Consider the following 72,089-nt stretch of genomic DNA (forward strand, 5'->3'; position numbering starts at 1 on the left):
GCTAATTTGGCCTCAGCAGCTTGGAATCCTGAGTCCAACTTAGAAACTTGGCTGCATTAGAACATAGAACATAGAAAGCCACAGCACAAACAGGCCCTTCGGCCCACAAGTTGCGCTGATCATATCCCCACCTCTAGGCCTATCTATAGCCCTCAATCCCATTAAATCCCATGTACTCATCCAGAAGTCTCTTAAAAGACCCCAACGAGTTTGCCTCCACCACCACCGACGTCAGCCGATTCCACTCACCCACCACCCTCTGAGTGAAAAACTTACCCCTGACATCTCCTCTGTACCTACCCCCCAGCACCTTAAACCTGTGTCCTCTCGTAGCAACCATTTCAGCCCTTGGAAATAGCCTCTGAGAGTCTACCCTATCCAGACCTCTCAACATCTTGTAAACCTCTATCAGGTCACCTCTCATCCTTCGTCTCTCCAGGGAGAAGAGACCAAGCTCCCTCAACCTATCCTCATAAGGCATGCCCCCCAATCCAGGCAACATCCTTGTAAATCTCCTCTGCACCCTTTCAATGGCTTCAACATCTTTCCTGTAATGAGGTGACCAGAACTGCGCGCAGTACTCCAAGTGGGGTCTAACCAGGGTCCTATAAAGCTGCAGCATTATCTCCCGACTCCTAAACTCAATCCCTCGATTAATGAAGGCTAGTACGCCGTACGCCTTCTTGACCGCATCCTCCACCTGCGAGGCCGATTTAAGAGTCCTATGGACCCGGACCCCAAGGTCCTTCTGATCCTCTACACTGCTAAGAATGGTACCCTTCATATTATACTGCTGCTTCATCCCATTGGATCTGCCAAAATGGATCACCACACACTTATCCGGGTTGAAGTCCATCTGCCACTTCTCTGAAAGTACAATGTAAGGTAAACAAACTTTCTCATGGCCAAGTTGTTGATGTAGCTGGAGACTGCTTGTATGTAATAATAACATCTAATTTAGTTATGCTTTAGAAACAGATGTTTTGTTTTGTTCAATCTCAGGCTGGTCCTTGGCTGCTCTCTCTCTCCTTTCTCTAAAATAACCGTTATTTCAAAAGCAATGCTTAAAGAAAGGCATATTTACTTCAGATCAGTTGTGTTTATTCTGAAGAAATAAACAGACCCTTCAGTTGGCTTGGTGCGAATCACACAACACTTTGCACTGGCTGCAGCCGGACATTCTATCAAAAGACATCGCTTTTCTCATTTAAATCACATACCATACAACTCCGATCTTTGTATGATGCATTCTTACATTATATCGAATTTGATCATTTGTTTGTCCACATTTGAAAGTGCAATGTTTAAGCAGAAATGATCCTTCTATAGACAGATTGTCTCACAAGGTAAACACCAGTGTTTCGTGGTCATAGATGCCAATTGTATGCTGCCATACACAGCTCTTTAAAAACACAGATAACCGAATAAGCCGTTTGTTGTGTGCAGTCGAATGCTGCAAGATTTTGAGTCTGGTTGCAAAGCCAGTCTCCAACTCTTTTTCTCTCTCTCAAGTAATCCAGTTTCACTTCCTGTCATGTTAATATTAATTGTGCAAGTTATTACAAATTATGGCAAAGAATGGTGACATGTTTGGAATAACTGGCCTTTTTTCACAGACTTATGTTTTTATCAATACACAATATATATTATATCGGGTATCTCAAAACCCTCTTAATTTAATTTTTAAATTAATCTGTTTCCATTTTTAAACTGAGCTCCAGATCAGAATTCCTTCATTTTCAGAACGATAACAAGCACAATACATATAACAATAACAAGAGTTACTTGATTAGAAATGTTTTGCTTTGCTTCCTAGCTGGCTAGGTTTTATGCTTTGCAGTGTTCTTAGATTTGGAAAACCTTGAACAACAGATGGCACAATTCCAATGGCAGTATATAATTTTAACTAGTTACACTATCAGAACTATCATCAATGTTAGATGATTTAAATGATGTAATTTGTTGCGTGTTATCGGAACATCACACAAGTCTTGAATTTCATATCGGTAACTAACTGGCAACACAAGTTCCAATAATTCATGGTGTTCAATGGTTGGCATCAAATGCAAATTAAAAATACTCAAGGACAACATCTTTATTTCTATTAACAACTGAGGTTTTAACTGATTTAATCTCCTGCTGTAACTTGGGATAATCGGAACTACGATTCATTGATTTGATAAAACTTTAAACTGACTCATAGACAGTATATTCACCTCATTCTTTTGTTCCTGCTTTTCTATTTTTCACCAAATTACTTTTTTTTAAACTTCTCAACTACACTCTTATAATTTCAACTTCAAGACAAGGAAAGAGCACATGGTCCTTCCAAGGTTTAACTCCTTTCTCAACATTAAAATGAACAACAACAAAACATTCACGCAATCACGTTGTTAAACACACAGATACACACAGATACACATGGAAGCTTCCAACATTTATTCAGACTTAACATCTTAAACTGGGATGGAAGTAAAACATTTAAGAATACAGACCGTTGATTAACAGTCGCTTTTATTCTGCTGCCTTCCAAACTGTAATTCAACTCAAAACAGAAGTGAATTCAAGAAATCTGATCACTTTAATCTTTAACCGTTTGTAACAAATACTTCCCCAGCATTTTCTTATCTCATTTATTCCACTGAATTATTTCCCTCATCTCTAATTATATTGATTTGTCAATTTGGTATTATAGGCGGGCACTCCCTTTTAGCCCATCTGTCATTTAATACAGTTTCCTGGTTGATCCACGTAACACATTTTAATTAGAATGCATTATGGCAGTATAATAATTCCCAGTATGACACACACACTCCCATTCTACCTCATGTAACTCCCTTCTCTGTTAAATTTTGACTATATCTTAAAATTACTGCAAGTCTTATAACTCAGAGGAATATAAACAAGTGATTAATCATCATTTCAAATACGCAGGAATGATTCTTTCTATTTATCTTTTCAACTTCAGTTCTATCAAAAATACATTTTCAAATTTAACAAAAGCCTGATCCAAATAATCCATTTATTTTATCACTTTTAAATATCCCTCCTAAAATAATTATCTTTACACAGGCAGATGCAGTAACTCTCCTTACGACTCTTCAGATGTAATCTAATGCTATTATTCCCACATTCCCCAAATCTCTGTCCGATGCCCCGATCGTAAAATTTACTGGGAACGTAATTTATTAAACTCGCATTGATCTGCTCCACATGAGGCTCTCGATCGCAATTACATCTTACATCTCTCTCTCTCTCTCCCTCCCTCGAGTGAGAGAAACTTACAACCTGCTTGTTTTCTTTTAACCTTTTATTCCCCTTTTACCTGTTCTGTTGCGGTAATTGGTGTATCCCTTTAACTGAGTCCAATGCTTCCAGACACCCCTACCTTGCATATCTATGCAGGCACAGGTGTCTCCACTGATAATGACCTCATAGGGGCCTTTCCATTTGGGGGCAAATCCAGGTTTTCCTGGTAGTGTTTTTACCATAACCTTGCTGCCCGCCGGGGGTACCTCCGGGGTCTGTTCTAGTTTATTGTGCTCATCTATCACTATTTGTTTGTCCCGTACTGTTTTCCACATATCTTTCAATTGGGAGCTTAACTCTAATACATATGGTCTAACCCTGTCCCGTAATGGGCCTACATCTGCATATTTCCGTGATCCATCCACAAACAGGACCAAATCTGGTGCCTCCGGGGGCACATCTTTTATTCTACTCTCCTCTACCTCTTCGTCTACGTCCCCACATGAGTGGGGAGACCCTTCACCTAACATTCCTTCTGCGGGGTTCATTCCCATGTCTCGTACAATGGTGATGGACTTAGTGGGTGGGAGAAGCACTGCCTCCCACTTCGCCCTTCTCATGTTTGAGACAGACCGCAATTTTCCTGTGTTCAGCATTTCCACCAAGGTATGTTTGGTGTGTAAAACAATATTCCCCGTCATGATGATGGGCTTGCTGACCTTTACTGCCCATGCCGCACAATCTAGTGCGGCTATACATCTGGGTAACCCGGTTACTACGGGGCCCTCCGCTGTGGAATAATAACCCACGGGTCGCTGTTTATCCCCATGGACCTGTGTGACCACTGCCGAATAAACCCCCCCTTCGTTATTACAATAGATATGAAAATCTTTACGAGAGTCAGGCAGTCCAAGTCCTGGAGCCTTCATTAGTTCTACTTTTAGTTTACTATATGCCCTTTCCTGTTCTGATCCCCATTCTATAACTTCTAGAGCGGGTTTCCCCCCTTTTACTAGCCTTTGTATTGGTTCGGCGAGCCTTGCGAATTCTGGTATAAAGTTGCGGCTGTAATTAAACAACCCCAAAACCTTCCTTACCCCTCGGACAGTTACTGGTCTTGGCATTTGCTGAATGGCTGTTTTCCTGTCCAATGGCATTTCTTTAGTCCCCTGGGATATCAGGTGTCCCAAATATAACACCTGCGCTTTCCCTATTTGGGCCTTCCTGGGGCTCGCCTTTAGTCCCTGTTCGTCTAAGTGTTTCAGGACTGAGTATAGTGCCGTCTGGTGATTATCTACACTGGGTCAATTCCACCACTCCTGTTCATTCGTATCGGGATTTTGGAACAACATTGGCAAGCCAGATACCTCTTTATCTTTCCTTTGATTTTCACATTCACTGATCCCTCTTCTTAATTGTTTTATTGTGGTAATTCTGTTCCAATAAGTGGGAGCATTCCCTAATACTCTCTGAATCTCTGTTTTACACTGGGTGACGGGTTTATAATTTTGCTTTTGGCCGCGCGCCAGTTCCCCTCTGAGTTACTGGTGCTGAGTTGTATTCTAGCACTTCCTACTCCTCAGGAGGAGCGGGTGGTCCCTGTGTGGACTCATTAGGAGGTCGAGGAACAGTTTCCAAAGAACAAAGAACAAAGAACAGTACAGCACAGGAAACAGGCCCTTCGGCCCTCCAAGCCTGTGCCGCTCCTTGGTCCAACTAGACCAATCGTTTGTATCCCTCCATTCCCAGGCTGCTCATGTGACTATCCAGGTAAGTCTTAAACGATGTCAGCGTGCCTGCCTCCACCACCCTACTTGGCAGCGCATTCCAGGCCCCCACCACCCTCTGTGTAAAAAACGTCCCTCTGATGTCTGAGTTATACTTCGCCCCTCTCAGCTTGAGCCCGTGACCCCTCGTGATCGTCACCTCCGACCTGGGAAAAAGCTTCCCACTGTTCACCCTATCTATACCCTTCATAATCTTGTATACCTCTATTAGATCTCCCCTCATTCTCCGTCTTTCCAAGGAGAACAACCCCAGTTTACCCAATCTCTCCTCATAGCTAAGACCCTCCATACCAGGCAACATCCTGGTAAACCTTCTCTGCACTCTCTCCAATGCCTCCACGTCCTTCTGGTAGTGCGGCGACCAGAACTGGACGCAGTACTCCAAATGTGGCCTAACCAGCGTTCTATACAGCTGCATCATCAGACTCCAGCTTTTATACTCTATACCCCGTCCTATAAAGGCAAGCATACCATATGCCTTCTTCACCACCTTCTCCACCTGTGTTGCCACCTTCAAGGATTTGTGGACTTGCACACCTAGGTCCCTCTGTGTTTCTATACTCCTGATGACTCTGCCATTTATTGTATAACTCCTCCCTACATTATTTCTTCCAAAATGCATCACTTCGCATTTATCCGGATTAAATTCCATCTGCCACCTCTCCGCCCAATTTTCCAGCCTATCTATATCCTGCTGTATTGCCCGACAATGCTCTTCGCTATCGGCAATTCCAGCCATCTTCGGGTCATCCGCAAACTTGCTGATTACACCAGTTACACCTTCTTCCAAATCATTTATATATATCACAAATAGCAGAGGTCCCAGTACAGAGCCCTGCGGAACACCACTGGTCACAGACCTCCAGCCGGAAAAAGACCCTTCGACCACTACCCTCTGTCTCCTATGGCCAAGCCAGTTCTCCACCCATCGAGCCACTTCTCCTTGTATCCCATGAGCCTTAACCTTCTTAACCAACCTGCCATGTGGGACTTTGTCAAATGCCTTACTGAAATCCATATAGACGACATCCACGGCCCTTCCTTCATCAACCGTTTTTGTCACTTCCTCAAAAAGCTCCACCAAATTTGTAAGGCACGACCTCCCTCTTACAAAACCATGCTGTCTGTCACTAATGAGATTGTTCCGTTCTAAATGCACATACATCCTGTCTCTAAGAATCCTCTCCAACAACTTCCCTACCACGGACGTCAAGCTCACCGGCCTATAATTTCCTGGGTTATCCCTGCTACCCTTCTTAAACAACGGGACCACATTCGCTATCCTCCAATCCTCAGGGACCTCACCCGTGTCCAAAGAAGCGACAAAGATTTCCGTCAGAGGCCCAGCAATTTCACCTCTCGTCTCCCTGAGCAGTCGAGGATAGATGCCATCAGGCCCTGGGGCTTTGTCAGTTTTAATGTTCCCTAAAAAACCTAACACTTCCTCTCTCGTAATGGAGATTTTCTCTAACGGGTCAACACCTCCCTCCGAGACACTCCCGGTTAACACGCCCCTCTCCTTCGTGAATACCGATGCAAAGTATTCATTTAGGATCTCCCCTATTCCCTTGGGTTCTAAGCATAATTCCCCTCCTTTGTCCCTGAGAGGTCCGATTTTCTCCCTGACAACTCTTTTGTTCCTAACGTATGAATAGAATGCCTTAGGATTCTCCTTAATCCTGCCTGCCAAGAACATCTCGTGATCTGTTTTTGCCCTTCTAACTCCCCGTTTGAGATCTTTCCTACTCTCTCTGTATTCCTCCAGAGCTCCATCTGTTTTTAGTTGCCTGGACTTAACGTACGCCTCCCTTTTCATTTTAATCAGATCCTCAATTTCCCTGGTTATCCACGGCTCTCGAATCCTACCTTTCCTATCTTTCCTTTTTACAGGCACATGCCTATCCTGCAGCCTTATCAATAGTTCCTTAAAAGACTCCCACATGCCAGACGCGGACTTACCCTCGAACATCCTCTCCCAATCAACATCCACCAATTCCTGCCTAATCCGGCTATAGTCAGCCTTCCCCCAATTTAGCACCCTGCCCGTAGGACAGCACTCATCCTTGTCCATTACTATCCTAAAGTTAACAGAGTTGTGGTCACTATTTGCCACATGTTCCCCTACCGAAACTTTGACGACCTGACCGGGCTCATTTCCCAGAACTAGGTCCAGTATAGCCCCCTCTCTAGTCGGGCTATCTACATACTGTTCCAAAGAACCTTCCAGTACGCATTTTACAAATTCCTCCCCGTCCGGTCCCCCAGCTCTAAGCACTTTCCAGTCTGTGCCAGGGAAATTAAAGTCCCCCACTACAACAACCCTATGTTTTCTGCACCTATCCAGAATCTCCTGACATATCCTTTCCTCCACTTCCCGTGGGCTGTTGGGTGGTCTGTAGTACACCCCCAGCATAGTGACTGCACCCTTCCTGTTTCTGAGTTCCACCCACAGCGACTCAGTACATGATCCCTCTAAGTTGTCTACCCTCTGCACCGCGGTAATATGCTCCTTAACTAATATCGCTACTCCCCCACCTTTTTTAGCCCCTCCTCTGTCTCGCCTAAAACACTGATACCCCGGAATATTCAGCTGCCAGTCCTGTCCTTCTTTTAACCAAGTTTCCGTCACCGCAACCACATCCAAATTCCGCACAAGCATTAAGGCCCTAAGTTCGTCTGTTTTACCCGTTACGCTCCTCGCATTGAAGCAGATGCACTCCAGACCTCCAGGCCCAGTCAGGTCCTCCTCCTCCAGAGTGCTCCTCTTCTTAGCTAGCCTTGCCCTTCCTCTCTCTATTGTTTTTCTTCGAAGACTTGGTTTTGTTTCTCCAATTCTCTTATTCTGAATTCTAACTCTCTAATCTTTTCTTTATCTTGCTCAATTAGTCCAGCTAACTGCTGCATTAACAATACTCCTAATTTCTTTGCCTCGTTTCTCTTTTCTTTATATATCCACGTTTTCTGCTACTCTAAGGTCTGAGACGTATCCCAGCCATCCTTTTGCATCCTCTTTATTAATGCTTTTTTCTTTGATAAGTACACGTCAATGAGAGGACCTGCAGATCCCCTCATCCTTCATTATCTGCCATTTTGCAGACTTCACTCCCCCCCTTTGGAGCCCTACAGTGCCTGACAAAGTGACCCAGTTTCCCACAATTATGGCACACACCCCTTTGTTTAGCTCCTCCACTGTTTGCACTAACATTTTCCTGTTTTAGTTGTAGGTATGGTTTCTCATCTGGTCCGTCTCTAATTCCAGATGCCCATTCCACTAATTCATCATAAGTCTGGGTATTGAGAACTCCCATTTTAAGGATTTTTTGGTGAGCTGGCGACAGCCCGTCTTTAAATGCTTGTAAAAAGGCTCTATCTGTTCGGGCAGCTTCGGGTACTCCCCAACATTCTTGGTATATTCTAAAGAGTTGCTCCCCAAATTCGAAGGCTCTTTCACCCCTTTGTTGTTTAACATTTTAATTTTTTCTTTGACATCAGCCCATTTCTTACCCGAGACTGAAACCTGTTCAATTAATCCGGCCAATTGATGAACTAAGAGAACTCTAATTTTCTTAGTTTTGTTTTTCTTTTCCTTTTCCACCCATTTTTGTTGTTGGTCTAGCGGATGGTCTAAATCCCATCCCCCTTTTATCATCTGTTTTATGAGTCTGTCCCTCTTAATCATAAATTCATTTATCAGGGACCCAGGGGGTCCCCACTGTCTTTGTCCCGCCATAACACTGATAAGTTTATACTCACCACCTGGAGTGACTTATTCTCCCTTCTCGCTCTCCCTCTCCCAGGTCGCTCTTATCGGAGTCCGGTGATACCTGTAAGGGTTGATCAGATCCCTCCGTACCACCGCTTATTCTATTTTTTTTAAGCCGGCTTCTCCTTAGAAGGCCTTTCCTTCTAACTCTTACACATGAAGGCTTTTCCTTCAAACTCCGGCGATCACTCAGACAGTCTCTATCTCACTCACGTCTGAACATCACACACTCTTATCACAGATGATTACCCACTGCATTTTGACCCACTCTATTTAAAGTTCAATAATCTATTCCGGTGTCCCGGTTGTGGCCATCCAACCGGACCGTAAACAGATTATCCCGGACGAGCCCCCAATTGTTGTAGGTAAAAAACCTCTGACACTATTAGTAGATCAAAATGCAGGTTTATTTTCACAATTGTGGGAGAAGTGAGGTTCCTAACAGTGGACCCCCAGCCTTCTCATCGAACACAAGTAAGAACAGAGTTTATATATGTCCCGGGCCCCGCCCTCATTACATTGCAATTCTCTAAGATGTCTGTCATTGTTCATGGTGAGATTCTTGTTGTATTAGCAGTATCTTCCTCTGCGTAGTTTGTTCGATCTCCAAGGCCACGATTGTTCGTCATTTATATCCTTGAAACAACATCACAGGTTTTGCACAAACAAGTTAACTAATCTACATACAGGTTTGTATAATACTTTATATCAGGATAAGATGAATAACATATGATGAATATATATATATGAATCTATGGTGATTCAAAGACAGAAGGCATACATGTCAACTCCATCGTGTTAAACAAAGGTACATGAAAATGGAGACTGTTTAGCTTATTTCGAGCTGGGTTAATCACATTTCTTAATAACAAGAATAGCGGTTCCTTTAACTGGTACAGACATGAAAAACACCGAACTCTGACAAAAACATGGACTCTGCAGTGTTCTCAACAAAATCACAGAGTTCGGGTCTTAATGCTTAAGTGTGACAAAGTTCATTAACCCATTCCCGACTTCACTGTCTATGCCCCTCATTATTTTATAGATCTCTATAAGATCACCCCTCAGCCTCCTATGCCCCAGAGAAAAAAGTCCCAGTCTCTCCTTATAACTCAAACCATCAAGTCCCGGTAGCATCCTAGTAAATCTTTTCTGCACTCTTTCTAGTTTAATAATATCCTTTCTATAATAGGGTGACCAGAATTGCACACAGTATTCCAAGTGTGGCCTTACCAATGTCTTGTACAACTTCAACAAGACGTCCCAACTCCTGTATTCAATGTTCTGACCGATGAAACCAAGCATGCCGAATGCCTTCTTCACCACTCTGTCCACCTGTGACTCCACTTTCAAGGAGCTATGAACCTGTACCCCGAGATCTCTTTGCTCTGTAATTCTCCCCAATGCCCTACCATTAACTGAGTAAGTCCTGCCCTGGTTCAATCTACAAAATGCATCACCTCGCATTTATCTAAATTAAGCTCCATCTGCCATTCGTCAGCCCACTGGCCCAATTGATCAAGATCCCGTTGCAATTGGAGATAACTTTCTTCACTGTCCACTATGCCACCAATTCTGGTGTCATCTGCAAACTTACTAACCATGTCTCCTATATTCTCATCCAAATCATTAATATAAATGACAAATAACAGTGGGCCCAGCACTGATCCCTGAGGCACACCGCTGGTCACAGGCCTCCAGTTTGAAAAACAACTCTCTACAACCACCCTCTGGCTTCTGTCAAGAAGGGTTCGTGGTGGGAGATATAGGAAGGATATCAGAGGTAGGTTCTTTACGCAGAGAGTGGTTGGGGTGTGGAATGGACTGCCTGCAGTGATAGTGGAGTCAGACACTTTAGGAACATTTAAGCAGTTATTGGATAGGCACATGGAGCACACCAGGATGATAGGGAGTGGGATAGCTTGATCTTGGTTTCAGATAAAGCTCGGCACAACATCGTGGGCCGAAGGGCCTGTTCTGTGCTGTACTGTTCTATGTAAGCCAATTTTGTATCCATTTAAATACCTCACCCTGGATCCCATGAGATTTAACCTTATGCAACAACCTACCATGCGGTACCTTGTCAAAGGCCTTGCTAAAGTCCATGTAGACAACATCAACTGCACTGCCCTCATCTACCCTCTTGGTTACCCCTTCAAAAAATTACGTATAAATGAATTGGATTGTGGAAAACAGTAACATTTCAGTCTGCCAATGATACTAAAGTTGGAGTGGTAAGAGTGAGGGTGATACAAATCACCCGCAATGTAAAGAGAAAAGCTCCAGGATGGGAAGGGAGTGTTGGATGGGGAAGGTGTGAGGGAAGGGATTGGGAGAAACAATGTGGAGTTAATGACACGGTTCTATAGAGTGTGCAGGAACAGGGTGACCTGGGAGTATCAGTGACCTTTGAGAGTGAATAGAAAAGCATTTAGGATTTAGGGTTTGATAAACAGAGGCAGAGAGTATCAGAGCAGAGACGTTATGCTGAGAATACAATCCCAGGTTAGGCCTCAACTCGACAATGGAGTCCAGTTCTGGTCACTTTGGGAAGGATGTGAGGGGCTTTGAGAGGGAGATTTATCAGAACGATTCCAGGGAAGAAGGGTCATGGTTACAAGGTTAGGTTGGATAAATTGGGATAATTCTCCTTGGAGCAAAGGCGGTTGAGGGGAGATTTGATGGGGGTTAAAACCCTTCCCATTAGCTGATGGTAGAAGGACTAGGGGACACAGATCCAAGATTTTGAATTTTATTTTTACACAGAGTGGTAATGATCTGGAAAGTATGGCCCATGAGGGGCGGTAGATGTGGAAGCAATGATTTCAAAAGGAAATTTGGTGGCTGCTTCAAGGAAATAAACTTGAAGGATTGTGGGTCAGAGAGAAGGGAGGGGGACTGACAAGATCGCTCTGTAGGGAGCTGGCATGGACCTGATGGACTGAATGGTCTCTTTCTGTGCTGTAAACAACTCTCATGAGTCTGAAGTAAGATATTCCTGGGTAAAGACTGAATTCGCCATTAGATTTATTAATGATGAAGATATTGTTCTGAGTTCTGGAGTTTTCCATGCTGACCCGATCAAACCGTTTTATTTTAAAGGCTGTGATTATTGCTCAGTGTCTCTTTCCCAATCCCAAAGTCTCCGTATCCTTAACAACACTGAGGACTCGCTGACAATCTGTCTGATCGACATTCCAGACTTTAACATTCACCTCAGGATGAACATCGCGAATGTCGCCCAATCCCGCCTCCCGTCCACTGGCTCCGTCGACACTTCCCGCGGCCTCGGGAAAACCAGCCGGAGAATCCCACACATCCCGGACATTCTCCCAGCTTCTCCCGTCAGGAAACAGATTTTTAAAAAATACTTTTCCAATTCAATCAAATCAAATCCAATTCAGAGTCTCAACAAGTTGAGACATTTCAGATCCAGGCTGACAAGACAGGGCGAGCGACCAAACCACCCTGTCCTGGGCCTGATCTACATGAGCCAAGCTGATTGGAGAAGGGGGAGGTTCCTAGAATCATAGAAATCAGAGAATCCCTACAGTGCAGAAAGAGGCCATTCGGCCCATCGAGTCTGCACCGACCACAATCCCACCCAGGCCCTACCCTCACATATTTACCCACTAATCCCTCTAACTTACGCATCTCAGGACACTAAGGGGCAATTTTAGCACGGCCAATCAACCTAACCCGCACATCTTTGGACTGTGGGAGGAAACCGGAGCACCTGGAGGAAACCCACGCAGACACGAGGAGAATGTGCAAACTCCACACAGACAGTGACCCGAGCCGGGAATCGAACCCGGGACCCTCCTCCAAGACTTGAGCTCATTTGCATCTTAGCCAAAAGGCCGCACAAAAGTCTGAGGTCACGAACCATCCGACTCGAGAACAGCTTCTTCCTGCTGCTGCTGTCAGAGTTCGGAATGGACCGACCTCGCACTAAGCTGATCTTTCTCTGCACCCTCTCCTTTCCTTCTCTATGAACGGTATGCTTTGTACAGCGTGCCGGAAACAATACTTTTCCCTGTGTGTTAATACATGTGATAATAAACCAATCAGATTCCTTCCCAATTCTTCACCCTCAGATCAATCTCCGCTCTTTGACTCTGGGAGAAAAAACCGCCGGAACCAAACTCCGCGGAACAATCAGCGTGCGCACCGGAAGTTACCGGGGGAGCTGAGAGCGGGGCGCACCGGAAGCTGCCGGGGTGGGCTGGACGCACCGGAAGTTGCCGGGGGAACTGGGGGCTGGGCGCACCGGAAGTTGCTGGGGACTAGACGCACCGGATGTTGCCGGGGGAGCTGGGAGCGGGGCGCACCGGAAGTTGCCGGGGGAGCTGGGAGCGGGGCGCACCGGAAGTTGCCGGGGGAGCTGGGAGCGGGGCGCACCGGAAGTTGCCGGGGGAGCTGGGAGCGGGGCGCACCGGCAGTCGGCCTCATGGTGATGGCGGGCAAGCGGCGGGCTGGCGCGAGGGGCGGAGCGGCTAAGCGGAGCCGGCGGAGCGGCCCAGAGCCGGAGGGGAGCACCATCCCCAGCCCCGTGTCCAAGGTGAGGAGCGCGGTACATTGTGATAGCGCCGGTCACATCCTCACTGCACAGCAAGATCCCAGAGTAGAGAGTCAATGGGGCTGCTCCCATTGGGGGAGGGGATTGGTCAAAGCGGCAATGGCGACTCCCGGAGGAACCCTCCGGGTGAGAGGATTTGGGGATGGAGAGGGGACCGGGGATTGGTCAGGCCGCAGCTGGACTATTGGGTGGAGGGAGCGCAGCGAAGGGTCACCATGGTGACAGAGCGGGTTCGCGCTGCTCCCTCACCGCGCCGGGGCCCGGGTTCGAGTCCCGGCTTGGGTCACTGTCTGTGTGGAGTCTGCACATTCTCCCCGTGTCTGCGCGGGTTTCCTCCGGGAGCTCCGGTTTCCTCCCACAGTCTGGAAGACGTGCGGGTTTGGGCGCATTGACCCGAACAGGGGCCGGAGTGTGGGCAACTCGGGGAACTTCACAGTAACTTCATTGCAGTGTTAATGTCAGCCTACTTGTGTCACTAATAAATAAACTTTAACTTGATTCCTGGGATGGCGGCTCTGTCACATGGGGAGGGACTAAGTCGGTGAGGATTATATTCACTGGAGTTTAGAAGCGTGAGAGGGGATCTCATAGAAACTTATAAAATTCTAACAGGGTTTAGACAGGGTAGATTCAGAAAGAATGTTCCCAATGGTGGGTGAGTCCAGAACTAGGGGTCATAGATTGAGGATAAGTTTAAGTTTTATGTTTGTTTGTTAGTGTCACAAGTAGGCTTACGTTAACACTGCAATGAAGTTACTGTGAAAATCCCCTGGTCGCCACACTCCTGCGCCTGTTCGGGTTACACTGAGGGAGAATTTAGCACGGCCAATGCACCCTAACCAGCACGTCTTTCAGACTGTGGGAGGAAACAGGAGCACCCGGAGTAAACCCACGCAGACACGGGGAGAATGTGCAGACTCCGCGCAGACAGTGACCCAAGCCGGGAATCAAACCCAGGCCCTGGCGCTGTGAGGCAGCAGTGCTAATTATAAAAACCTTAGTCCTGGGTGTGCCACCCAGGACGAAGGTGAGGATAAAGTTCTTCACCCAATGGTGGGGGAGAAATTGGATACAGTTCTTGGGGCTAAAGGGATATGTGGGGAAGGGGGATCAGGATATTGAATTCAATGGTCTGCTAAGATCAAAATGAATGGTGGAGCAGGATCGAAGGGCCGAATGGCCTCCTGCTCTTTTCTGTGTTTCTATGTTCTTGCTGAATGTTTGATGCAGACAGATTCACACAGCGAGTGGTTAGGATCTGGAATGCACTGTCTGAGAGTGTGGTGGAGACAGATTCACACAGCGAGTGGTTAGGATCTGGAACGCACTGTCTGAGAGTGTGGTGGAGACAGATTCACACAGCGAGTGGTTAGGATCTGGAATGCACTGTCTGAGAGTGCGGTGGAGACAGATTCACACAGCGAGTGGTTAGGATCTGGAATGCACTGTCTGAGAGTGTGGTGGAGACAGATTCACACAGCGAGTGGTTAGGATCTGGAATGTACTGTCTGAGAGTGTGGTGGAGACAGATTCACACAGCGAGTGGTTAGGATCTGGAATGCACTGTCTGAGAGTGAGGTGGAGACAGATTCACACAGCGAGTGGTTAGGATCTGGAATGCACTGTCTGAGAGTGTGGTGGAGACAGATTCACACAGCGAGTGGTTAGGATCTGGAATGCACTGTCTGAGAGTGTGGTGGAGACAGATTCACACAGCGAGTGGTTAGGATCTGGAATGCACTGTCTGAGAGTGTGGTGGAGACAGATTCACACAGCGAGTGGTTAGGATCTGGAATGCACTGTCTGAGAGTGAGGTGGAGACAGATTCACACAGCGAGTGGTTAGGATCTGGAATGCACTGTCTGAGAGTGTGGTGGAGACAGATTCACACAGCGAGTGGTTAGGATCTGGAATGCACTGTCTGAGAGTGTGGTGGAGACAGATTCACACAGCGAGTGGTTAGGATCTGGAATGCACTGTCTGAGAGTGTGGTGGAGACAGATTCACACAGCGAGTGGTTAGGATCTGGAATGCACTGTCTGAGAGTGTGGTGGAGACAGATTCACACAGCGAGTGGTTAGGATCTGGAACGCACTGTCTGAGAGTGTGGTGGAGACAGATTCACACAGCGAGTGGTTAGGATCTGGAATGCACTGTCTGAGAGTGCGGTGGAGACAGATTCACACAGCGAGTGGTTAGGATCTGGAATGCACTGTCTGAGAGTGTGGTGGAGACAGATTCACACAGCGAGTGGTTAGGATCTGGAATGCACTGTCTGAGAGTGAGGTGGAGACAGATTCACACAGCGAGTGGTTAGGATCTGGAATGCACTGTCTGAGAGTGTGGTGGAGACAGATTCACACAGCGAGTGGTTAGGATCTGGAATGCACTGTCTGAGAGTGTGGTGGAGACAGATTCACACAGCGAGTGGTTAGGATCTGCAATGCACTGTCTGAGAGTGTGGTGGAGACAGATTCACACAGCGAGTGGTTAGGATCTGGAATGCACTGTCTGAGAGTGTGGTGGAGACAGATTCACACAGCGAGTGGTTAGGATCTGGAATGTACTGTCTGAGAGTGTGGTGGAGACAGATTCACACAGCGAGTGGTTAGGATCTGGAATGCACTGTCTGAGAGTGTGGTGGAGACAGATTCACACAGTGAGTGGTTAGGATCTGGAATGCACTGTCTGAGAGTGTGGTGGAGACAGATTCACACAGCGAGTGGTTAGGATCTGGAATGCACTGTCTGAGAGTGTGGTGGAGACAGATTCACACAGCGAGTGGTTAGGATCTGGAATGTACTGTCTGAGAGTGTGGTGGAGACAGATTCACACAGCGAGTGGTTAGGATCTGGAATGCACTGTCTGAGAGTGTGGTGGAGACAGATTCACACAGCGAGTGGTTAGGATCTGGAATGCACTGTCTGAGAGTGTGGTGGAGACAGATTCACACAGCGAGTGGTTAGGATCTGGAATGCACTGTCTGAGAGTGTGGTGGAGACAGATTCACACAGCGAGTGGTTAGGATCTGGAATGCACTGTCTGAGAGTGTGGTGGAGACAGATTCACACAGCGAGTGGTTAGGATCTGGAATGCACTGTCTGAGAGTGTGGTGGAGACAGATTCACACAGCGAGTGGTTAGGATCTGGAATGTACTGTCTGAGAGTGTGGTGGGGACAGATTCACACAGCGAGTGGTTAGGATCTGGAATGCACTGTCTGAGAGTGTGGTGGGGACAGATTCACACAGCGAGTGGTTAGGATCTGCAATGCACTGTCTGAGAGTGTGGTGGAGACAGATTCACACAGCGAGTGGTTAGGATCTGGAATGCACTGTCTGAGAGTGTGGTGGAGACAGATTCACACAGCGAGTGGTTGGGATCTGGAATGTTCTGTCTGAGAGTGTGGTGGAGACATTCACACAGCGAATGGTTAGGATCTGGAATGCACTGTCTGAGAGTGTGGTGGAGACAGATTCACACAGCGAGTGGTTAGGGTCTGGAATGCACTGTCTGAGAGTGTGGTGGAGACAGATTCACACAGCGAGTGGTTAGGATCTGGAACGCACTGTCTGAGAGTGTGGTGGAGACAGATTCACACAGCGAGTGGTTAGGATCTGGAATGTACTGTCTGAGAGTGTGGTGGAGACAGATTCACACAGCGAGTGGTTAGGATCTGGAATGCACTGTCTGAGAGTGTGGTGGAGACAGATTCACACAGCGAGTGGTTAGGATCTGGAATGCACTGTCTGAGAGTGTGGTGGAGACAGATTCACACAGCGAGTGGTTAGGATCTGGAACGCACTGTCTGAGAGTGTGGTGGGAACAAATTCACACAGCGAGTGGTTAGGATCTGGAACGCACTGTCTGAGAGTGTGGTGGAGACAGATTCACACAGCGAGTGGTTAGGATCTGGAATGTACTGTCTGAGAGTGTGGTGGAGACAGATTCACACAGCGAGTGGTTAGGATCTGGAACGCACTGTCTGAGAGTGTGGTGGAGACAGATTCACACAGCGAGTGGTTAGGATCTGGAATGCACTGTCTGAGAGTGCGGTGGAGACAGATTCACACAGCGAGTGGTTAGGATCTGGAACGCACTGTCTGAGAGTGTGGTGGGAACAGATTCACACAGCGAGTGGTTAGGATCTGGAATGTACTGTCTATGAGAGTGTGGTGGGGACAGATTCACACAGCGAGTGGTTAGGATCTCATTCAAGTAACATAATTTCTCACAGTGCAGCTCTCTCAGCACTGCAAAGGCGGGAGACTATGCACAGAACCAAAGGAAGTGGGTGAGATCCTCGAGTACTTTGCATCGATGTTCACAAAGGAGAGGGACACGTTGATTGATGGTGTCTCGGAGGGGTGTGTAAACCCTTTGGAACAAGTCATCATTACGAGGGAGGAAGTGTTAGGTGAATTTAAAAGCATTCAGTTAGACAAATCCCTGGGGCCAGGTGGCATCTATCCCATATTACTGAGGGAGACAAGAGAGGAAATTGCTGGGCCTCTAACAGAAATCTTTGTTTCCTCGTTGGCCACTGGTGAGGACCCAGAGGATTGGAAGAAACCCAACGTTGTCCCGTTATTTAAGAAGGGTAGCAAGGATAACCCGGGTAATTATAGGCCGGTGAGCTTGACATCAGTGATCGGGAAAGTGTAGGAGAAGATTCTTAGGAATAGGATCTATACACATTTGGAACTGAATGGTCTTGTTAGCGACAGACTGCATGGTTTCGTACGAGGGAGGTCATGTCTCACTAATTTAATTGAGTGTTTTGAGGAGGTGACAAAAATTATTGACAAGGGAAGGGCCTTGGATGTTGTCTACATGGACTTTAGGAAAGCATTCGACAAGGTCCCTCATGACAGGCTGGTGCAAAAGATTAAATCTCATGGGATCAGGGGTGAACTAGCTCGACGGATTCAGAACTGGCTTGGCCATAGAAGACAGAGGGTAGCGGTGAAAGGGTGTTTTTCTGAACAGAGGTCTGTAACTAGTGGTGTTCCTCAGCGATCAGTGCTGGGACCTCTGCTGTTTGTGATTATACATAAATGACTTGGAAGAAAACGTAGCTGGTCTGATTAGCAAGTTTGCGGATGTTACTAAGATTGGCGGAGTTGCAGATAGTGATGAAGATTGTCAGAGAATACAGCAGGATATAGATAGGCTGGAACATTGGGCGGAGGAATGCTAGATGGAATTTAATCCGGACAAATGCGAGGTGATGCATTTTGGTAAAACCAATTCAGGTGGGAGCTATAAAATAAATGACAGAACCATCAGGAGCGCAGACACAGAGAGATCTGGGAGCACAGAGAGATCTGGGAGTACAGGTCCACAAATCCTTAAAAGTGGCAGCACAGGTGGAAAAGATGGTGAAGAAAGCATACGGCACGCTTACCTTCATTGGACGGGGCATCGAGTATAAAAGTTGGCAAAATATGTTATATAAAATATTGGTTTGGCCACATTTGGAATACTGTGTCCAATTCTGGTCACCACACTATCAGAAGGATGTGGAAGCTTTAGAGAGAGTACGGAAAAGATTTACCAGGCTGTTGCCTGGTATGGAGGGTATTAACTATGAGGAGAGATTGAATAAACTGGGATTGTTCTCCCTGGAAAGACAAAGAACAAGACAGCACAGGAACAGGCCCTTTCCTGGTCCAAACTAGACCATTCTTTTGTATCCCTCCATTCCCACTCCGTTCATATGGCTATCTAGATAAGTCTTAAACGTTCCCAGTGTGTCCGCCTCCACCACCTTGCCCGGCAGCGCATTCCAGGCCCCCACCACCCTCTGTGTAAAATACGTCCTTCTGATATCTGTGTTAAACCTCCCCCCCGCTCACCTTGAACCTATGAGCCCTCGTGAACGTCACCACCGACCTGAGGAAAAGCTTCCCACCGTTCACCCTTTCATAATTTTATACACCTCTATTAAGTCTCCCCTCATCCTCCGTCTTTCCACGGAGAACAACCCCAGTTTACCCAATCTCTCCTCATAACTAAGCCCCTCCATACCAGGCAACATCCTGGTAAACCTCCTCTGTACTCTCTCCAAAGCCTCACGTCCTTCTGGTACGTGGCTGAGGGGTGACCTGATAGAAGTTTATAAAATTATGAGGTATCGATAGGGTGAACAGTTGGAAGCTTTTCCCCAGGGCAGAAATGATAATTACAAGGAGCACAAGTTCAAGGTAAGGGGGGGGGGGGAAGGTTCAGTGGAGATGTGCGGGGGGAGTTTTTTTACACAGAGGGTGGTGGGGGTCTGGAATGTGCTGCCAAGTGAGGTGGTTGAGGCAGTTAGATTCGCCACATTTAAGACTTATCTGGATAGACACAGAAACAAGCGGGATATAGAGGGATATAAGTGATTGGTCTAGATAGGACAACGTGATCAGTACAGGCTTGGAGAGCCGAAGGGCCTGTTCCTGTGCTGTAATTTTCTTTGTACTGACCCTCTGACAGTGCAGCACTCCCTCAGTACTGACCCTCTGACAGTGCGGCACTCCCTCAGTACTGACCCTCTGACAGTGCAGCACTCCCTCAGTACTGACCCTCTGACAGTGCGGCACTCCCTCAGTACTGACCCTCTGACAGTGCGGCACTCCCTCAGTACTGACCCTCTGACAGTGCAGCACTCCCTCAGTACTGACCCTCTGACAGTGCGGCACTCCCTCAGTACTGACCCTCTGACAGTGCGGCACTCCCTCAGTACTGACCCTCTGACAGTGCAGCACATCCTCAGTACTGACCCTCTGACAGTGCGGCACTCCCTCAGTACTGACCCTCTGACAGTGCAGCACTCCCTCAGTACTGACCCTCTGACAGTGCAGCACTCTCTCAGTACTGACCCTCTGACAGTGCGGCACTCCCTCAGTACTGACCCTCTGACAGTGCGGCACTCCCTCAGTACTGACCCTCTGACAGTGCGGCACTCCCTCAGTACTGACCCTCTGACAGTGCAGCACATCCTCAGTACTGACCCTCTGACAGTGCGGCACTCCCTCAGCACTGACCCTCTGACAGTGCGGCACTCCCTCAGTACTGACCCTCTGACAGTGCGGCACTCCCTCAGTACTGACCCTCTGACAGTGCGGCACTCCCTCAGTACTGACCCTCTGACAGTGCGGCACTCCCTCAGTACTGACCCTCTGACAGTGCGGCACTCCCTCAGTACTGACCCTCTGACAGTGCGGCACTCCCTCAGTACTGACCCTCTGACAGTGCGGCACTCCCTCAGTACTGACCCTCTGACAGTGCGGCACTCCCTCAGCACTGACCCTCTGACAGTGCAGCACTCCCTCAGTACTGACCCTCTGACAGTGCGGCACTCCCTCAGTACTGACCCTCTGACAGTGCGGCACTCCCTCAGTACTGACCCTCTGACAGTGCGGCACTCCCTCAGCACTGACCCTCTGACAGTGCGGCACTCCCTCAGTACTGACCCTCTGACAGTGCGGCACTCCCTCAGTACTGACCCTCTGACAGTGCGGCACTCCCTCAGTACTGACCCTCTGACAGTGCGGCACTCCCTCAGTACTGACCCTCTGACAGTGCGGCACTCCCTCAGTACTGACCCTCTGACAGTGCGGCACTCCCTCAGTACTGACCCTCTGACAGTGCGGCACTCCCTCAGTGCTGACCCTCTGACAGTGCGGCACTCCCTCAGTGCTGACCCTCTGATAGTGCGGCACTCCCTCAGCACTGACCCTCTGACAGAGCGGCACTCCCTCAGCACTGACCTTGTGACAGTGCGGCACTCCCTCAGTACTGACCCTCTGACAGTGCGGCACTCACTCAGCACTGACCCTCTGACAGAGCGGCACTCCCTCAGCACTGACCCTCTGACAGTGCGGCACTCCCTCAGTACTGACCCTCTGACAGTGCAGCACTCCCTCAGTACTGACCCTCTGACAGAGCGGCACTCCCTCAGCACTGACCCTCTGACAGTGCGGCACTCCCTCAGCACTGACCCTCTGACAGTGCGGCACTCCCTCAGCACTGACCCTCTGACAGTGCGGCACTCCCTCAGTACTGACCCTCTGACAGTGCGGGCACTCCCTCAGTACTGACCCTCTGACAGTGCGGCACTCCCTCAGCACTGACCCTCTGACAGTGCGGCACTCCCTCAGCACTGACCCTTCGGATGTTCAGAGAGTTCTCAATCTGTGTTATTCTCCCCCTCAGAGAGCAGTGGATGTTGGGCCGTCGATTACATTCCGGGATATTTGATCGACGTGTTTGCAGGGTTTTTGGGGGGGAGGGGGGGCAGGATTGAGAATGGTGTTAAAGGCTACAGTCCATTCAACTCTGCTTCGTGGGACAGGCTTGCTGGACCGAATGGCCCCCAGTTCCTATTGTACCTGATCCTACGGCAATGGGTGTAGTATGGTTTAAGATGTTGTTGAGTTGAGCTGTTACTGTCCTCCATCACCTTCCGCAGGGGAAATGGAAGAATAAGGAACGGGTTGTGATCTTCTCCTCACGCGGGATTGATTACCGAGCTCGCCACCTGATGCAGGATCTCCGCAAGCTGATGCCACATTCCAAACCCGGTAACTGGACACTCCCTCAGCTTGAGTTTTTCAAATACTTTCATTGGTGCTCGAGATGTCGGTCAGTGGGGTTAAGTGCTGCATGTGTGAGATGTGGGAGATCCGTGATGTTTCCAGCGTCTCGGATGACTCTCTCTGCAGGAAGTGCACCCAATTGCAGCTCCTTACAGACCGCATGGATAGGTTGGAGCAGCAGCTGGATGCACTTAGGAGCATGAAGGAGGCGGAAAGCATCATAGAGAGAAGCTTTAGAGACGTGGTCACACCCAAGGTGCAGGCAGATAGATGGGTGACCGCCAGAAGGGGCAGGCAGTCAGTGCAGGAATCCCCTGTATGGGATTGGGGGTGATCTAGGAAATTGGATCAGGAATTGGCTAGCGGATAGGAAACAGAGGGTGGTGGTTGATAGTAAATATTCATCATGGAGTGCGGTTACAAGTGGTGTACCTCAGGGATCTGTTTTGGGGCCACTGCTGTTTGTAATATTTATTAATGATCTGGATGAGGGTATAGTTGGGTGGATTAGCAAATTTGCTGATGACACCAAAGTCGGTGGTGTGGTAGACAGTGAGGAAGGGTGTCGTAGTTTGCAGGAAGACTTAGACAGGTTGCAAAGTTGGGCCGAGAGGTGGCGGATGGAGTTTAATGCGGAGAAGTGTGAGGTAATTCACTTTGGTAGGAATAACAGATGTGTTGAGTATAGGGCTAACGGGAGGACTTTGAATAGTGTGGAGGAGCAGAGGGATCTAGGTGTATGTGTGCATAGATCCCTGAAAGTTGGGAATCAAGTAGATAAGGTTGTTAAGAAGGCATATGGTGTCTTGGCGTTTATTGGTAGGGGGATTGAATTTAGGAGTCGTAGCGTTATGTTGCAACTGTACACAACTCTGGTGCGGCCGCACTTGGAGTACTGTGTGCAGTTCTGGTCCCCACATTACAGGAAGGATGTGGAGGCTTTGGAGAGGGTGCAGAGGAGGTTTACCAGGATGTTGCCTGGTATGGAGGGGAGATCCTATGAGGAGAGGCTGAGGGATTTGGGATTGTTTTCGCTGGAAAGGCGGCGGCTAAGAGGGGATCTTATTGAAACATATAAGATGATTAGAGGTTTAGATAGGGTGGATAGTGATAGCCTTTTTCCTCTGATGGAGAAATCCAGCACGAGGGGGCATGGCTTTAAATTGAGGGGGGGTAGTTATAGAACCGATGTCAGGGGTAGGTTCTTTACCCAGAGGGTGGTGAGGGATTGGAATGCCCTGCCAGCATCAGTAGTAAATGCGCCTAGTTTGGGGGCGTTTAAGAGATCCGTAGATAGGTTCATGGACGAAAAGAAATTGGTTTAGGTTGGAGGGTCACAGTTTTTTTTTAACTGGTCGGTGCAACATCGTGGGCCGAAGGGCCTGTTCTGCGCTGTAATGTTCTATGTTCTATGTTCTATCCCCCTCTCTAACAAGCATCCTGCTTTGGTTACTGTTGGGGGGGATGGCCTATCAGGGGATACCAGCAGCAGCAGCCTGAGCAGTGGCACCACGGCTGGCTCTGTTGTTAAGCAGGGAGGGACAAAGAGGACTAGAACAATAGTTACAGGGGATTCTATAGTTAGGGGTGCAGATAGGCGCTTCTGTGGACGTGAAAGAGACTCCAGGATGGGATGTTGCCTCCCTGGTGCCAGGGTCCAGGATGTCTCTGAACCGGCAGAAAGCATTCTGAAGGGAGAAGGTGAACAGCTAGAGGTCGTGGTACATATTGGTACTGACGACATAGGTAGGAAGAGTGATGAGGTCCTGCACCAGCAGTTTAGGGAGTTAGGTAGAAAGTTAAAAAGCAGGACCTCGAGGGTTGTAATCTCAGAATTACTCCCTGTGCCACGGGCCAGTGAGGCTAGGAATAGGCAGATAGTGCAGCTCAACACGTGGCTAAACAGCTGGTGTAGGAGGGAGGGTTTCAGATATCTGGACCATTGGGGTCTCTCCCAGGGCAGATGGGACCTGTACAAGAAGGACGGGTTGCATCTAAACTGGAAGGGCACAAATATTCTGGCCGGGAGGTTTGCTAGTGTCACACGGGAGGATTTAAACTAGCTTGGCAGGGGGGGTGGGAACCAAAGCAAAGGTGAATTAGCTGAAGGGGAGCCAGAGAGTAGGGCCAGTAAGACCCAGAGAAACAGCAGGCAGGGTGGGATTGCTAATCAGAGAGGGTCTGGTGGACTGAAGTGCATTTGTTTCAATGCGAGAAGTGTAACAGGTAAGGCAGATGAACTTAGAGCTTGGATTAGTACTAGGAACTATGATGTTGTTGCCATTACAGAGACTTGGTTAAGGGAAGGACAGGATTGGCAGCTTAACATTCCAGGATACAGATGTTTCAGGCGGGATAGAGGGGGATGTAAAAGGGGTGGGGGAGTTGCACTACTGGTTAAGGAGAATATCACAGCTGTACTCCAGGAGGACACCTCGGAGGGTTCATACAGCGAGGTAATATGGGTAAAGCTCAGGAATAGGAAAGGTGTAGTCACAATGTTGGGGGTTTACTATAGGCCACCCAACTGCCAGTGGGAGACTGAGGAACAGGTATGTAGGCAGATTTTGGCAAGGTGTAAAAGTTGTTGTGGTGGGAGATTTTAATTTTCCCTATATTGACTGGGACTCACTCAGTGCTCAGGGCGTGGATGGGGCAGAGTTTGTAAGGAGCATCCAGGAGGGCTTCCTGAAACAGTATGTAGATAGTCCAACTAGCGAAGGGGCCATACTGGACCTGGTATTGGGGAATGAGCCCGGCCAGGTGGTCGATGTTTCAGTTGGGGAGCAGTTCGGGAACAGTGACCACAATTCAGTAAGCTTTCAGGTACTGATGGATAAAGATAAGTGTAGTCCTCAAGTGAAGGTGCTAAATTGGGGGAAGGCTAATTACAACAATATTAGGCAGGAACTGAAGAATGTAGATTGGGGGCAGATGTTTGAGGGCAAATCAACATCTGGCATGTGGGAGGCTTTCAAGTGTAAGTTGATAGGGATTCAGGAACGGCACATTCCTGTCAGGATGAAGGATAAGTATGGCAAATTTTGGGAACCTTGGATAACGAGAGATACTGTGAGCCTAGTCAAAGAGAAAAAGGAAGCGTTTGTCAAAGCTAGGAGGCTGGGAACACACGAAGCAAGTGTGGAATACAAGGAAAGTAGAAAGAAACTTAAGCAAGGAGTAAGGAGGGCTAAAAGGGGTCATGAAAAAGCATTGGCCAGTAGGATTAAGGAAAATCCCAAGGCTTTTTACACATATATAAAGAGCAAGAGGGTAGCCAGGGAGAGGGTTGGCCCACTGAAGGACAAGGGAGGGAATCTATGTGTGGAGCCAGAGGAAATGGGCGAGGTATTAAATGAGTACTTTGCGTCAGTATTCACCAAAGAGAAGGACTTGGTGGATAATGAGTCTGGGAAAGGATGTGTAGATAGTTTGAGTCATGTTGAGATCAAAAAGGAGGAGGTATTGGGGTTCTTGAGAAACATTAAGGTAGACAAGTCCCCAGGGCCTGATGGGATATACCCCAGAATACTGAGAGAGGCACGGGAGGAAATTGCTGGGGCTTTGAGAGAAATCTTTGTATCCTCACTGGCTACAGGGGAGGTCCCAGAGGATTGGAGAATAGCCAATGTTGTTCCTTTGTTTAAGAAGGGTAGCAAGAATAATCCAGGTAATTACAGGCCGGTGAGCCTTACATCAGTGGTAGGGAAATTATTGGAGAGGATTCTTCGAGACAGGATTTATTCCCACTTGGAAATAGGTGGACGTATTAGTGAGAAGCAACATGGTTTTGTGAAGGGGAGGTCGTGTCTCACAAACTTGATCAAGTTTTTCGAGGAAGTGACGAAGATGATTGATGAGGGTAGGGCAGTGGATGTTGTCTACATGGACTTCAGTAAGGCCTTTGACAAGGTCCCTCATGGCAGACTGGTGCAGAAGGTGAAGTTGCATGGGATCAGAGGTGAGCTGGCAAAGTGGATACAAAACTGGCTCGGTCAAAGAAGACAGAGGGTAGCAGTGGAAGGGTGCGTTTCTGAATGCAGGGCTGTGACAAGTGGTGTTCCTTTGCTGTTTGTAATATATATAAATGGAAAATGTAACTGGTTTGATTAGTAAGTTTGCGGATGACACAAAGGTTGGTGGATTTGCGGATAGCGATGAGGACCATCAGAGGATACAGCAGGATATAGATCAGTTGGAGACTTGGGCGGAGAGATGACAGATGGAGTTTAATCCGGACAAATGTGAGGTAATGCGTTTTGGAAGGTCTAATACAGATAGGAAATATACAGTAAATGGCAGAACCCTTAGGAGTATTGATAGGCAAAGGGATCTGAGTGTACAGGTACACAGGTCACTGAAAGTGGCAATGCAGGTGGAGAAGGTAGTCAAGAAGGCATACGGCATGCTTGCCTTCATCGGCCGGGGTATTGAGTTTAAAAATTGGCAAGTCATGTTGCAGCTTTATAGAACCTTAGTTAGGCCGCACTTGGAATATCGTGTTCAATTCTGGTCGCCACACTACCAGAAGGATGTGGAGGCTTTGGAGAGGGTACAGAAAAGATTTACCAGGATGTTGCCTGGTATGGAGGGCATTAGCTATGAGGAGAGGTTGGAGAAACTTGGTTTGTTCTCACTGGAGCGACGGAGGTTGAGGGGCGACCTGATGAGAAGCATGGACAGAGTGGATAGTCAGAATCTTTTTCCCAGGGTGGAAGAGTCAATTACTAGGGGGCACAGGTTTAAGGTGCGAGGGGCAAGGTTTAAAGGAGATGTACGAGGCAGATTTTTTACACAGAGAGCAGTGGGTGCCTGGAACTCGTTGCCGGGGGAGGTAGTGGAAGCGGATACGATCGTGACTTTTAAGGGGCATCTTGACAAGTACATGAATAGGATGGGAATAGAGGGATATGGTCCCCGGAAGGGTAGGAGGGGGTTTTAGTTCAGTGGGGTAGCATGGTCGGTGCAGGATTGGAGGGCCGAAGGGCCTGTTCCTGTGCTGTAATTTTCTTTGTTCTTTGAGTTGCTGCGATAAGCACTCACTATCCGGAGGTTTGCACTTGATGCTGAGCTGTTTTTTTATGAGTGCGGGGGTTATGAAAGCAGCTGTGTTGTCACAGAAATACTTGTCTGCTGCACTAACTCTCGAATCCTTCATCACCGCTGCCCCCCTGATCTTCCTTTCCATGTCAGCACTCAAGGGTCTTCGGGGCTGAAACATTGGGCACGACTTTCCATCCACGCACCAAGACCCAGAATTCTCATCCCAGGCCAGCGGATCTTTAAATGGTCGCCACATTTCCTGCCCCGCCCACTCCGGTTCCCGAAATTCTGCCAATTAACTGTTTCTCTCCACAAACCCTGCCTGAGCTGCTGAGTTTATCCAGTTTTCTGTTTTTATGTCAGATTTCCAGCATCTGCAGTATTTTGTTTTTATTCCTTATTCATTTCCAGGATGTGGGTGTCGCTGGCTGGGTCAGTATTTATTGTCCATCCCTAATTGCTCTTCGGAAGGTGGCGGTGAGCTGCCTTCTTGAGTGACTGCAGTCCCTGAGGTGTAGGTACATCCACATTGCTGTTAGGGAGGGAGTTCGAGGATTTTGACCCAGTGACAGTGAAGGAACGGCCGATATATTTCCCAGTCAGGATGGTGAATGACTTGCAGGTGGTGATGTTCCCATGTATCTGCTGCCCTTGTCCTTCTAGATGGAAGTGATCATGGGTTTGGAAGGTGATGTCTAAGGATTTTCGGTGAATTGCTGCAGTGCATCTTGTAGATAGTACACACTGCTGCTACTGAGCATCGGTGGTGGAGGGAGTGGATGTTTGTGGATGGGGTGCCAATCAAGCGGGGCTGCTTTGTCCTGGATGGTGTCGAGCTTCTTGAGTGTTGTTGGAGCTGCACTCATTCCGGCAAACGGGGAGTATTCCATCACACTCCTGACTTGTGCCTTGTAGATGGTGGACAGGCTTTGGGGAGTCAGGAGCTGAGTTACTGACGCAGGATTCCTAATCTCTGACCTGCTCTGGTAGCCACGGTATGTATATATCAGAACATAAGAACTAGGAGCAGGAGTCGGCCATCTGGCCCCTCGAGCCTGCTCCACCATTCAATAAGATCATGGCTGATCTTTTCGTGGACTCAGCTCCACTTACCCGCCCGCTCACCATAACCATTAATTCCTTTACTGTTCAAAAATTTATCAATCCTTGCCTTAAAAACATTCAGTGAGGTAGCCTCAACTGCTTCACTGGGCAGGGAATTCTGCAGATTTACAACCCTTTGTGTGAAGAAGTTCCTCCTCAACTCAGTCCTAAATCTGCTCCCCCTTATTTTGAGGCTATGCCCCTAGTTCTAGTTCCACCCGCCAGTGGAAACAACTTCCCTGCTTCTATCTTATCTTTTCCCTTCATAATCTTATATGTTTCTATAAGATCTCCCCTCATTCTTCTGAATTCCAATGAGTATAGCCCCAGTCTACTCAGTCTCTCCTCATAAGCCAACCCTCTCAACTCCGGAATCAACCCAGTGAATCACCTCTGCACCCCCTCCAGTGCCAGTATATCCTTTCTCAAGTAAGGAGACCAAAACTGTACACAGAACTCCAGGTGTGGCCTCACATGACTCGTCTGGTTCAGTTTCTGGTCAATGATAACCCCCAGGATGTTGACAGTGGGAGATTCAGTGATGGTTACACCATTGAATGTCAAGGGGCGGTGGTTGAGTGTCTCTTATTGGTGATGGTCATTGCCTGGTATTTGTGCAGCGTGAATGTTACTGCCACTTGTCAGCCCGAGCCTGGATATTGTCCAGATCTTGCTGCGTTTGGACACGGACTGCTTCAGTATCTGAGGAGTTGCGAATGGTGCTGAACATTGTGCAATCATCGACGAACATCCCCACTTCTGATCTAATGACGGAGGGAAGGTTATTGATGAAGCAGCTGAAGATTGTTGGGTCTTGGACACTCCCCTGAGGGACCCCTGCAGAGATGTCCTGGAGCTGAGATGACTGACCCTCCACAACCACAACCATCTTCCTATGTACCGGGTATGACTCCAACCAGCAGAGAGTTTGCCCCCTGATACCCATTGATTCCAGTTTCGCTCGGGCTCCTTGATGCCACACTCGGTCGAATGCGGCCTTGATGTCCAGGGCAGTCACTCTCACCTCACCTCTGGAATTCAGCTCTTTTGTCCATGTTTGAACCAAGGCTGTCAGGAGCTCATCAACAAAGAACAAAGAAAATTACAGCACAGGAACAGGCCCTTCGGCCCTCCAAGCCTGCACCGACCATGCTGCCCGACTGAACTAAAACCCCCTACCCTTCTGGGGACCATATCCCTCTATTCCCATCCTATTCATGTATTTGTCAAGACATCCTTTAAAAATTGAAGGGGATAGATAGAGTGAACGTTCAAAGACAATTTCCTCGGGTGGATGGAGCTATTACAAGGGGGCATAACTATAGGGTTCGTGGTGGGAGATACAGGACGGATATCAGAGGTAGGTTCTTTACGCAGCGAGTGGTTGGGGTGTGGAATGGATTGCCTGCAGTGATAGTGGAGTCAGACACTTTAGGAACATTTAAGCGGTTATTGGATAGGCACATGGAGCACACCAGGATGATAGGGAGTGGGATAGCTTGATCTTGGTTTCAGATAAAGCTCGGCACCACATCGTGGGCCGAAGGGCCTGTTCTGTGCTGTACTGTTCTATGTAGGACATACCTGGACAATTTTCCACATTGTTGGGTAGATGCCAGTATTGTAACTGTACTGGAAGAGCTTGGCTGGGGGAGCGGCAAGTTCTGGAGCACAAGTCTTCGGTGTCATTGCCATATAACCACTAAAACCCATCTGGTTCACTAATGTCCTTTAGGGAAGGAAATCTGCCGTCCTTACCCGGTCTGGCCTACATGCAACTCCAGAGCCACAGCAATGTGGTTGATTTGTAAACTCTCTGAAATGGCCTAGCAAACCACTACAGAACAAACGGCAACACGGGGTTCAAGAAGGCAGCTCACCACCACCTTCTCGAGGGAAACTAGGGGAATGAATGCTGGCCCCAGCCAGCGACACCCACATCCCATAAATGAATAAGAGCAAAATACTGCGGATGCTGGGAGTAGAGCCGTGGAATCCCTGCAGTGGAAGGAGGTCATTTGGCCCATCGAGTCTGCACCAATTCCCTAAAAGAACATTTTAGCCAGGCCCACCCCCTCTACCCCATCCCCAAAACCCTGCACATTGATCATGGCCAATCCACCCAACCCACACATCTTTCAGAATGTGGGAGGAAACCCACGCAGACACGGGGAGAACGTGCAAACTCCACACAGACAGTGACCCGAGGCTGGAATCGAACCCGGCTCCCTGGCGCTGTGAGGCAGCAGTGCTAACCACTGTGCCACCCGGAGGAAAAGCTCACTGGCTCTGACAGCATGTATGGGGAGAGAAAGCGAGAGAGAGAGAGTTAGTGATGAGCAGTAAATGCCAGCAATGCCCCCCACACCCTGCGAATGATTCAAAAATACAGAGTTGTGTGTGTGAAAGAGTCTTGGGAGCCATTGTACAGATTGGCTGATATTTTGAATGCACCCTATAGGGTGAACGACCTGTAGAGAATGTCGATGGGGGGGTGGTTCGGTGCTGAACCCTTTGTGGAATTAATCGAAGCCCTTTCCTCTCGTTGCAGATACGAAAATGGATCGAAAGGACAAGTTGTTTGTGATTAATGAGGTAAAGAGAATGGTGCTAACAGACCCTGACTGCTTGATCTCACTGTCAGATTCACTGTTTGAGGGAAATGTTCAGAGTTTCCCATTCTCATTTTGAACATGGAAACTCGATATGTGTGAATATGAAGAGTATCTCTCTGCTTTGAGGAGCTGCAGCAGGAGTGAGAAGAATAACATTGCGCTTTTTAATTGTTACGACTCATGCCCAGCGGCAGAAGGTCCAGAAACTGAAGGCTTTATGTCTCTGGCCTTTCACCAAGATTCTCAGCACCCTGCTGTCCCACAGTTGTCCACAGGTGTATCCCACTCGCTATGGTGAGCTCGGGAGAGATCCCGTGTTCAGTACAGTCCAAGTAACCACAGGAGAGACAGGGTGACTCAGGAGGGATAGTGTGTCCCTGTGAGATGAGATTGACTAGAACACACTGGCTCAGTGAGTTGGTGCATTGCTCTGAGCTCTGGACAGATGTGCCCAGTTTAAGAAGCATTGCTTTATGTTCCGTGACGGTGTGTCTATCAGCGGTTGGTTAGTGAGCGATAACCTCTTTGTAACTTTAACTTTATCTGCTATTGTTGATCTCCTGGAACAGATTTGTGAAATGAAGAACTGTAATAAATGCCTGTACTTTGAAGCTAAGAAGAAGCAGGATCTGTACATGTGGTGAGAGAATCATTCATTGTGTTAATCACATCTTGGGGTCAAGAACAGTACAGCACAGGAACAGGCCCTTCGGCCCTCCAAGCTGTGCTGATCATGATGCCTGAACTAAACTAAAAATAAAACCCTTCTGCCCTGACTTGGACCATATCCCTCTTATTCATCTACCCGTCTAGATGCCTCCTAAATGTTGCTAATGTCCCTGCTTCCACCACCTCCTGGCAGCGCGTTCCAGGCACCCACCACTCTCTGCGTGGAAAACGTCCCCTGCACATCTCCCTTAAACTTTCCCCCTCTCACCTTGAATCTTTGCCCCCCTGTAATTGACGCTGGACTGGTACTTGGTCAGTGAGAATCGTCGTGAGGATCCGGACTGGTACACGTGGTGAGTGAGCTGTGAGGAGGATACAGAGGCTGCAAAGAGATATTGGCAGGTGGAGTGAGTGATGGCAGGTGGAGTGAGTGATGGCAGGTGGAGTGAGTGATGGCAGGTGGAGTGAGTGATGGCAGGTGGAGTGAGTGATGGCAGGTGGAGTGAGTGATGGCAGGTGGAGTGAGTGATGGCAGGTGGAGTGAGTGATGGCAGGTGGAGTGAGTGATGGCAGGTGGAGTGAGTGATGGCAGGTGGAGTGGAATGTGTGAGATTACCCGAAGAATAGTGATGTGAGACATTGGAAACATTTGCATTCAGAGGGACGAGGAATAAATCACAGCAGGTGCAGCAAGCAAGCAGGAAGCTGAATGGTATGTTAGCTTTTCCATTCTTCCATGGGATTGGTGACTGTCCAGCATTTATTGCCCTTGGGAAGGTGGTGGTGAGCTGTGTTCCTGAGTCGCAGTAGGTCCACCCAGAGTGCTGTCAGAGAGCGAGGTTTCTGACAAAGGGATTGGAATATAAGAGTAAAGAAGGCGTGTTACAGTGAGACAGGGCATTGGTGGGAACATGTCTGGAACACTGTACAGAGGAAGGGTATAGACAGCTTAGAGACAGTACAGCAAAGCTTCACTGGATTGGTCACTGGGATGAGAGGGTTTTCCTATGAGAGGCTGAGTAAATTGGCTCTGCATTCTGTGGAGATTTGAAAAATGGGAGGCGGTCGCTCTGAAACACAAGGTACTGAACGGGCTTGATAGGGTGGCCACTGAGGGATTGTGAGGGTGGAGGCGGGGGTCAGAGTGGAGGTGGGGAGGCAGTCAAGGGAGGAGAAAGTGTGGGGTAGGTCTAGGCAATTTCTGACAATAGAGTCAGAGTATTACAGCACAAAGAGAGACCCTTTGGCCCATCGAGTCTGTGCCAGTCATCAGGCCGCTGTCTATTCTAGTCTCAGACCGGCCTGTACCGACACCCTGTCTATTCTAGTCTCAGACCGGCCTGTACCTACACCCTGTCTATTCTCGTCCAGGACCGGCCTGTACCTACACCCTGTCTATTCTAGTCCCAGACCGGCCTGTACCGACACCCTGTCTATTCTAGTCCCAGACCGGCCTGTACCTACACCCTGTCTATTCTAGTCCCAGACCGGCCTGTACCTACACCCTGTCTATTCTAATCCCAGACCGGCCTGTACCTACACCCTGTCTATTCTAGTCCCAGACCGGCCTGTACCTACACCCTGTCTATTCTAGTCTCAGACCGGCCTGTACCTACACCCTGTCAATTCTAGTCCCAGACCGGCCTGTACCGACACCCTGTCTATTCTAGTCCCAGACCGGCCTGTACCGACACCCTGTCTATTCTAGTCCCAGACCGGCCTGTACCTACACCCTGTCTATTCTAGTCCCAGACCGGCCTGTACCTACACCCTGTCTATTCTGATCCCAGACCGGCCTGTACCTGCACCCTGTCTATTCTAGTCCCAGACCGGCCTGTACCTACACCCTGTCTATTCTAGCCCCAGACCGGCCTGTACCTACACCCTGTCTATTCTAGCCCCAGACCGGCCTGTACCTACACCCTGTCTATTCTAGCCCCAGACCGGCCTGTACCTACACCCTGTCTATTCTAGCCCCAGACCGGCCTGTACCTACACCCTGTCTATTCTAGTCCCAGACCGGCCTGTACCTACACCCTGTCTATTCTAGCCCCAGACCGGCCTGTACCTACACCCTGTCTATTCTAGCCCCAGACCGGCCTGTACCTACACCCTGTCTATTCTAGCCCCAGACCGGCCTGTACCTACACCCTGTCTATTCTAGCCCCAGACCGGCCTGTACCTACACCCTGTCTATTCTAGTCCCAGACCGGCCTGTACCTACACCTTGTCTATTCTAGTCCCAGACCGGCCTGTACCTACACCCTGTCTATTCTAATCCCAGACCGGCCTGTACCTACACCCTGTCTATTCTAGTCTCAGACCGGCCTGTACCTACACCCTGTCTATTCTAATCCCAGACCGGCCTGTACCTACACCCTGTCTATTCTAGTCTCAGACCGGCCTGTACCTACACCCTGTCTATTCTAGTCCCAGACCGGCCTGTACCTACACCCTGTCTATTCCAGTCCCAGACCGGCCTGTACCTACACCCTGTCTATTCTAGCCCCAGACCGGCCTGTACCTACACCCTGTCTATTCTAGTCTCAGACCGGCCTGTACCTACACCCTGTCTATTCTAGTCCCAGACCGGCCTGTACCTACACCCTGTCTATTCCAGTCCCAGACCGGCCTGTACCTACACCCTGTCTATTCTAGCCCCAGACCGGCCTGTACCTACACCCTGTCTATTCTAATCCCAGACCGGCCTGTACCTACACCCTGTCTATTCTAGTCCCAGACCGGCCTGTACCGACACCCTGTCTATTCTAGTCCCAGACCGGCCTGTACCTACACCCTGTCTATTCTAGCCCCAGACCGGCCTGTACCTACACCCTGTCTATTCTAGTCCCAGACCGGCCTGTACCTACACCCTGTCTATTCTAGTCCCAGACCGGCCTGTACCTACACCCTGTCTATTCTAGTCCCAGACCGGCCTGTACCTACACCCTGTCTATTCTAATCCCAGACCGGCCTGTACCTACACCCTGTCTATTCTAATCCCAGACCGGCCTGTACCTACACCTTGTCTATTCTAGTCCCAGACCGGCCTGTACCTACACCCTGTCTATTCTAATCCCAGACCGGCCTGTACCTACACCCTGTCTATTCTAGCCCCAGACCGGCCTGTACCTACACCCTGTCTATTCTAGTCCCAGACCGGCCTGTACCTACACCCTGTCTATTCTAGTCCCAGACCGGCCTGTACCTACACCCTGTCTATTCTAGTCCCAGACCGGCCTGTACCTACACCCTGTCTATTCTAGTCCCAGACCGGCCTGTACCTACACCCTGTGTATTCTAGTCCCAGACCGGCCTGTACCTACACCCTGCCTATTCTAGTCCCAGACCGGCCTGTACCTACACCCTGTCTATTCTAGCCCCAGACCGGCCTGTACCTACACCCTGTCTATTCTAATCCCAGACCGGCCTGTACCTACACCCTGTCTATTCTAGTCCCAGACTGGCCTGTACCTACACCCTGTCTATTCTAGTCCCAGACCGGCCTGTACCTACACCCTGTCTATTCTAGTCCCAGACTGGCCTGTACCTACACCCTGTCTATTCTAGCCCCAGACCGGCCTGTACCTACACCCTGTCTATTCTAGTCCCAGACCGGCCTGTACCTACACCCTGTCTATTCTAGTCCCAGACTGGCCTGTACCTACACCCTGTCTATTCTAGTCCCAGACCGGCCTGTACCTACACCCTGTCTATTCTAGTCCCAGACCGGCCTGTACCTAAACCCTGTCTATTCTAGTCCCAGACCGGCCTGTACCTACACCCTGTCTATTCTAGTCCCAGACCGGCCTGTACCTACACCCTGTCTATTCTAGCCCCAGACCGGCCTGTACCTACACCCTGTCTATTCTAGCCCCAGACCGGCCTGTACCTACACCCTGTCTATTCCAGTCCCAGACCGGCCTGTACCTACACCCTGTCTATTCTAGCCCCAGACCGGCCTGTACCTACACCCTGTCTATTCTAGTCCCAGACCGGCCTGTACCTACACCCTGTCTATTCTAGTCCCAGACCGGCCTGTACCTACACCCTGTCTATTCTAGCCCCAGACCGGCCTGTACCTACACCCTGTCTATTCTAGCCCCAGACCGGCCTGTACCTACACCCTGTCTATTCCAGTCCCAGACCGGCCTGTACCTACACCCTGTCTATTCTAGCCCCAGACCGGCCTGTACCTACACCCTGTCTATTCTAGTCCCAGACCGGCCTGTACCTACACCCTGTCTATTCTAGTCCCAGACCGGCCTGTACCTACACCCTGTCTATTCTAGTCCCAGACCGGCCTGTACCTACACCCTGTCTATTCTAATCCCAGACCGGCCTGTACCTACACCCTGTCTATTCTAGTCCCAGACCGGCCTGTACCTGCACCCTGTCTATTCTAGCCCCAGACCGGCCTGTACCTACACCCTGTCTATTCTAATCCCAGACCGGTCTGTACCTACACCCTGTCTATTCTAGTCCCAGACCGGCCTGTACCTACACCCCCTCAGCAGTTTTTGATCTTAATGCAGCCACATTATCCAAATGATGCAGTGATTTTTTTGTTTGTGTTTCAGGATCTCGAACGTACCTCATGGACCATCTGCCAAATTTCTAATCCAGAATAGTAAGTTTCCTGTTCTGTTTGGATGGTCAGTTTAAATATTTCACTGTCCTGAGCAGCTCAAATCTCCGTGTTATTGAGCAGATTATTGAGCTGCTTCCAACAATAATTCTAACCCCAGGTACCTCCCTCAGCGAGGACAACCCACACTGATGGCAGAGAGTGTTGCTGAGAGCTCCAGTATTGGTGCTGACAGATTCCAATCCCAATTCAGGACTGGATAAGGAAGAAGAGAAAGGCTTTGAGCAAGTCCAAAGGGAGGAATTCCGCTGTAGCCCGGGGGGGAATATCGGAAGTGGGAGCTGAAGAAAGCAACTAGAAGATCCGAAAGGGGGATTGAAAATGGACTTGCAGACAGGATTAGGGAGAATTCTAAAGTATATTATAAATATGTGAAGGAGGTAAACCAGGAAAGAGTAGGGCCCATTAGAGACCAGGGGGGCAATCTGTGTGTGAAGCCGCAGGATATGGGAAGGGTGTTAAATGAATACTTCTCTTTGGTCTTCATTCCAGAAAAGGAGAATGTAGGTACAGCATTCAGGAAAAGGGACTGTGTGGAAATTGCAGTTTGACATCGGAAATGAGGAGGTATTGGAGGCTCTGACAGTCTTAGAAGTGGACAAATCTCCAGGCCCGGATGAATTGCATCCCAGGTTGCCGTGGGAGACGGGGCAGGAAATTGCAGAAAAGGGGCTCTGACACAAATTTTAAATTCCCTTCTGGCCACAGGGTAAATACAGTAAGAAGTCTCACAACACCAGGTTAAAGACCAACAGGTTTATTTGGTAGCAAATGCCATTAGCTTTTGGAGCGCTGCTCCTTCGTCAGATAGAGTGGAAATCTGCTCTCAAACAGGGCACAGAGTCTCCAGACAGGACAGCCAGTGAGATTCTGCAAGACCAGGGGGAAAGCTGTGGGGGTTACTGATAATGTGACATAAATCCAACATCCCGGTTTAGGCCGTCCTCATGTGTGCGGAACTTGGCTATCAGTTTCTGCTCAGTGACTCTGCGCTGTCGTGTGTCGTGAAGGCCGCCTTGGAGAACGCTTACCTGAAGATCGTTCCGCACACATGAGGACGGCCTAAACCGGGATGTTGGGTTCATGTCGCACTATCAGTAACCCCCACAGCTTGCCTCCTGGACTTGCGGGCTATCCTGTCTGGAGACAATACACACCTCTTCAACCTGTGCTTAATGCTCCCTCCACCCACATTGTCTGTACCTTTAAGACCTGGTTGGCTGTAGAGATTCGCATTCTAATCAGTATTCTGTAACTTGATTTTGTGTCTCTGTGCCCTGTTTGAGAGCACATTTCCACTCCATCTGACGAAGGAGCAGCACTCCGAAAGCTAGTGGTATTTGCTACCAAATAAACCTGTTGGACTTTAACCTGGTGTTGTGAGACTCCTCACAGGGGAAATGCCAGAGGACTGGAGGACGGTTAATGTGGTTCCACTTTTCAATAAAGGTGGTAGAGATGAACTCGGAAATTACAGACCAGTGAGTCTCACGTCAGTGATAGGAAAACTATTGGAGAAAATTGTAAAGGAGAGAATTAATCTCCACTTGGAAAGGCATTGGTTAATTAGGGAACGTCAGCATGGCTTCATCAGAGGGAGGACATGCCTAACAAATTTAAGGGAATTTTTTGAAAATGTGATCAAGTGTGTGGATGAGGGAAATGCAGTTGATGTTGTTTATATGGATTTTAGCAAAGCTTTTGACAAGGTCCCACATGGGAGACTGATTGACAAGATTAAAGCACATGGAATTCAGGGAAACTTGGCGAGATGGATCAGAAACTGGCTCAGTAATAGGACACAAAGGGTAGTGATAGAAGGCTGTTTGAGGGGCACAGATCAGCTAGATAGTCAATATCTTTTCCCAAAGGTAGGGGACTCTAAAACTAGAGGGCATAGGTTTAAGGTGAGAGGGGAGGGATACAAAAGTGTCCAGAGGGACAATTTTTTCACACAGAGGGTGGTGAGTGTCTGGAACAAGCTGCCAGAGGTAGTAGTCGAGGTGGGTACAATTTTGTCTTTTAAAAAACATTTAGACAGTTACATGGGTACGATGGGTATAGAGGGATATGGGCCAAATGCGGGCAATTAGGACTAGCTTATGGGTTTTAAAAAAAAGGGTGGCATGGACAAGTTGGGCCGAAGGGCCTGTTTCCATGCTGTAAACCTCTATGACTCTATGAGTGACTGGAGGCCGGTGTCCAGTAGTTTACCACATGGATGCTCTCAGTCAGTCTCTCTCTCTCTCTGTCTTGCTCCAACCTCTTGCTCTCTCTTCTAGTTCACACACTGGATGAGTTGAAGATGACGGGAAACTGTTTGAAAGGTTCCAGGCCGCTGCTGTCCTTTGACCCGGTGAGGAAAGCTGCTTTCCCTTCACACTCTCTCGATCTTTCCCACATGTGTGCTGGGAGGCCCCGGTTTAACACTTGCTTTTTTTTCTCCCTCCTCAATAGACGTTTGACAAAGAAGCTCATTACAGTGTCCTGAAAGAACTTTTTATCCAGGTGAGTTTGTGTTTGCCTTGTCTCTGCCCTCGGGCCCTGAGGGGGGGGGGTCAGCCTGACAAGCCCCTTTACCCCCACAACACAAACCCCTGACTCTGCTCCAGTCACTGTGTTCCTGGCTCCGTTCATCTCACCGCTCCCTTGCCAGTGCATAGCTCGGGAAGGGAGATCTTCCAGTGGCTCAATTGCCAAATCCTGAGGGAGAGCTCTTCCCTCTCCCCTCAAACCCACTCCCTGACAGAACTGCAACTTTCTCTTACTGTTTGAACCTTCAGAAGTTCAATCTCTTCCCCCCAAAACCAGGGGTCACTGTTTAAAAAATACGCACGCTCATCTCAAACCGATGATTTTTTTCCTCAGAGGGTGGGGAGTCTCTGGAACTCTTCCTGAAAAGGCAGTGGGAACAATCTTTGAATATTTTGATGGCAGAGATGGATAGATTTATGATTGAAAAGGAGCAGTGTGTAAGGTTATTGCGTTGGGTAAGAGTGTGGACTTGGACAATCGGTTGGCCATGATTTTATTAATCAGGGACAGGGTGGTCTGCTCCATGTCCGTGTGAATTCTTTTCAAGCTACACTGTTACGGTCACGTATCCGTCCTCCGCGTGTGCTGCCATTATTCATCGCCAATTGCCCGAGGAGGTAGCGGTGAGCTCCTTGAACCAGATGAACATCCAAAATTAAAGCAGGAGTAGGCCTTTCGGCCCTTCGAACCCGTTCTGCCCTTCGATACAATCATGGCTGATCTGTTTCTGTTCCACATTCCCATCCATCCCCTCGGATCCACTGCCTTAAAAATATTCACTGACCCCACTTCCACCTCCAACTCAGGCAGAGAGTTCCAAAGTCTCTCAACCCTCAGGAAAAAAACTCTCCTCACCTCTGTCCCGTGAGGAAATCCCTAATTTTAAAACAGTGCCCCCCCCACCCCTTAGTTCTGGACTCACAAGAGAACATACTTTCAATGTCCACCTGGTCAATACCATTCAGGATCTTACTGCTCCCTACCCAGTCTGCTGGAGTCTTAACCCTTTCTCTTGCAGATCTTTTCCACGCCACGCTACCACCCGAAGAGTCAGCCGTTTGTTGACCACATCTTCACCTTCACCATCACTGACAACAGGATCTGGTTCAGAAACTACCAGGTCAGTTTGATGCTGCTTTATCGGCTCGTGTAAGCTTCATCTCCCTGCAGCTCGATGTGAACTGGGAGCTGTTAAACTTGTCCATGGTGGAGGGACTGTGAGGGAGTCATCCTGAGAGCCTGTCTGAGGATGTGTTCAATAGTTGAACCATTGAAGATAGTCTGGAGGGATGTCAGAAGTTACAGAGGGACATAGATAGGATGCAAGACTGGGCGGAGAAGTGGCAGATGGACTTCAACCCAGATAAATGCGTAGTGGTCCATTTTGGCAGGCCAAATGAGATGAAGGAGTACAATATAAAGGGAAAGACTCTTAGCAGTGTAGAGGATCAGAAGGACCTTGGGGTCTGGGTCCATAGGACTCTAAAATCGGCCCCGCAGGTGGAGGAGGTGGTTAAGAAGGCGTATGGTGTGCTGGCCTTTATCGAGGGAATGAGTTTAGGAGTCCGGGGATAATGATGCAGCTATATAAGACCCTCGTCAGACCCCACTTGGAGTACTGTGCTCAGTTCTGGTCGCCTCATTACAGGAAGGATGTGGAAAAGATTGAAAGGGTGCAGAGGAGATTTACAAGGATGTTGCCTGGATTGAGTGGCATGCCTTATGAGGATAGGCTGAGGGAGCTCGGTCTTTTCTCCTTGGAGAGACGTAGGATGGGAGGAGACCTAATAGAGGTGTATAAGATGTTGAGAGGCATAGATCAGGTGGACTCTCAGAGGCTTTTTCCCAGGGTGGAAATGGCTGCTACGAGAGGACACAGGTTTAAGGTGCTTGGGGGTACGTACAGAGGAAATGTTAGGGGGAAGTTTTTCACACAGAGGGTGGTGGGCGAGTGGAATCGGCTGCCGTCAGTGGTGGTGGAGGCAAACTCAATAGGGTCTTTTAAGAGACTCCTGGATGAGGATGTTTGAATTAGGGGTTATAGGGATCAGGCGGGTAAGTGGAACTGATCCACTTCAGATCAGCCATGATCTTATTGAATGGCAGGGCAGGCTAGATAGAACATAGAAAGCCACAGCACAAACAGGCCCTTCGGCCCACAAGTTGCGCCGATCACATCCCCACCTCTAGGCCTATCTATAGCCCTCAATCCCATTAAATCCCATGTACTCATCCAGAAGTCTCTTAAAAGACCCCAACGAGTTTGCCTCCACCACCACCGACGTCAGCCGATTCCACTCACCCACCACCCTCTGAGTGAAAAACTTACCCCTGACATCTCCTCTGTACCTACCCCCCAGCACCTTAAACCTGTGTCCTCTCGTAGCAACCATTTCAGCCCTTGGAAATAGCCTCTGAGAGTCTACCCTATCCAGACCTCTCAACATCTTGTAAACCTCTATCAGGTCACCTCTCATCCTTCGTCTCTCCAGGGAGAAGAGACCAAGCTCCCTCAACCTATCCTCATAAGGCATGCCCCCCAATCCAGGCAACATCCTTGTAAATCTCCTCTGCACCCTTTCAATGGCTTCAACATCTTTCCTGTAATGAGGTGACCAGAACTGCGCGCAGTACTCCAAGTGGGGTCTAACCAGGGTCCTATAAAGCTGCAGCATGGCCTACTCCTGCTCCTATTTCTTATGTTCTTATGAGTACATGGGATTTAATAGGATGGAGGGTTATAGGTAGGCCTAAAAGGTAGGGATATGTTCAGCACAACTTGTGGGGCCGAAGGGCCTGTTTTGTGCTGTAGTTTTTCTATGTTTCTAATGTAGGGTTACAGTCATAGCTAGGGTGCAGAGAAAGATCAACTTAATGCAAGGTAGGTCCATTCAAAACTCTGACAGCAGCAGGGAAGAAGCTGTTCTTGAGTCGGTCGGTACGTGACCTCAGACTTTTATACCTTTTTCCTGATGGAAGAAGGTGGAAGAGAGAATGTCCGGGGTGCGTGGGGTCCTTAATTATGCTGGCTGCTTTGCCGAGGCAGCGGGAAGTATGGACAAAGTCAATGGATGGGAGGCTGGTTTGCGTGATGGATTGGGCTACATTCACGACCTTTTGTAGTTCCTTGCGGTCTTGGGCAGAGCAGGAGCCCATACCAAGCTGTGATACAACCAGAAAGGATGGCCCAAGCCAGGAATTGAACCCGGATTCCTGGTGTTGTGAGGCAGCAGTGTTAACCACTGTGCCACCGATCTAGAACCCCCTGATTACCCAGAAGCATACAGGCCAAGGGAAAGCAGAGAAAGAAAGCTTCTGACAGTCACAAACACCTTTATACTGCAGAAAGCCTCGAGGAGTTTGGGCAGTACAGAGGGGAAGGCAAAATGGAAATCGGGGAAGTAAAGAGAAGATGCAGAAACATTCTGGTGAAATTGAAAAAACCCTGCTGAGTGCTCTCAGGGTTCACCTCAGCTCAAACCTTTCTCATTGTGTGGTGTTTCACCCAATTATTACAGTGCACAAGGAGGCCATTTGGCCCATCGTGTCTGTACCAGCTCTGCGAGCGAGCAGTTGACCTACTGCCACTCCCCCCGGCGGAAGGCTGCACATTCCTCCTTTTCCAAATGCCTCTTTTTCAGCAGCTTTTCTGAGTTGATTTGCCTTTTCCCGGTGCAGATTATTGAAGAGGATGGAGCTCTCGTTGAAATTGGACCACGCTTTGTTCTAAACCTTATCAAGATTTTCCAGGGCAGCTTCGGGGGTCCAACACTGTATGAAAATCCCACCTATCGGTCTCCGAACATGGTAAGATGTATCTCCCAACCCACTATAGGGGGGTAGAGAATTCCAAAGCTTCACCGCTCTCTCAGTCCTAAATAACCTGCCTCTTGTTCTGAGATTGTGTCCCCTGATTCTAGACCCTCCGAGCCAGGGGAAACCTCCCGCCCACACCCAGTCTGTCAGAATGTTATAACTTTCAATATAATCACCCCCCCCGTTCCAAACTCGAGAGAATACAGGTGCTCAATCACTCCTCATTGGAACACATTCTGGGGAAGGTGGGACCTGTACAAACAGGACGGGGTGCACCTGAACCAGAGGGGCACCAATATCCTGGGAGGGAAATTTGCTACGGCTCTTCAGGGGGGTTTAAACTAATTTGTCAGGGGAGTGGGAAAAGGAGTTGTAGTCCAGAGGTCAGTGAGGGTGGTGAGGTATTGGGGAAGGTATCAGGGTCAAGGGTGGGTACCGGTAGACAGGAAGGTGGGTTGAAGTGTGTCTACTTCAATGCAAGAAGCATCCGGAACAAGGTAGATGAACTTGGGGCGTGGATTGGTACTTGGGACTACGATGTTGTGGCCATTACGGAGACGTGGGTAGAACAAGGACAGGAATGGTTGTTGGACATTTCGGGAAATAGATGTTTCACTAAGTGTAGGGATGCTGGTAAAAGAGGTGGAGGAGTGGCATTGTTAATCAAGGATAGTTTAACGGCTGCAGAAAGGCACTTCGAGGGGGATCTGCACACTGAGGTAATATGGGCTGAGGTTAGAAATAGGAAAGGAGCGGTCACGTTGTTAGGAGTTTACTATAGGCCCCCAAATAGTAATAGAGATGTGAAGGAAGAAATTGCTAAGCAGATTATGGATATGTGTGGGGGTCACAGGGTAGTTGTCATGGGGGCTTTAACTTTCCAAATATTGGTTGGAACCTTTGTAGGTCAAATAGTTCGGATGGGGCGGTTTTTGTGCAGTGTGTGCAGGAGGGTTTCCTGACACAATATGTGGATAGGCCGACAAGAGGTGAGGCCACATTGGATTTGGTACTGGGAAATGAACCGGGCCAAGTGTTAGATTTGGTTGTGGGAGAGCACTTTGGAGATAGTGACCACAATTCGGTGTCTTTTGTTATTGCAATGGAGAGGGATAGGGCCGTACGGCAGGGCAAGGTTTACAATTGGGGGAGAGGTAATTATGATGCGATTAGGCAAGAATTAGGGGGCATAACATGGGAACAGAAACTGTCAGGGAAAGGAACTAATGAAAAGTGGAACTTTTTCAAGGAACAAATACTGGGTGTCCTTGATAGGTATGTCCCTGTCAGGCAGGGAGGAAATGGCCGAGTGAGGGAACCATGGTTCACGAACGAGGTGGAATGTCTTGTGAAAAGGAAGAGGGAAGCTTATGTAGGGATGAGGAAACAAGGCTCAGATGGCTCGATTGAGGGTTACAAGTTAGCAAGGAACAAGCTGAAAAAGGGGCTTAGGAGAGCTAGGAGGGGACACGAGAAGTCCTTGGCGGGTCGGATCAAGGAAAACCCCAAGGCTTTTTACTCTTATGTGAGGAATAAAAGAATGACCAGGGTGAGGTTAGGGCCGGTCAAGGACAGTAGTGGGAACTTGTGTATGGAGTCAGTAGAGATAGGCGAGGTGATGAATGAATACTTTTCTTCAGTGTTCACCAAGGAGAGGGGCCATGTTTTTGAGAAAGAGAAGGTGTTACAGGCTAATAGGCAAATAGATGTTCGGAGGGAGGATGTCCTGGCAGTTTTGAATAAACTGAAGGTCGATAAGTCCCCTGGGCCTGATGAAATGTATCCTAGGATTCTTTGGGAGGCAAGGGATGAGATAGCAGAGCCTTTGGCTTTGATCTTTGGGTCCTCGCTGTCCACGGGGATGGTGCCAGAGGACTGGAGAGTGGCGAATGTTGTTCCTCTGTTTAAGAAAGGGAATAGAAATGACCCTGGTAATTATACACCGGTTAGTCTTACTTCGGTGGTTGGTAAATTGATGGAAAAGGTCCTTAGAGATGGGATTTACGACCATTTAGAAAGATGCGGATTAATCCGGGATAGTCAGCACGGATTCGTGAAGGGCAAGTCGTGCCTCACAAATTTGATAGAATTTTTTGAGGAGGTAACTAAGTGTGTTGATGAAGGTAGGGCAGTTGATGTCATATACATGGATTTTAGTAAGGCGTTTGATAAGGTCCCCCATTGTCGGCTTATGATGAAAGTGAGGAGGTGTGGGATAGAGGGAAAGTTGGCCGATTGGATAGGTAACTGGCTGTCTGACCGAAGACAGAGGGTGGTGGTCGATGGAAAATTTTCGGATTGGAGGCAGGTTGCTAGCGGTGTGCCGCAGGGATCGGTGCTTGGTCCTCTGCTCTTTGTGATTTTTATTAATGACTTAGAGGAGGGGGCTGAAGGGTGGATCAGTAAATTTGCTGATGACACCAAGATTGGTGGAGTAGTGGATGAGGTGGAGGGCTGTTGTAGGCTGCAAAGAGACATAGATAGGATGCAAAGCTGGGCTGAAAAATGGCAAATGGAGTTTAACCCTGATAAATGTGAGGTGATTCATTTTGGTAGGACTAATTTAAATGTGGATTACAGGGTCAAAGGTAGGGTTCTGAAGACTGTGGAGGAACAGAGAGATCTTGGGGTCCATATCCACAGATCTCTAAAGGTTGCCAGTCAAGTGGATAGAGCTGTGAAGAAGGCCTATAGTGTGTTAGCTTTTATTAACAGGGGGTTGGAGGTTAAGAGCTGTGGGGTTATGCTGCAACTGTACAGGACCTTGGTGAGACCACATTTGGAATATTGTGTGCAGTTCTGGTCACCTCACTACAAGAAGGATGTGGAAGCGCTGGAAAGAGTGCAGAGGAGATTTACCAGGATGCTGCCTGGTTTGGAGGGTAGGTCTTATGAGGAAAGGTTGAGGGAGCTCGGGCTGTTCTCTCTGGAGCGGAGGAGGCTGAGGGGAGACTTAATAGAGGTTTATAAAATGATGAAGGGGATAGATAGAGTGAACGTTCAAAGACTATTTCCTCGGGTGGATGGAGCTATTACAAGGGGGCATAACTATAGGGTTCGTGGTGGGAGATATAGGAAGGATATCAGAGGTAGGTTCTTTACGCAGAGAGTGGTTGGGGTGTGGAATGGACTGCCTGCAGTGATAGTGGAGTCAGACACTTTAGGAACATTTAAGCGGTTATTGGATAGGCACATGGAGCACACCAGGATGATAGGGAGTGGGACAGCTTGATCTTGGTTTCAGATAATGCTCAGCACAACATCGTGGGCCGAAGGGCCTGTTCTGTGCTGTACTGTTCTATGTTCTAAGATAATTCTGGCATCCCAGTGATTAGTCTGATGAACCTCTGTTGCATTGCCTCCATGGCAAGCATATCCTTCCTTACACGAGATCAAAATTGTACACAATACTCTCGGTGTGTTCAACCCCAAGGTTCTATACAATTGCAACAAGACATCTTTACTTCTGTACTTAAGTCCCCTTGCAATGATGGTCAACATAGCATTTACCTTCCTTATTTATTGTTCCAGTAGCATGCTGAACCCGTTAAGCCTCATTTGTTGACCTGTTTAGTTTATCATCACTTCTCACAGCGGGAATTGATTCTCTAACCATTCGTGCTACTCTCCCTCCATTGTGTCTGAAGCCTCTATAACCTGGACTATTGAGCTGCCAATTCTGCCCCTCCTTTAGCTGGGTTTCTGTAATGACATCATGCTGCTATGTATCTCCCTGTGCCCTGAACCCGTCTACCTTTGTAATACTCCCAGCATTGAAGTATAAACACTTTAACTCTGTCAGTTTCTCTTGCTGGACACTTAAAACTTTGCTTCTCCTGTGATTCTAGGTCTATCACTAGAACCTCTCCACCACTAGCTAATGTTCCACCTCCATTATCCTGATCTGAAACTGACCTATCTGATCCTGCTCCTGGGACCTCACCCTCCTGCCACGTTAATTTAAATACTCAACAGAACGAGCGAAAGCCCCCGCGAGGACATTGGTTCCGGCTCTGCCTGGGTGCAGCCCGTCCGGTTTGTACAGGTTCCCCTTCCCCAGAACCGGTCCCAGTGCCTGAAGAATCTGAATCCCTCCCGGCTACACCATCTCTCCAGCCACCTGTTCATTTGGTCTCTCCTCTTATTCCTGCTCTCGCTAATCCCAGGAACTGGGAGTATTCCTGAGATTACTACATTGAGTCCTTGCATTTTATTTTATCCCCTAACTTCCTGCACTCGGCTTACTGACTCACACTAAGAGAGCAGTCTCTCCCCCCCCCCCCCCCAATATATCTCCCTTTTCTGGTTCTAACTCTCTCTATCTCTTTGGTTCTAACTCTTTATCCCTCTCTATCTCTCTGGTTCTACCTCTGTCCATCTCTCTGGTGCTAACTCTATCTCTGGTTCTCTCCATCTCTCTGGTTCTAACTCTCTATCTCTCTAGTTCTAACTCTCTATCTCTGGTTCTAACTCTCTCTCTCTGGTTCTAACTCTCTCTGGTTCTAACTCTCTCTCTCTCTCTGGTTCTAACTCTATATAGCCCTCTGCTTCTAACTCTGTCTAGCCCTCTGCTTCTAACTCTCTCTCACTCTGGTTCTAACTCTCACTCTATCTACTTCTGGTTCTAACTCTATCTATCTCGGGCTCTAACTCTCTGGTTCTAACGCGCTGTCTCTCTGGTTCTAACGCGCTGTCTCTCTGGTTCTAACGCGCTGTCTCTCTGGTTCTAACGCGCTGTCTCTCTGGTTCTAACGCGCTGTCTCTCTGGTTCTAACGCGCTGTCTCTCTGGTTCTAACGCGCTGTCTCTCTGGTTCTAACGCGCTGTCTCTCTGGTTCTAACGCGCTGTCTCTCTGGTTCTAACGCGCTGTCTCTCTGGTTCTAACGCGCTGTCTCTCTGGTTCTAACGCGCTGTCTCTCTGGTTCTAACGCGCTGTCTCTCTGGTTCTAACGCGCTGTCTCTCTGGTTCTAACGCGCTGTCTCTCTGGTTCTAACGCGCTGTCTCTCTGGTTCTAACGCGCTGTCGCTCTGGTTCTAACGGGCTGTCGCTCTGGTTCTCACTCTCTCGCTGTCGCTCTGGTTCTCACTCTCTCGCTGTCGCTCTGGTTCTAACTCTCTCGCTGTCGCTCTGGTTCTAACTCTCTCGCTGTCGCTCTGGTTCTAACTCTCTCGCTGTCGCTCTGGTTCTAACTCTCTCGCTGTCTGTACGCAGCACCGACGGATGTTGCGGATGGCCACTGCTGCCCGTTTTATGGAGAAACATCGGATGAAGGAATTGCAGCGTGTCCAGCAGAGTGAGGAACGTTTGACTTTGCCCGAGGATCCCACTGAGGCAGTGTTTGATACGCCGGCTGCCGAGAAACCATCCCTCATTCAGCTAGAACCTCCTCCAGAACCAGCCAAAAACCCAAACTTCAAAAAGAAGCTCTACAAACGCCAGAGAATGAAGCTGCGCCGATAGACTGAGGCCCAGTGTGGGTTCAACTCACTCACTGGCAAAGTTCCCACCCCAGCCTTGCCCAGTCTGACAGTGCGACTGCCCCGGGAAAAGAAACACCAGTAACTCCCTGAATGTGCCACTCCCAGACCAGCTGCCTGTGCCCGGTGGAGGACTGGACCTGCCTGTGGGAATGGCAGTTTTGATAAATTATTTTATTATATCTGTTTATTGACACAATGTTTATGCTCCAATAAAATTGTTTCCTCATTTTCCTGTCTGCTTATTTGTGTTTGTCTCCGAGAATTGTACCCGCCTCTACTACTGCCTCTGACAGCTTGTTCCAGACACTCACCACCCTCTGTGTGAAAAAATTACCCCTCTGGACACTTTTGTATCTCTCCCCTCTCACCTTAAACCGATGCCCTCTAGTTTTAGACTCTCCTACCTTTGGGAAAAGATATTGACTATCTAGCTGATCTGTGCCCCTCATTATTTTATAGACCTCTATAAGATCACCCCTCAGCCTCCTACGCTCCAGAGAAAAAGTCCCAGTCTATCCAGCCTCTCCTTATAACTCAATCCATCAAGTCCCGGTAGCATCCTAGTAAATGCCTGTGCCTGGTGGAGGGTGGCACGGTAGCACAGTGGTTAGCACTGCTGCTTCACAGCTCCAGGGTCCCGGGTTTGATTCCCGGCTCGGGTCACTGTCTGTGTGGAGTTTGCACATTCTCCTCGTGTCTGCGTGGGTTTCCTCCGGGTGCTCCGGTTTCCTCCCACAGTCCAAAGATGTGCGGGTTAGGTTGATTGGCCAGGTTAAAAATTGCCCCTTAGAGTCCTGGGATGCGTAGGTTAGTGGGATTAGTGGGTAAATATGTGGGGGTAGGGCCTGGGTGGGATTGTGGTCGGTGCAGACTCGATGGGCCGAATGGCCTCCTGCACTGTAGGGTTTCTATGATTCTATGAAATCTTTTCTGCACTCTTTCTAGTTTAATAATACCATTTCTATAATAGGGTGACCAGAATTGCACACAGTATTCCAAGTGTCGCCTTATCAATGTCTTGTACAACTTCAACAAGACGTTCCAACTCCTGTATTCAATGTTCTGACCGATGAAACCAAGCATGCCGAAAGCTTTATTCACCACTCTGTCCACCTGTGACTCCACTTTCAAGGAGCTATGAACCTGTACCCCTAGATCTCTTTGTTCTGTAACTCTCCCCAACGCCCTACCATTAACTGAATAAGTGGACGTTTTAGTGAGAGGCAACATGGTTTTGTGAAGGGGAGGTCGTGTCTCACGAACTTGATCGAGATTTTTTGAGCAAGTGACGAAGATGATTGATGAGGGTAGGGCAGTGGATGTTGTCTACATGGACTTCAGTAAGGCCTTTGACAAGGTCCCTCATGGCAGACTGGTGCAGAAGGTGAAGTCGCATGGGATCAGAGGTGAGCTGGCAAGGTGGATACAAAACAGGCTCGGTGAAAGAAGACAGAGGGTAGCAGTGGAAGGGTGTGTTTCTGAATGGAGGGCTGTGACAAGTGGTGTTCCTCAGGGATCAGTGCTGGGACCTTTGCTGTTTGTAATATATAAAAATAGATGGGTGACAGTGAGAGGGGCTGGGAGGAAGCAGTCGGTGCGGGGATCCCCTGTGGTTGTTCCCCTGAGCAACAAGTATTCCACTTTGGATACAGGTGAGGGGGACGACCTACCAGTGGTAAGCTGCAGTGACCAGATCGCCAGCGCTGAGTCCGTCCCTGTGGCTCAGAAGGGAAAGGGGGAGAGCGGTAGAGCTATAGTTATTGGGGACTCGTTTGTTAGAGGGATAGATAGGAGGTTCTGTGGCAACAAGAGAGACTCATGGATGGTATGTTGCCTCCCGGATGCCAGGGTCCGTGACATCTCCGACCGTGTCTTCAGGATTCTAAAGGGGGAGGGGGAACAGTCACAAGTCGTGGTGCACATCGGCACCAAAGACATAGGTAAGAGAAGGGACGGGGATTTAAAACAGGAATTCAGGGAGCTGGGCTGGAAGCTGAGAGCCAAGACAAAACATGTGGTCATCTCTGATATGTTGCCGGTGCCACGAGATAGCGAGTTGAGGAACAGGGAGAGAGTGCAGTTAAACATGTGGTTGCAGGGATGGTGCAGGAGGGAGGGTTTCAGATACGTGGATAATTGGAACACATTCTGGGGAAGGTGGGACCTGTACAAACAGGACGGGGTGCACCTGAACCAGAGGGGCGCCAATATCCTGGGAGGGAAATTTGCTACGGCTCTTTGGGGGGATTTAAACTAATTTGTCAGGGGAGTGGGAAAAGGAGTTGTAGTCCGGAGGTCAGTGAGTGTAGTGAGGTACTGGGAAGGGTATGATGGTCAAAGGTGGGTACCAGCAGACAAGAAGGTGGGTTGAAGTGTGTCTACTTCAATGCAAGGAGCTTCCGAAATAAGGTAGGTGAACTTGGGGCGTGGATTGGTACTTGGGACTACGATGTTGTGGCAATTACGGAGACATGGGTAGAACAAGGACAGGAATGGTTGTTGGAAGTTCCGGGGTAGAGATGTTTCAGTAAGTGTAGGGAAGCTGGTAAAAGAGGTGGAGGAGTGGCACTGTTAATCAAGGAGAGTGTAACGGCTGCAGAAAGGCATTTCGAAGGGGATCTGCACACTGAGGTAATATGGGCTGAGGTTAGGAATAGGAAAGGAGCGGTCACGTTGTTAGGAGTTTACTATAGACCCCCAAATAGTAATAGAGATGTGGAGCAAGAAATTGCTAAGCAGATTATGGATATGTGTGGGGGTCACAGGGTAGTTGTCATGGGGGACTTTAACCTTCCAAATATTGATTGGAACCTTTGTAGGTCGAATAGTTCGGATGGGGCAGTTTTTGTGCAGTGTGTGCAGGAGGGGTTCCTGACACAATATGTGGATAAGCCGACAAGAGGTGGGGCCACACTGGATTTGGTACTGGGAAATGAACCGGGCCAAGTGTTAGATTTGGTTGTGGGAGAGCACTTTGGAGATAGTGACCACAATTCGGTGTCTTTTGTTATTGCAATGGAGAGGGATAGGGCCGTACGGCAGGGCAAAGTTTACAATTGGGGGAGAGGTAATTATGATGCAATCAGGTGGGAATTAGGAAGCATAGGATGGGAACAAAAATTGTCAGGCAAAGGCACTAATGATAAGTGGAACTTTTTCAAGGAACAAATACTGCGTGTCCTTGATAGGTATGTCCCTGCCAGGCAGTGAGGAAATGGCCGAGTGAGGGAACCATGGTTCACAAAAGAGGTGGAATGTCTTGTCAAGAGGAAGAAGGAAGCGTATGTTAGGTTGAGAAAACAAGGTTCAGTTGGCTCGATGGAGGGTTACAAGTTAGCAAGAAATGAGCTGAAAAAGGGGCTTAGGAGAGCTAGGAGGGGGCATGAGAAGTCCTTGGCGGGTCGGATCAAGGAAAACCCCAAAGCTTTTTATTCTTATGTGAGGAATAAAAGAATGACCAGGGTGAGGCTGGGGCCGGTCAAGGACGGCAGTGGGAATTTGTGCATGGAGTCAGAAGAGATAGGAGAGGTGATGAATGAATACTTTTCTTCGGTGTTCACCAAGGAGAGGGGCCATGTTTTTGAGGAAGAGATGGTGTCACAGGCTGATAGGCTGGAGGAAGTAGATGTTCGGAGGGAAGATGTACTAGCAATTTTGAATAAACTGAAAGTTGAAAAGTCCCCTGGGCCTGATGAAATATATCCTAGGATTCTTTGGGAGGCAAGGGATGAGATTGCAGAGCCTTTGGCTTTGATCTTTACGTCCTCACTGTCCACGGGGATAGTGCCAGAGGACTGGAGAGTGGCGAATGTTGTTCCTCTGTTTAAGAAAGGGAATAGAAATGACCCTGGTAATTATAGGCCGGTTAGTCTTACTTCGGTGGTCGGTAAGTTGATGGAAAAGGTCCTTAGGGATAGGATTTACGACCATTTAGAAAGATGCAGCTTAATCCAGGATAGTCAACACGGATTTGTGAAGGGCAAGTCATGCCTCACAAATTTGATAGAATTTTTTGAGGAGGTAACTAAGTGTGTAGATGAAGGTAGGGCAGTTGATGTCATATACATGGATTTTAGTAAGGCGTTTGATAAAGTCCCCCACGGTCGGCTTATGAAGAAAGTAAGGATGTGTGGGATAGAGGGAAGAAGTTTGGCTGATTGGATAGGTAACTGGCTATCTAACAGAATGTGGAGATGCCGGCGTTGGACTGGGGTAAGCACAGTAAGAAGTTTAACAACACCAGGTTAAAGTCCAACAGGTTTATTTGGTAGCAAATACCATTAGCTTTCGGAGCGCTGCTCCTTCGTCAGATGGAGTGGTCTCTGTTCTCTAACAGGGCACAGACACAGAAATCAAGTTACAGAATACTGATTAGAATGCAAATCTCTACAGCCAGCCAGGTCTTAAAAGGTACAGATAATGTGGTTGGAGGGAACATTAAACACAGGTTAAAGAGATGTGTATTGTCTCCAGACAGAACAGCTGGTTCAGAACACTTAGTTACCTCCTCAAAAAATTCTATCAAATTTGTGAGGCAAGACTTGCCCTTCACAAATCCGTATCCAACAGAAGACAGAGGGTGGTGGTGGATGGAAAATTTTCGGACTGGAAACCGGTTACCAGCGGAGTGCCACAGAGATCAGTGCTTGGTCCTCTGCTCTTTGTGATTTTTATTAATGACTTAGAGGAGGGGGCTGAAGGGTGGATCAGTAAATTTGCTGATGACACCAAGATTGGTGGAGTAGTGGATGAGGTGGAGGGCTGTTGTAGGCTGCAAAGAGATATAGATAGGATGCAGAGCTGGGCTGAAAAATGGCAAATGGAGTTTAACCCTGACAAATGCGAGGTGATTCATTTTGGTAGGACAAATTTAAATGTGGATTACAGAGTCAAAGGTAGGGTTCTGAAGAATGTGGAGGAACAGAGAGATCTTGGGGTTCATATCCATAGATCTCTGAAGGTTGCCACTCAAGTGGATAGAGCCGTGAAGAAGGCCTATAGTGTGTTGGCGTTCATTAACAGGGGGTTTGAGTTTAAGAGCCGTGGGGTTATGCTGCAACTGTACAGGACCTTGGTGAGACCACATTTGAAATATTGTGTGCAGTTCTGGTCACCTCACTACAAGAAGGATGTGGAGACACTGGAAAGAGTGCAAAGGAGATTTACCAGGATGCTGCCTGGTTTGGAGGGTAGGTCTTATGAGGAAAGGTTGAGGGAACTTGGGCTTTTCTCTTTGGAGCGGAGGAGGTTGAGAGGAGACTTGATAGAGGTTTATAAGATGATGAGGGGGATAGATAGAGTGAACGTTCAAAGACTATTTCCTCGGGTGAATGGAGCGGTAACTAGGGGGCATAACTATAGGGTTCATGGTGGGAGATATAGGAAGGATGTCTGAGGTAGGTTTTTTACTCAGAGAGTGGTTGGGGTGTGGAATGGACTGCCTGCAGGGATAGTGGAGTCAGGAACTTTAGGAACATTTAAGAAGCTATTGGATAGGATAGGCACATGGAGTACTTCGGGATGATAGGGAGGAAATAGCTTGATCTGGGTTTCAGACAAAGCTCGGCACAACATCGTGGGCCGAAGGGCCTGTTCTGTGCTATACTGTTCTATGTTCTAATATATATAAATGATTTGAAGGAAAATGTAACTGGATTGATTAGTAAGTTTGCAGACAACACAAAGGTTGGTGGATCTGTGGATATTGATGAGGAACATCAGAGGATACAGCAGGATATAGATCGGTTGGAGACTTGGGCGGAGAGATGGCAGATGGAGTTGAATCCGGACAAATGTGAGGTAATGCATTTTGGAAAGTCTAATACAGATAGGAAATATACAGTAAATGGCAGAACACTTAAGAGTATTGATAGGCAGAGGGATCTGGGTGTATAGGTACACAGGTCACTGAAAGTGGCAATGCAGGTGGAGAAGGTAGTCAAGAAGGCATACGGCATGCTTGCCTTCATCGGCCGGGGGATTGAGTTTAAAAATTGGCAAGTCATGTTGCAGCTTTATAGAACCTTCGTTAGGCCGCACTTGGAATATAGTGTTCAATTCTGGTCGCCACACTACCAGAAGGATGTGGAGGCTTTGGAGAGGGTACAGAAAAGATTTACCAGGATGTTGCCTGGTATGGAGGGCATTAGTTATGAGGAGAGGTTGGAGAAACTTAGTTTGTTCTCACTGGAATGACGGAGGTTGAGGGGCGACCTGATAGAAGGCTACAAGTTTGAGGGGCATGGACAGAGTGGATAGAAGCTTTTTCCCAGGGTGGAAGAGTCAATTACTAGGGGGCACAGGTTTAAGCTGCGAGGGGCAAGGTTTAAAGGAGATGTACGAGGCAAGTTTTTTACACTGACGGTGGTGGGTGCCTGCTGCCGGGGGAGGTAGTGGAAGCGGATACGACAGTGAGTTTTAAGGGGTGTCCAGGATGGGAATAGAGGGATATGGTCCCCGGAAGGGTAGGGGGTTTTAGTTCAGTCGGGCAGCATGGTCGGTGCAGGCTTGGAGGGCCAAAGGGCCTGTTCCTGTGCTGTAATTTTCTTTGTTCTTTGTCCCGCCCTGGTTCAATCTACCAAAATGCATCACCTTGCATTTATCTAAATTAAGCTCTATTCAGCCCACTGGCCCAATTGATTAAGATCTCGTTGCAATCCAGATGACCATCACTGTCCACCATGCCACCAATCTTGGTGTCATCTTCAAACTTACTAACCATGCCTCCTAAATTCTCATCCAAATCATTAATATAAATGACAAATAACAGTGGGCCCAGCACTGATCCCTGAGGTACACCGCTGGTCACAGGCCTCCAGTTTGAAAAACAACCCTCCACAACCATTCTCTTCATTTTGTCATCAAGCTAATTTTGTATCCATTTCGCTACCTCAGCCTGGATCCCGTGAGATTTAACCTTATGCAACAACCTACCATGCGGTATCTTGTCAAAGGTCTTGCCAAAGTCCATGTAGACAACATCAACTGCACTGCCCTCATCGACCTTCTTGGTTACCCCTTCAAAAAACTCAATCAAATTTGTGAGACATGATTTTCCACTCACAAAGCCATGCTGACTGTCCCTAATCAGTCCTTGCGTCTCTAAATGCCTGTAGGTCCTGTCTCTCAAAATCCCTTCCAACACCTTACCCACCACAGATGTGAGGCTCACTGGCCTGTAGTTCCCAGGCTTTTCCCTGCAGCCCTTTTTAAACAAAGACACAACATTTGCCACCCTCCAATCTTCAGACACCTCACCTGTGACTAACGATGATTCAAATATGGGTGGCACAGTGGTTAGCATTGCTGCCTCACAGTGCCATGGACCTGGGTTCAATTCCTGGCTTGGGTGACTGGAGTTTGCACGTTCTCCCCGTGTCTGCATGGGTTTCCTCCGGGTGCTCCGGTTTCTTTCCACAGTCTGAAAGACGTGCTGGTTAAGGTGCATTGACCCAAACTGGGGCTGGTGTGGTGGCTGGGGGATTTTCACAGTAACTTCATTGCAGTGTTAATGTAAGCCTACTTGTGACTAATAAGCTTTAACTAATTTTAAATATCTCGGCTCGAGGACCCGCAATTTCCTCCCTAGCCTCCCACTATGTCTTGGGGTATACTTCATCAGGTCCCGCGGATTCATCTACAGATGTTTGTTGTTCATGACTCAAAGATGTATCCCAACAAAGAACAATACAGCACAGGAACAGGCCCTTCGGCCCTCCAAGCCTGCGCCGCTCATGTGCCCAACGAGACCATTCGTTTGTATCCCTCTATTCCCAGTCTGTTCATGTGGTTATCTAGATAAGTCTTAAACGATCTCAGCGTGTCCGCCTCAATCACCTTGCTTGGCAGCGCATTCCAGGCTCCCACCACCCTCTGTGTCAAATACGTCCCCCTGACATCTGTGTTGAACCTTGCCCCCCTCACCTTGAACCCGTGACCCCTTGTGTTCGTCACCTCCGACCGGGGAAAAAGCTTCCCACTGTTCACCCTATCTATGCCTTTCATAATTTTATACACCTCTATTAGGTCGCCCCTCATCCTCCGTCTTTCCAGGGAGAACAACCCCAGTTTACCCAATCTCTCCTCATAGCTAAGACCCTCCATACCAGGCAACATCCTGGTAAACCTCCTCTGTACTCTCTCCAAAGCCTCCACGTCCTTCTGGTAGTGTGGCGACCAGAACTGGGCGCAGTATTCCAAATGCGGCCGAACCAACGTTCTATACATCTGCAACATCATATGCCAACTTTTATATTCTATGCCCCGTCCAATAAAGGCAAGCATGCCATAGGCCTTCTTCACCACCCTCTCCACCTGTGCTGCCACCTTTAAGGATCTGTGGAGGGGCTTAGTTATGAGGAGAGATTGGGTAAACTGGGGTTGTTCTCCCTGGAAAGATGGAGGATGAGGGGAGACTTAATAGAGGTGTATAAAATTATGAAAGGCATAGATAGGGTGAACGGTGGGAAGCTTTTCCCCAGGTCGGTGGTGACGTTCACGAGGGGTCATAGGTTCAAGGTGAAGGGGGGGAGGTTTAACACAGATATCAGGCGGACATATTTTACACAGAGGGTGGTGGGGGCCTGGAATGCGCTGCCGGGCAAGGTGGTGGAGGCGGACACACTGGGAACGTTTAAGACTTATCTAGACAGCCATATGAACAGAGTGGGAATGGAGGGATACAAAAGAATGGTCTAGTTTGGACCAGGGAGCGGCACGGGCTTGGGGGGGGCCGAAGGGCCTGTTCCTGTGCTGTTTTGTTCTTTGTGGACTTGTACACCCAGATCCCTCTGTGTGTCTATACTCCTGATGGTTCTGCCATTTATTGTATAGCTCCCCCTTACATTAGATCTACTGAAATGCATCACTTTGCATTTATCTGGATTAAATTCCACCTGCCATTTTTCCGCCCAATGTTCCAGCCTATCTATATCCTGCTGTATTCTCTGACAATGTTCATCACTATCCACAACTCCAGCAATCTTCGTGTCGTCCGCAAACTTACTGATCACACCAGCTACATCTTCCTCCAAATCATTTATATATATCACAAACAGCAGAGGTCCCAGTACAGAGCCCTGCGGAACTCCACTAGTCACAGACCTCCAACCGGAAAAAGACCCCTCCACTGCTACCCTCTGTCTCCGATGGCTAATCATGATGTGGAGATGCAAAGGCCGGCGCTTTGACTGGAGCTCTCCTAAAATGGCGGTTATCCCTTCCACTGGCTCTGTTATACTCACAGAAACATACATGTAAATATATATATATATCTTTTTACATGGTAAATGCTTTACTTTCCAAGAGCTGCGAACAAGAGACCGTGTTTTCCAACCCAGCCTGGGTCACCTGTTGTTGGAAGTTGGTACCTACCCAGCAGGGTTAAAAGATTTAAAGAGCAGTGCTGTGTTTCACATGTTCATTTGATGCCAAGTAATTGACCAGATGGATAGAGAAATTGGTTTTTGATCGACGTCAATAGATAGTTTTGTTTAAAACTATTGCATATAACACAAGGGGGAGGCAATAAAAGAGCTCTTCTGTCCTGTTGTGCATTTTGATGTGGAGACAATACACATCTCTTTAACCTGTGTTTAATGCTCCCTCCATCCACATTATCTGTACCTTTAAGACCTGGTTGGCTGTAGGGATTCGCATTCTAATCAGTATTCTGCAACTTGATTTTGTCTGTTTGCACTGTTTGAGAGCAGATTTCCACTCCATCTGACGAAGGAGCAGCGCTCCGAAAGCTTATGGTATTTGCTACCAAATAAACCTGTTGGACTTTAACCTGGTGTTGTGAGACTTCTTACTGTGTTCTATGGCTAAGCCAGTTCTCCACCCATCTAGCTCGCTCACCTTTTATCCCATGAGATTTAACTTTTTGCACCAGCCTGCCATGAGGGACCTTGTCAAACGCTTTACTAAAATCCATATAGACGACATCCACGGCCCTTCCCTCGTCAATTGTTTTTAAGAACATAAGAACATAAGAAATAGGAGCAGGAGTAGGCCATCTAGCCCCTCGAGCCTGCCCCGCCATTCAATAAGATCATGGCTGATCTGACGTGGATCAGTACCACTTACCCGCCTGATCCCCATAACCCTTAATTCCCTTACCGATCAGGAATCCATCCATCCGCGCTTTAAACATATTCAGCGAGGTAGCCTCCACCACCTCAGTGGGCAGAGAATTCCAGAGATTCACCACCCTCTGGGAGAAGAAGTTCCTCCTCAACTCTGTCTTAAACCGACCCCCCTTTATTTTGAGGCTGTGTCCTCTAGTTTTAACTTCCTTACTAAGTGGAAAGAATCTCTCCGCCTCCACCCTATCCAGCCCCCGCATTATCTTATAAGTCTCCATAAGATCCCCCCTCATCCTTCTAAACTCCAACGAGTACAAACCCAATCTCCTCAGCCTCTCCTCATAATCCAAACCCCTCATCTCCGGTATCAACCTGGTGAACCTTCTCTGCACTCCCTCCAATGCCAATATATCCTTCCTCCTATAAGGGGACCAATACTGCACACAGTATTCCAGCTGCGGCCTCACCAATGCCCTGTACAGGTGCATCAAGACATCCCTGCTTTTATATTCTATCCCCCTCGCAATATAGGCCAACATCCCATTTGCCTTTTTGTCACCTCCTCAAAAAACTCAACCAAATTTGTGAGGCATGACCTCCCTCGTACAAAACCATGCTGTCTATCGCGAACCACCTGTCTGGCTTCATTCCCCAGAATTAGATCCAGCACTGCCCCATTCCTTGTTGGACCTTTTAATGTTGACATGAGAAGTTCTCGGGAAAGCCGCCCCTCTAAATTCTCTATGCTGTGACTATCCTCATTTATGTTGGGGAAAGTTGAAATCCTTAATATAATTACCCCGTTATTATTATTTTTATGCACCTCTGTGAACTCTCTACATATTTGCTGCTCTATCTCCAGCTGACTCTTTGGGGCGCTATTATACAGTCCCAGTAATGTGGCTGCCCCCTTTATATTCCTAAATTCTACCCACAAAGCCTTGTTTTGACCCTTCCAAGACATCACCTCTCCTCACTGCAGTAACTGACTCCTTAATTAATGCAATGCCGCGTCCTCTTTCACCCCATCCTCTGTCTCGCCTGAAGCTTCTAGATCCCGGAATGTTGAGTTACCAATCCGGTCCCTCTCTCAACCACATTGCTGATGGCGGCCTATATCACAATTCCACTTGTCAATCCATGTCCTTAACTTATTTATTCAAAAAGGGAGGGAGATAAAAACAGCTAACTATATGCGGCTTAACATCTGTCATCGGGAAAATGTTCAAGTTCATTATAAAGGATGTAATAGCGGAGCATTTAGAAATACAGAACATCATCAAGCAGCGTCAGCATGGCTTCATGAAGGGGGAATTATGCCTGATAAATTTATTAAAATTCTGTGAGGTGGTAACGAGCAGGATAAATATAGGGGAACCAGTAATTGTAATATACTTGGATTTCCAAAAATTTTCAATAAGATACTTCCCAAAAGGCTAGATATTGCAATGGAGAGGGATAGGGCCGTACGGCAGGGCAAGGTTTACAATTGGGGGAGGGGTAATTATGATGCGATTAGGCAAGATTTAGGGGGCATAAGTTGGGAACAGAAACTGTCAGGGAAAGGCACTAATGAAAAGTGGAACTTTTTCAAGGAACAAATACTGGGTGTCCTTGATAGGTATGTTCCTGTCAGGCAGGGAGGAAATGGCCGAGTGAGGGAACCATGGTTCACGAACGAGGTGGAATGTCTTGCGAAAAGGAAGAGGGAAGCTTATGTAGGGATGAGGAAACAAGGTTCAGATGGCTCGATTGAGGGTTACAAGTTAGCAAGGAATGAGCTGAAAAAGGGGCTTAGGAGAGCTAGGACGTGGCATGAGAAGTCCTTGGCGGGTCGGATCAAGGAAAACCCCAAGGCTTTTTACTCTTATGTGAGGAATAAAAGAATGACCAGGGTGAGGTTAGGGCCGGTCAAGGACAGTAGTGGGAACTTGTGTATGGAGTCAGTAGAGATAGGCGAGGTGATGAATGAATACTTTTCTTCAGTGTTCACCAAGGAGAGGGGCCATGTTTTTGAGGAAGAGAAGGTGTTACAGGCTAATAGGCTGGAGGAAATAGATGTTCGGAGGGAGGATGTCCTGGCAGTTTTGAATAAACTGAAGGTCGATAAGTCCCCTGGGCCTGATGAAATATATCCTAGGATTCTTTGGGAGGCAAGGGATGAGATAGCAGAGCCTTTGGCTTTGATCTTTGGGTCCTCACTGTCCACGGGGATGGTGCCAGAGGACTGGAGAATGGTGAATGTTGTTCCTCTGTTTAAGAAAGGGAATAGAAATGACCCTGGTAATTATAGACTGGTTAGTCTTACTTCGGTGGTTGGTAAATTGATGGAAAAGGTCCTTAGGGATGGGATTTACGACCATTTAGAAAGATGCGGATTAATCCGGGATAGTCAGCACGGATTCGTGAAGGGCAAGTCGTGCCTCACAAATTTGATAGAATTTTTTGAGGAGGTAACTAAGTGTGTTGATGAAGGTAGGGCAGTTGATGTCATATACATGGATTTTAGTGAGGCGTTTGATAAGGTCCCCCATGGTCGGCTTATGATGAAAGTGAGGAGGTGTGGGATAGAGGGAAAGTTGGCCGATTGGATAGGTAACTGGCTGTCTGATCGAAGACAGAGGGTGGTGGTGGATGGAAAATTTTCGGATTGGAGGCAGGTTGCTAGCGGGATCAGTGCTTGGTCCTCTGCTCTTTGTGATTTTTATTAATGACTTAGAGGAGGGGGCTGAAGGGTGGATCAGTAAATTTGCTGATGACACCAAGATTGGTGGAGTAGTGGATGAGGTGGAGGGCTGTTGTAGGCTGCAAAGAGACATAGATAGGATGCAAAGCTGGGCTGAAAAATGGCAAATGGAGTTTAACCCTGATAAATGTGAGGTGATTCATTTTGGTAGGACTAATTTAAATGTGGATTACAGGGTCAAAGGTAGGGTTCTGAAGACTGTGGAGGAACAGAGAGATCTTGGGGTCCATATCCACAGATCTCTAAAGGTTGCCACTCAAGTGGATAGAGCTGTGAAGAAGGCCTATAGTGTGTTAGCTTTTATTAACAGGGGGTTGGAGTTTAAGAGCCGTGGGGTTATGCTGCAACTGTACAGGACCTTGGTGAGACCACATTTGGAATATTGTGTGCAGTTCTGGTCACCTCACTATAAGAAGGATGTGGAAGCGCTGGAAAGAGTGCAGAGGAGATTTACCAGGACGCTGCCTGGTTTGGAGGGTAGGTCTTATGAGGAAAGGTTGAGGGAGCTAGGGCTGTTCTCTCTGGAGCGGAGGAGGCTGAGGGGAGACTTAATAGAGGTTTATAAAATGATGAAGGGGATAGATAGAGTGAACGTTCAAAGACTATTTCCTCGGGTGGATGGAGCTATTACAAGGGGGCATAACTATAGGGTTCGTGGTGGGAGATATAGGAAGGATATCAGAGGTAGGTTCTTTACGCAGAGAGTGGTTGGGGTGTGGAATGGACTGCCTGCAGTGATAGTGGAGTCAGACACTTTAGGAACATTTAAGCGGTTATTGGACAGGCACATGGAGCACACCAGGATGGTAGGGAGTGGGATAGCTTGATCTTGGTTTCAGATAAAGCTCGGCACAACATCGTGGGCCGAAGGGCCTGTTCTGTGCTGTACTGTTCTATGTTCTATGTATACCGGAAGAAGGTTCCTGATGTTGGGGAAGTGCAGAACTCGGGGTCACAATCTAAGAATAAGGGCTAAGTCGTTCAGGACTGAGATAAGGAAGACCTTCTTCACTCAGGGCATTGTGAACCTGTGGAATTCTCTCCCACAGATACAAACGAATGGTCTAGTTGGGCACATGAGCTGCGCGGGCTTGGAGGGCCGAAGGGCCTGTTCCTGTGCTGTATTGTTCCTTGTTCTTTGTATATCCGATCAGGCCCTGGGGACTTGTCTACCTTAATGTTTCTCAAGAACCCCAATACCTCCTCCTTTTTGATCTCAACATGACTCAAACTATCTACACATCCTTTCCCAGACTCATCATCCACCAAGTCCTTCTCTTTGGTGAATACTGACGCAAAGTACTCATTTAATACCTCGCCCATTTCCTCTGGCTCCACACATAGATTCCCTCCCCTGTCCTTGAGTGGGCCAACCCTCTCCCTGGCTACCCTCTCCCTCTTTATATATGTGTAAAAAGCCTTGGGATCTTCCTTAATCCTGCTGGCCAATGACTTTTCATGACCCCTTTTAGCCCTTCTTACTCCTGGCTTAGGTTTCTTTCTACTTTCCTTGTATTCCACACTTGCTTCATGTGTTCCCAGCCTCCTAGCTTTGATAAATGCTTCCTTTTTCTCTTTGACTAGGCTCACAATATCTCTCGTTATCCAAGGTTCCCAAAACTTGTCATACTTATCCTTCATCCTTACAGGATCTCAATATTGAAATGGGGGCCGGCGCCCCCCTCCTCTGCAGATAGTCGAGGTTCTTGGAAACATAGATTCCCTACAATGCAGAAAGAGGCCATTCAACCCATCAAATTAGCAACAACCTGTGAAAGAATATCTTACTCAGGCCTTCTACCCCGCCCTATCCCCGTAACCGCACACACTTACCATGGCAAATCCACCTACCCTGCATCTGGGTCACTAATGTCCTTTAGGGAAGGAAATCTGCCGTCCTCACCCGGTCTGGCCTACATGTGACTCCAGACCCACAGTTTGTTGTTGACTCTCAACTGCCCTTTGAAATGACCGAGCAAGCCTTTCAATTTAAGGACAACTAGGGATGGGCAATAAATGCTGGCCAGCCGGTGACACCCATGTCCCAGGAATAAATAAGGAAAAATAGAACATAGAAAAGCTACAGCACAAACAGGCCCTTCGACCCACAAGTTGTGCCGAACATGTCCCTCCCTACTAGGCTTACCTATAACCCTCTATCTTACTAACTTCCATGAACTTATCCAAAAGTCTCTTAAAAGACCCTATCGAATCCGCCTCCACCACCACGACCGGCAGCCGATTCCACGCACCCACCACCCTCTGAGTGAAAAACTTACCCCTAACATCTCCTCTGTACCTACTCCCCACCACCCTAAACCTGTGACCTCCTGTGACAACCATTTCAGCCCTGGGTAAAAGCCTCTGAGAATCCACTCTATCAATACCTCTCAACATCTTATACACCTCTATCAGGTCACCTCTCATCCTTCGTCTCTCCAAGGAGAAAAGACCTCACTCTCTCAACCTATCCTCATAAGACATACCACTTAATCCCGGCAACATCCTCGTAAATCTCCTCTGCACCCATTCTATGGCTTCCACATCCTTTCTGTAATGAGGCGACCAGAACTGGGCACAGTACTCCAGGTGGGGTCTGACCAGGGTCCTATACAGCTGCAGCATTATCTCCCGATTTCTAAACTCAATTCCTCTATTGATGAAGGCCAGTATTCCATACGCCTTCTTAACCACAGCCTCCACCTGCGACGCTGCTTTGAGCGTCCTATGAACCCGGACCCCAAGATCCCTCTGTTCTTCCACACTGCCAAGCATCTTACCCTTAATATTATATTCTTCCATCCTATTCGACCTGCCAAAATGAACCACCACACACTTATCTGGGTTGAAGTCCGTCTGCCACTTCTCCGCCCAGTCTTGCATCTTATTGATGTCTCGTTGCAACTGCTGACATCCCTCTACACTATCCACAACACCACCAACCTTTGAGTCATCAGCAAACTTACCAACCCATCCTTCCACTTCCTCATCCAGGTCATTTATAAAAATCACAAATAGCAAGGGTCCCAGAACAGATCCCTGGGGCATTCCACTGGTGACCGACCTCCATGCTGAAAAAGACCCATCTACAACCACTCTTTGCCTTCTGTGGGCAAGCCAGTTCTGAATCCACAAAGCAACGTCCCCTTGTATCCCATGCCCCTTCACTTTCTCTATAAGCCTTGCATGGGGCACCTTATCAAACGCTTTACTGAAATCCAAATAAACCACATCTACCGCTCTTCCCTCGTCTAAGTGTCTTTTCACATCTTCAAAAAACTCAATCAGACTGGGAGGCATGATCTGCCTCGGACAAAGCCGTGCTGGCTACTTCTGATCATACTATTCCTTTCCAAATGTTCATAAATCCTGCCTCTCAAGATCTTCTCCATCAACTTACCTACCACTGAGGTTAGACTCACTGGTCTATGATTTCCTGGGCTATCTCTACTCCCTTTCTTGAACAACAGAACCACATCCGCCATCCTCCAATCCTCCGGAACCTCTTCCATCTCCATTGACGACGCAAAGGTCATCGCCAGAGGATCAGCAATCTCTTCCCTCGCCTCCCACAGTAACCTGGGGTACATCCGATCCGGTCCCGGCGATTTGTCTAACTTGATGCTTTTCAACAGCTCCAACACATCCTCTTTCCTAATGTCCACATGCTCAATCTTCTCAGTCCACTGCAAGTCTGCACTGCAACTACCAAGATCCTATTCCACTTTGAATACTGAAGCAAAGTATTCATTGAGTACCTCTGCTATTTCAACCGGTTCAATACAGACTTTCCCACCGTCACATTTGATAGGTGCTACTCCTTCACATCTTATCCTCTTGCTCTTCACATACTGGTAGAATGCCTTGGGGGTTTCCTTTATCCTGTCTGCTAAGGCCTTCTCATGTCCCCTCCTGGCTCTTCTAATTTCCCTCTTTAGTTCCTTCCTACTAGTTGTATACTCTTCTAGATTTCGAACATTACCTAGCTCCCTGAACCTTTTGTAGGCTTTTCTTTTCTTCCTGACTAAATCCGTTATAGCTTTCGTGCACCACGGTCCCTGTAACCTACCATAACTCCCCTGTCGCACCGGAACATTACCGTGCAGAGCTCCAGACAAATGTTCCTTGAAAATTTGCCACATTCATCTCATTTGCCATGAGATGTGTTTGCTTTAATGCCAGGAGTACAGTGAATAAAGGGGATGAGCTCAAAGCGTGGATCGATGCCTGGAAGTGTGATGTGGTGGCCATTACGGAGACTTGGAAGTCTCAGGGACAGGACTGGATACTCCAGGTGCCGGGATTCAGATGTTTCAGGAAGGACAGGGAGGGAGGCAAGAGAGGGGGTGGAGTGGCACTGCTGATCAGGGATAGTGTCACAGCTGTAGAGAAGGTGTATGCTGTGGAGGGATTGTCCACAGAGTCTCTGTGGGTGGAAGTTCAGAGTGGGAAAGGGTCGATCACTTTGCTGGGAGTTTTCTATAGGCCGCCCAATAGTAACAGGGAGGTGGAGGAGCAGATAGGGAAACAGATCCTGGAGAGATGCAGTAATAGCAGAATTGTTGTGATGGGAGACTTTAATTTCCCAAACATAGATTGGAATATCCCTCGGGTAAGGGGATTGGATGGGGAGGAGTTCGTTAGGTGTGTTCAGGAGGGTTTCCTGACACAGCATGTGGACAAGCCTACAAGAGGAGAGGCTGTACTTGATCTGATACTGACCAATGAACCTGTACAGGTGTCAGATCTCTCAGTGGGAGAGCATCTTGGGGATAGCGATCATAACTCTATCTCCTTAATGCTTGCATTGGAAAAAGAGAGGATCAGGCAAGCTAGGAAAGCGTTTATATGGAGTAAGGGGAAATATGAAGACATAAGGCAGCAAATTAGAGGAGTGAATTGGAAGGAAGTATTCTCGGGGAAATGTACTGAAGAGAGGTGGCAGTTTTTCAAGGAATGTCTGTCTAGAGTTCTACAGGACAATGTTCCGAGCAGACAGGGAGGAGTTGGTAGGTTAAAAGAACCGTGGTGCACGAAAGCTGTGCGGGACCTAGTCGAGAAGAAAAGGAAAGCGTACAAAAGGTTCAGAGAGCTTGGCGAAGATAGGGATTTAGATGAGTATACGGCTTGTAGGAAGGGACTAAAGAAGGAAATTAGGAGAGCCAGAAGGGGTCACGAGAAGGCCCTGGCAGGTAGGATTAAGGAGAACCCTAAGGCGTTCTATAAATATGTGAAGAGTAAAAGGATGAGACGTGAAGGAATAGGGCTATAAAAGGTGAAGGCGGGAAAATCTGTACAGAACCAGTAGAAATGGCAGAGGTGCTTAATGAGTATTTTGCCTCGGTTTTCACAGAGGAGAAGGGCCTGGGTGGATGTACTGCGGGCTTGCGGTGGACTTAAAGGATTGAGTATGTGGACTTTAACAAAGAGGTTGTGCTGGAATCTTTGAATGGCATCAAGATAGATAAGTCGCCGGGTCCGGATGGGATGTACCCCAGGTTACTGTGGGAGGCGAGGGAAGAGATTGCAGAGCCTCTGGAGATGATCTTTGCGTCGTCGATGGAGACGGGAGAGGTGCCGGAGGATTGGAGGATTGCGGATGTGGTTCCTATTTTCAAGAAGGGGAATACCAACCTCAGTGGTTGGTAAGCTGATGGAGAAGATCCTGAGGGACAAGATTTATGAGCATTTAGAGAGGTTTAGTATGCTCAAGAATACTCAGCATGGCTTTGTCAAAGAAAGATCGTGCCTTACGAGCCTGGTGGAGTTCTTTGAAAATGTGACTAAACACATTGACGAAGGGAAAGCGGTAGATGTGGTTGATATGGATTTTAGCAAGGCGTTTGATAAGGTCCCCCATGCAAGGCTTCGAGAAAAAGTGAGAGGACATGGGATCCAAGGGGCTGCTGCCCGGTGGATCCAGAACTGGCTTGCCCAAAGGAGGCAGAGAGTGGGTATAGATGGGTCTTTTTCTAAATGGAGGTCGGTCACCAGTGGTGTGCCCCAGGGATCTGTTCTGGGACCCTTGCAGTTTGTCATTTTCATAAGTGACCTGGATGAGGAAGTGGAGGGATGGGTTGGTAAGTTTGCCGACGACACGAAGGTTGGTGGGGTTGTGGATAGTCTGGAGGGATGTCAGAAGTTACAGAGGGACATAGATAGGATGCAAGACTGGGCGGAGAAGTGGCAGATGGACTTCAACCCAGACAAATGCGTAGTGGTCCATTTTGGCAGGCCAAATGGGATGAAGGAGTACAATATAAAGGGAAAGACTCTTAGTACTGTAGAGGATCAGAAGGGCCTTGGGGTCCGGGTCCATAGGACTCTAAAATCGGCCCCGCAGGTGGAGGAGGTGGTTAAGAAGGCGTATGGTGTGCTGGCCTTTATCAATCGAGGGATTGAGCTTAGGAGTCCGGGGATAATGATGCAGCTTTATAAGACCCTTGTCAGACCCTACTTGGAGTACTGTGCTCAGTTCTGGTCGCCTCATTACAGGAGGGATGTGGAAAAGATTGAAAGGGTGCAGAGGAGATTTACAAGGATGTTGCCTGGATTGAGTGGCATGCCTTATGAGGATAGGCTGAGGGAGCTCAGTCTTTTCTCCTTGGAGAGACGTAGGATGAGAGGAGACCTAATAGAGGTATATAAGATGTTGAGAGGCATAGATCGGGTGGACTCTCAGAGGCTTTTTCCCGGGGTGGAAACGGCTGCTACGAGAGGACACAGGTTTAAGGTGCTGGGGGGTAGGTACAGGGGAAATGTTAGGGGGAAGTTTTTCACACAGAGGGTGGTGGGCGAGTGGAATCGGCTGCCGTCAGTGGTGGTGGAGGCAAACTCAATAGGGTCTTTTAACCTGGGAGGTTCCCCCTCATTGATCCACTGGAGCAAGCTGAGAGGGGTGATTGAAAAGCAGCAGTGCTGGTAAGAGATTAATTGGATTAATTGAATTGTTTATTTATTTAATTAGTCAGCTAGTGTGTGTATTTTTTTGGCCTTTACTTTAACAGCAGTTTTTCAAGTTTAAAGTGAAAACTAGAAGTGGGCAGCAAAGGAGTCTGGGAAGGGTTTTTATTTTAACTTTAAAAGTCAGTTACCTGGGTGGTTCCCCCTCAGTAGTAGTTTTTTTTTCTCTCGGGCCCCTAGCCCTATAAATTGGTGCAGAGGAGATACCCGATCCTCTACACTGGTAGAGGATCCCACCCTTCCATCCTCCTCTAACCTAATTATAAGTGTGGGGAAGTTTTTTGTTTTCTTTTTTTCTTGCTGGTAATGGCTTCAGGGATGGCAGTTCAGGCAGTATGCTGCATCTCCTGTGGGATGTATGTGGTGAGGAAATCCAGTAGTGTTTCAGGAGATTTTAGTTGTAAGAAGTGCATTAGATTGCAGCTTCTGGAGGAGCGTGTAAAGGAGCTGGAGGGGGAGGTAGAGGAACTCCGCATAATTCGGGAGGCGGAGGTGGAAGTTGATAGGAGTTATAGAGAAATAGTAACTCCTAGAAATGAGGCTTGGGTCAATGCCAGGAGGAGGGGTAAGAAGCAATCGGGAAGACAATCCCCTGGGGCGGTTCCCCTCCATAATAGGTTTTCGGTGCTGGAGGCTACAGTTGAGGAGGAATCAACTGAGCATAGAGAGCAGATCTCTGGGGGTGAGCCGAGTGAGAAAGCTCAGGTGGTTAGGGGCTGTAAAAGACTGGGCCTTGTGATTGGGGACTCCACAATTAAGGGGACAGATAGGAGGGTCGGAACTAAAGGTAGGGACTCAGGGTTGGTGTGTTGCCTACCAGGGGCTGGGGTCCGGGATGTGTCTGACAGGGTATTCAGGACTCTTAGGGGGGAGGGAGATAAACCACAAGTTATTGTACATGTGGGGACACACGACATAGGGAGGATAGGGGAAGGGGATATTAGGCAGGGATTTATGGAGTTGGGGTGGAAACTAAAGGCCAAGACTGACAGAGTGGTTATCTCTGGACTCTTGCCTGTACCACGGGATAGTTTAGAGAGGAATAGGGAGAGGGAAGGTTTGAATTCATGGCTGAGGGGATGGTGCAGGAGGGAGGGGTTCAGGTACTTAAGCAATTGGGGCTCGTACTGGGGAAGGTGTGACCTCTATGAGAAGGATGGTCTACACCTTAATCAGAAGGGGACCAATATCCTGGGGGGTAAATTTGCTAAGGCCATGCAGGGAGGTTTAAACTGATTCGGGGGGGGGGAGGGATCCTGAGTAGTGGGGCTGAAAGTGAGGGATGCATGGATGGGGACTGCAATGCACGGCATTGCAGAGGTGGGGTGGAGCAGGGTTTGAAATGTGTATACTTCAATGCCAGGAGTATTCGCAATAAAGTGGGTGAACTTGCAGCGTGGATCAGTACCTGGGACTTCGATGTTGTGGCTATTTCAGAGACATGGATAGAGCAGGGGCAGGAATGGATGCTGCAGGTCCCGGGGTTCAAATGTTTTAGTCGAAGTAGGGAAGGAGGTAGAAGAGGGGGAGGGGTAGCATTATTGATCAGAGATTGTATCACAGTGTCAGAGAGGAGGTTTGATGAGGACTTATCTGTTGAGGTAGTATGGGCGGAGATTAGAAATAGGAGAGGAGAGGTCACCCTGTTGGGAGTCTTTTATAGACCTCCTAAAAGTTCTAGAGAGGTTGAGGGAAGGATTGCGGAGTCAATCCTGCTTAGGAGTGAAAGTAATAGGGCAATTGTTATGGGGGATTTTAACTTGACTAATATTGACTGGAATTGTTATAGCTCTAGCTCGTTAGAGGGGTCAGTTTTTGTTCAAAGCGTGCAGGAAGGTTTTTTGACTCAGTATGTAGACAGGCCAACTAGAGGTGAGGCTATATTGGATCTGGTGCTGGGAAATGAGCCAGACCAGGTGCTAGACTTGGAAGTTGGTGTGCATTTTGGTGATAGTGACCACAATTCGGTTACGTTCACCTTAGTGATGGAAAGGGATAGGCATGAACCTCGGGCCAGTGGTTTTAGCTGGGGGAAGGGTAATTATGAGGCTATTAGGAGAGAATTAGGAAACATAGGTTGGACTAGGAGATTACAGGGACTGGGAACGTCCGACATGTGGAGTTTTTTCAAGGAGCAGCTACTGCGAGTCTGTGATAGGTCTGTCCCTGTCAGGCAAGGAGGAATTGGTAGGGCTAGGGAACCGTGGTGCACCAAAAAAGTTTCTTTGTTGGTTAAAAAGAAAAAGGAGGCTTATGTTCGGATGAGACGTGAGCACTCGGGTAGTGCACTAGAAAGCTTTAGATTGGCTAAGAGGGAGTTGAAGAGCGAGCTTAGAAGGGCTAAAAGGGGACATGAGAAGACTTTGGCGGATAGGGTTAAAGAGAATCCTAAGGCGTTCTATAGGTATGTCAAGAACAGAAGGTTGGTTAGGGCAAGTTTAGGGCCAGTTATAGATGGCAGAGGGAAGTTATGTGTGGAACCGGAGGAGATTGGTGAAGCATTGAACCAATATTTCTCTTCGGTGTTCACGCAAGGGGACATGAATATAGCTGAGGAGGACACTGGGTTGCAAGGGAGTAGAATAGACAGTATTACAGTTGATAAGGAGGATGTGCAGGATATTCTGGAGGGTCTGAAAATAGATAAATCCCCTGGTCCGGATGGGATTTATCCAAGGATTCTCTGGGAGGCAAGAGAAGTGATTGCAGAGCCTCTGGCTCTGATCTTCAGGTCGTCGTTGGCCTCTGGTATAGTACCAGAAGATTGGAGGTTAGCGAATGTTGTCCCATTGTTTAAGAAGGGGAACAGAGACTTCCCCGGGAATTATAGACCGGTGAGTCTCACTTCTGTTGTCGGCAAGATGTTGGAAAAAATTATAAGGGATAGGATTTATAGTTATTTGGAGAGTAATGAATTGATAGGTGATAGTCAGCATGGTTTTGTGGCAGGTAGGTCGTGCCTTACTAACCTTATTGAGTTTTTTGAGAAAGTGACCAAGGAGGTGGATGGGGGCAAGGCAGTGGACGTGGTATATATGGATTTTAGTAAGGCGTTTGATAAGGTTCACCATGGTAGGCTTCTGCAGAAAATGCAGATGTATGGGATTGGGGGGTGATCTAGGAAATTGGATCAGGAATTGGCTAGCGGATAGGAAACAGAGGGTGGTGGTTGATAGTAAATATTCATCATGGAGTGCGGTTACAAGTGGTGTACCTCAGGGATCTGTTTTGGGGCCACTGCTGTTTGTAATATTTATTAATGATCTGGATGAGGGTATAGTTGGGTGGATTAGCAAATTTGCTGATGACACCAAAGTCGGTGGTGTGGTAGACAGTGAGGAAGGGTGTCGTAGTTTGCAGGAAGACTTAGACAGGTTGCAAAGTTGGGCCGAGAGGTGGCGGATGGAGTTTAATGCGGAGAAGTGTGAGGTAATTCACTTTGGTAGGAATAACAGATGTGTTGAGTATAGGGCTAACGGGAGGACTTTGAATAGTGTGGAGGAGCAGAGGGATCTAGGTGTATGTGTGCATAGATCCCTGAAAGTTGGGAATCAAGTAGATAAGGTTGTTAAGAAGGCATATGGTGTCTTGGCGTTTATTGGTAGGGGGATTGAATTTAGGAGTCGTAGCGTTATGTTGCAACTGTACACAACTCTGGTGCGGCCGCACTTGGAGTACTGTGTGCAGTTCTGGTCCCCACATTACAGGAAGGATGTGGAGGCTTTGGAGAGGGTGCAGAGGAGGTTTACCAGGATGTTGCCTGGTATGGAGGGGAGATCCTATGAGGAGAGGCTGAGGGATTTGGGATTGTTTTCGCTGGAAAGGCGGCGGCTAAGAGGGGATCTTATTGAAACATATAAGATGATTAGAGGTTTAGATAGGGTGGATAGTGATAGCCTTTTTCCTCTGATGGAGAAATCCAGCACGAGGGGGCATGGCTTTAAATTGAGGGGGGGTAGTTATAGAACCGATGTCAGGGGTAGGTTCTTTACCCAGAGGGTGGTGAGGGATTGGAATGCCCTGCCAGCATCAGTAGTAAATGCGCCTAGTTTGGGGGCGTTTAAGAGATCCGTAGATAGGTTCATGGAAGAAAAGAAATTGGTTTAGGTTGGAGGGTCACAGTTTTTTGTTTTTTTTTAACTGGTCGGTGCAACATCGTGGGCCGAAGGGCCTGTTCTGCGCTGTAATGTTCTATGTTCTATGTTCTAAGAGACTCCTGGATGAGTACATGGGACTTAATAGGATGGAGGGTTATAGGTCGGCCTAAAAGGTAGGTATATGTTCGGCACAAGTTGTGGGGCCGAAGGGCCTTTTTTGTGCTGTAGTTTTTCTATGTTTCTACTCGGGGGTATAGGTTGAGAGTGAGAGGGGGAAAGTTTAACAGAGATGTAAGGGACAAGTTTTTCACACAGAGGGTGGTGAATG

At 48.2% G+C, this 72,089-nt stretch overlaps 1 protein-coding gene across 1 annotated transcript; it reads left to right on the plus strand.

The window, feature by feature from the left end:
- Positions 1–13,150: 13,150 nt before the first annotated feature.
- Positions 13,151–48,098, plus strand: bxdc2 (brix domain containing 2). The gene is made up of 10 exons (XM_078205006.1): positions 13,151–13,360; positions 21,833–21,944; positions 30,658–30,701; positions 31,291–31,361; positions 35,971–36,020; positions 38,321–38,394; positions 38,496–38,546; positions 39,592–39,693; positions 42,252–42,380; positions 47,602–48,098. Exons 1-10 carry the CDS (start codon positions 13,250–13,252, stop codon positions 47,848–47,850), a joined length of 993 nt encoding a protein of 330 aa, XP_078061132.1. The 5' UTR covers positions 13,151–13,249; the 3' UTR covers positions 47,851–48,098.
- The last annotated feature ends 23,991 nt before the right edge of the window (positions 48,099–72,089 follow it).

The sequence above is a fragment of the Mustelus asterias genome, unplaced genomic scaffold, assembly GCF_964213995.1.
Source record: "Mustelus asterias unplaced genomic scaffold, sMusAst1.hap1.1 HAP1_SCAFFOLD_545, whole genome shotgun sequence".
Classification (NCBI taxonomy): Eukaryota; Metazoa; Chordata; class Chondrichthyes; order Carcharhiniformes; family Triakidae; genus Mustelus; species Mustelus asterias.

Excerpts from the sequence above, each read along its gene's own strand:
- bxdc2 (XM_078205006.1), top strand. The coding sequence starts at position 13,250 with ATGGTGATGGCGGGCAAGCGGCGGGCTGGCGCGAGGGGCGGAGCGGCT. Across the intron at positions 13,361-21,832 it reads TCCCCAGCCCCGTGTCCAAG|GGGAAATGGAAGAATAAGGA; the intron begins GTGAGGAGCGCG and ends CACCTTCCGCAG. Across the intron at positions 38,547-39,591 it reads TGAAAGAACTTTTTATCCAG|ATCTTTTCCACGCCACGCTA; the intron begins GTGAGTTTGTGT and ends TTTCTCTTGCAG.